At 37.4% G+C, this 60,497-nt stretch overlaps 1 protein-coding gene across 2 annotated transcripts; it reads left to right on the top strand.

Moving 5' to 3' along the window:
* Nucleotides 1-16,248: 16,248 nt before the first annotated feature.
* NUP107 (nucleoporin 107) lies at nucleotides 16,249-59,663 on the top strand. 2 transcript variants are annotated; one of them, XM_082422733.1, is made up of 28 exons: nucleotides 16,249-16,393; nucleotides 18,132-18,223; nucleotides 18,744-18,830; nucleotides 19,492-19,607; nucleotides 23,130-23,274; nucleotides 27,467-27,570; nucleotides 29,944-30,071; nucleotides 30,770-30,818; nucleotides 33,468-33,539; nucleotides 33,940-34,028; nucleotides 36,074-36,152; nucleotides 37,907-38,020; nucleotides 41,582-41,672; nucleotides 41,821-41,897; nucleotides 43,791-43,850; nucleotides 45,232-45,377; nucleotides 45,505-45,553; nucleotides 48,168-48,237; nucleotides 48,558-48,676; nucleotides 49,390-49,428; nucleotides 49,734-49,884; nucleotides 50,640-50,752; nucleotides 51,689-51,791; nucleotides 52,249-52,409; nucleotides 53,072-53,197; nucleotides 53,585-53,698; nucleotides 58,793-58,960; nucleotides 59,329-59,663. In XM_082422733.1, the coding sequence occupies exons 1-28, from the start codon at nucleotides 16,386-16,388 to the stop codon at nucleotides 59,434-59,436; spliced, it is 2,778 nt and encodes a 925-aa protein (XP_082278859.1). In that variant the 5' UTR covers nucleotides 16,249-16,385; the 3' UTR covers nucleotides 59,437-59,663. The 2 variants fall into 2 exon arrangements, with proteins under 2 accessions (XP_082278859.1, XP_082278858.1); XM_082422732.1 differs by having other exon boundaries at nucleotides 19,489-19,607.
* Nucleotides 59,664-60,497: the final 834 nt, after the last annotated feature.

Genomic DNA, 60,497 nt, shown 5'->3' with positions numbered 1-60,497 from the left:
TCCTTTGTTGTCATTTTGACAGTCTTCACAGCATCTTCACCAGGAGTAGATTCCATCTCAAGAAACCACTCTTTGTTGATCCACAAGAAGCAAATTATCATCCGTTGCGATTTTATCATGAGATTGCAGCAATTCAGTCACATCTTTGGGCTCCACATCTAGTTCTAGTTCTTTTGCTGTTTCCACCACATCTGCAGTTACTTCATCTACTGAAATCTTGAACCCCTCAGAGTCATCCATGAGAGCTGGAATCAACTTCTTCCAGATTCCTGTTAATGTTGATATTTTGACCTCTCCCTGAGTCAGAAATGTTTCTTTTTTCTTTTCCATTATGGTTTATAATTCCCTTTGGTATACAGTAGGACCTTGTTGTTTATCCATTCTGTATATAATAACTTGCATCTGCTAATCCCAAACTCCCAATCCAATGCTCCCCCTTGCCCCCGCCAGCAACCACCAGTCTGTTCTCTATGTCTGTGAGTCTGTTTCGTAAATAAGTTCATTTGTGTCATATTTTAGGTTCCACATATAAGTGATACATGGTATTTGTCTTTCTCTTTCTGACTTCACTTAGTATGATAATCTCTGGGTGCATCCATGTTGCTGCAAATGGCATCATTTCTTTTTTATGGCTGAATAGTATTCCATCGTATTATATGTGCCACATCTTTATCCATTCATCTGTCAGTGGACATTTAGGTTGCTTCTGTGTCTTCTGGCTATTGTAAATAGTGCTGCTGTGAACATAGGGGTGCATGTGTCTTTTCCAGTTACAGTTTTTTGTTTTTTTTTAAAAATTAATTTATTTTTGGCTGTGTTGGGTCTTCGTTTCTGTGCGAGGGCTTTCTCTAGTTGTGGCAAGCGAGGGCCACTCCTCATCGCAGAGCGCGGGCCTCTCACTATTGCGGCCTCTCTTGTTGCAGAGCACAGGCTCCAGACGCGCAGGCTCAGTAGTTGTGGCTCACGGGCCCAGTTGCTCCGCGGCATGTGGGATCTTCCCAGACCAGGGCTCAAACCCATGTCCCCTGCATTGGCAGGCAGATTCTCAACCACTGTGCCACCAGGGAAGCCCCAGTTATAGTTTTGTCCAGGTATATACCCATTAGTGGGATTGCTGGATCATATGGCAACTCTATTTTTAGTTTTTTAAGGAACCTCCATACTGTTTTCCACAGTGGCTGCACCAATTTACATTCCCACCAACAGTGTAGGAGCATTCCCCTTTCTCCACACCCTTGCCAGCATTTGTTATTCGCGTAGACTTTTTAATGATAGCCATTCGAATCAGGAATGTTCTTAATAGCATCTAGAATGGTGAATTCTTTCCAGAAGATTTTCAAATTACCCAGATCCATCAGAGGAATCACTATGGCAGCTATAGCCTTATGAAATATATTTCTTAAATAATAAGACTTGAAAGTCAAAATTACTTCTTGATCCATGGGCTGCCGAATGGATGTTGAGTTAGCGGGCATGAAAACAACATGAATCACCTTGTACCTCTCTGTCAGAGCTCCTGGGTGACCAGGTGCATTGTCAATGAGCAGTACAATTTTGAAAGGAATATTTTTTTTTTTTGAGCCGTAGGTCTCAACAGTGGGCTGAAAATACTCAGTGAACCGCGTTGTAAACAGATGTGCTGTCATCCAGGCTTTACTGTTCTATTTATAGAGCACAGAGTAGATGTAGCATAATTCTTAAGGGCCCTAGAATTTTCAGAATGGTAAATGAGCATTGGTTTCAACTTCAAGTCACCAGCTGCATTAGCTCCTAACGAGAGAGTCGGCCTGTCCTTTAAAGCTTTGAAGCCAAGCATTGACTTCTCTCTAGCTATGAAAGTCCTAGATGGCATCTTCCAATAGAAGACTGTTTTGTCTACATTGAAAATGTAGCATTTTTTACAATGCTTGGTGTCAGTCTGTTTATCCCTTGTAAAAATAAAGTACAGTGTGTGTGTGTGTGTGTGGAAAAAAAGTGTTGTTCAGTGTAGCCACCTTCATTAATTATCTGAGCTAGATCTTCTAGATAATTTGCTGCAGGTTCTACAATAGCACTTGCTGCTTCACCTTGCACTTTTATGTTATGCAGATGGCATCTTAAATCTCAAGAACCAACCTCTGCCAGCTTCAAACTTTTCTTCTACAGTTCCTTCACCTCTCTCGGCCTTCTTAGAATTGAAGAGAGTTAGAGCTTTGCTCTGGATTAGGTTTTGGTTCAAGGGCATGTTGTGGCTGGTTTAATCTTGTATCCAGACCATTGCAACTTTCTCCGTATCAGCAATAAGGCTGTTTAATTTTCTAATCATTTGTGTGTTCGTTGGAGTAGCGCTTTTAATTTCCTTAGCACTCACAATTTGGCTATCTGGTACAAGAGGCTTTGGACATGCCTTCCTCACTAAGCTTAATCATTTCTGGCTTTTGATTTAAAGTGAGAGACATGCAACACATTCTTTCAGTTGAGCACTTAGAGGCCATTGTAGGGTTATTAATTGGCCTAATTTCAATACTGTTGTGTCTCAGGGAATAGGAAGGCCTGAGGAAAGGGCAAGACAGGAATGGCCAATCAGTGGAACAGTCAGAACACACACAACATTTATTAAGTCCGAGGCCTTAAATGGGCATGATTTGTGGCACCCCAAACAATTAAAATAGTAACATCAAAGATCACTGATCACAGATGGCCATAACAAATATAATAATAATGAAAAAGTTTGAAATATCGCAAGAACTACCAAAATGTGACACGGAGACACGAAGTAAGCAAATGCTGTAGGAAAAATGGTTCCAATAAGCTTGCTTGCTGCAGGGTTGCCACAAACCTTCAGTTTGTAAAAAACAATAATCTGCTAATTGTAATTAAGTGAGGTATGCCTGTATAAAGTCTGTTTCAGAGCCAGTATTGACAAACTTCAAATTCAGCTGTACCGCGTCCACAGGCATCTTTCAAATACATGTCATTGAAATATTTCTCCACCTACATTTCCAGTGATATAAACATGTTTGTTCCTCTTGTCTTTCTTAAATGGCACTTTGGTGTTTTACCCACAAAAATGCATTAGGGTGGTAAATTATTATTTATTAACTGGGTTCTCATATGTTGTCGACTTGTTTCTATTATTTTCTAAAAAGACATTGGTGTCCTAGCTAAGCAGTATGTGTTAGTTCCTAGGGCTACTATAACAAATTACCACAAATTTGGTGACTTAAAGCAACAAACTTTCTGTGACACTTCTGGAGGCCCAAAGTCCAAAATCAAAGTGTTGGCGAAGCCTCGCTCCCTCTAGCGGTTCCAAGAGAGAAGTCATTCCTTGCTGCCAGCGTTCGTGGGCATTAGGCCGCAATCACTCCAAACTGCCTCCATCTTCATATCGCCTTTGTGTCTCATCTGTCTTTTAAGGACATTTATGTTGGCATTTAGGGCATAGCCGGATAATCCAGGATAATCTCAAGATCCTTAATCACACCTGCAAAGATCCTTTTTTCAAATGAAGGTAGCATTCACAGGTTTGGGGATTAGGATGGGAATATATCTTTGAAAGCCATTATCAGCCTACTACACAGCATTTTACTAATTTTGCAGTAACAAAGACCAGCATGGGTCTACTCTAGGATAATCCGAAACATGCCAAATTGAATCAGCAGACCTAAGGGTCTCCCTAGAGAGATCCCACCTAGGAAAGCCCCAGAATTAAGCTACTCTGCAGAGATCCTTCTAAGGGAAACCTAAAGTCAGAGGAGACCTTCATGAATCAATAAGAGGTCCAGTCTGGGCTAGTTCCACAATTCCAGAACCAATATAGTGTCCATGAAATGCTGTTAACCATTATCCCACTGAATTACCTTCCACTTGGGTTAGCACACATCCAGTCTACCCGACATTTTATATTATTCAGTGATGACAGAAACTTCCCCCTTCTACTGACTTAGTTTTAGGAGTGATATAAATAGTAAACTTTATTTTCTCTGCTTTTCATTTCTAGACACAAAAAGCGTTTTGCCTCCACCTCACCCCCTCACCTTCAATCAGACATAAATGATTCATATTAGAAGAAAATGAGTGCTTCTGAAACCAGTGTCATGATTCAGATTTTATTCAACCTCTGCACTGAATTGCATGTTTCATTTACTGCCTTTCTTGCTTTCTTTGTTTTTAGAAATGGGAGCAATGGATGGGCACAAGAATTAAATGATAAAAATTCATTTGGTTGGAATAAAGTACATTGAACATTCAAGCAAATAAGGGATTAATTCAACCCGGTGGGATTTGGGGGTTTTATATTTGTTAGCACATCCTGCATTAGGTTTCTGTGAGGTTTCTCAAAAATGACTTTGAACCTTCTCCAGATAGGCCTTATCTGTTCATTATTTCTGGTAACTATTTGAAGTAATGGTAAAAGGAGACAGTAACCATCTGTGGGGTTTACGTGTTTAAGATACAAACTTATAGTTCCCAGAAGTTGATTCAGTCATTCTCTACCAGAACTATTCTGGAAAAAGTTCTCACTTTGTTCATTTATTCCGTTGGGTTTTCTGACTTCACTAAAGCATGACTTGGATTGTGCAAGATTTTAACTGGAGACATAGAGTCTATTTTATTAGACTAAAAGACAGTTATGATTCCTGAAATGCATCTTGGGCTCCTGCAGAAGCTAGACCAGCTGGTAATTACTATGTCAAACACCTAACAGCTAGCTCTTAACTTGTTCAGAAACAAAGAGATGATATTGGCTACCTCCATGCCATTAATTTCATTCCACCAGTGCTGTCATAGAGGATGGCACTAAAGAAGGAAGAGGCACCCATCACCCCTCCCTTCATCCTTCCACTCTGAACCAGTACAGGATATTCTGATGGTCAGGGCATCCTCTCCTTAGCAGGATGTGGCTAATGCCGGATACAGAGTTAATGATTTTGTTGTCCTGGGCCCCCTGCCAAGGTTCTTGTTCAGAGAGGGTAAAGAGGACAGGTCTCGGGATGTCATCCAAATAAGATAGAAGTAAAATGTCAAACCATGTCAGCCCTGGAAATTGAAGACAATTTACAGTGCCACCTCCCCACCCCACTGTCTGCCGGAAGAGAGCTATAGCTACCCTAGAGTTCATCTCCCCAAGGCTATTACATCATAAGGAAGGACTTTTTTCTTGGCTCAGTTGCTTGTGAAACTCACTGAGAGGAGCAGTAGAATTAGTCACAATTGGCTCAACTGCTTTATCTCACTTCGAGGAAGAAAGGTAACAAATTCTAGGAAGCAAAAGATTTTGTGACAGGTCTCCTTGACCTGCACACAAATTCAAAAACACCCCATGAGTTAAACCAAAACATATTCAGTATCTAGCCTTAAACCTAGTTTGACTATAACGTCTCTTTTCCAAAGGAAGGTAATCTGTGGAATAATAATGATTCCAGGGATTGTTGCTATAAAATAATATTATTATGTAATCATTTTTATTTTTATTTGTTAATCTGTTATTACATAATAACAATCTATGGAATCATCCCCATAGACTATTTCTCTGCTGTCCTTTCCTGTCATCCTATCAAGGTGAGAGAATCACAAATAAAGCTTAAGAAACCTGTTACCCATGCTCCCCAAAACCAATTTAAATGGAGAATGATGAAAGAATAAGAAAAACCATCAAGTGATAGCTGAATTCTTGTTCTTTGGCATGATGTTCTGGTGAGAAACTTGGGATTCAAGAACTCATAAACTCTGATAGTTTAGAAGTAATAACAATATTAGTTATTTCTTGGACCCCTACCATGTGCCACCCACTGCTCTAAGCACTTTACAGGTTTTTATTTAGCCTTCAAAACGATGCTGTGAAATAGGGGATATTAGTGTCCCCTATTAGTGCTAATGGATGCCTTAAATCAATAGAATAAAACATTATAAACACTAGAAAATGAAGTTATTATAAATAAATACTTGAAAAGCTCAAAAAGTCAATTAGAATTATTCAGGAACTTAGGAAGGTAGCTGGATACAAAATAAATATGCCAAAAATCAATAGCTTTTTTTTTCTATATTCACAATAAGCACTTAGAAGTTGATATGAGGGTAAAGATTGTAACAGACAAAAATTATAAATGTCTCAAGGAATCAAACAAGAAAGAGCTATTAAAAAGTCATTAAAGAACATAAATCAAGATCTGAACAAACTATATTCTTGAATGGGAGACAATATCATAAAATATCAATTACCCAAAATTAACATTTTAATGTAATATGATTCCAATTTGAATTTCAACTGGTGAAGTTTTGAAATTGAACTAAATGATCTTAAAGTTCAAAAAGAAGAAATAACATTAAGGGACTTCCCTGGCCCTTCAGTGGTAAAGAATCCACCCTCCAGTGCAGCAGACGCGGGTTCAATCCCGGGTCAGGGAACTAAGCTCCCACATACCGCAGGACTACTGAGCCCGCACACAACTAGAGAAGCCCGCGCGCCTCAACTAAGAGCCTGCCTGCCGTGACGAAGACCCAACACAGCCAAAAATAAATAAATAAATAAATATTTTAAAAAATAAAAATTTTAAAAAAGAAATAACATTAATTAGAGTACAACTGAGTCCAGAAGTAGATTCTAGTATATAACATATGACAAAATATATATATATATAATATATGACAAAATTGTATTTCAGTAAGAAAGAATTTCTTAGTAAATGCTGGCACAACTAGCTATCCATTTGAAGCAAATGAAAGTGCAACCCCTATATCGCACAAAAAGCAAATTCCAGATATATTAAATTTTTTTAATTAAATATAAAGTAAAACAAAAAGAAAGAAATCTAAGAGACTGGAAGTGTAGTCTAGAGATAGGGGAGACTTTCTTAGCCAATTTAAGAAACTCAAAAGCTATTTTTAAATTAAAATATTTTATATATTTATGGGACTTCCCTGGTGGTCGGTCCAGTGGTTAAGAATCTGTCTTGCAATGCAGGGGACGCCGGTTCGATCCCTGTTTGGGGAACTAAGATCCCACGTGCCACGGGGCAACTAAGCCCATGCATCACAACGAAAGATCCTGCATGCCGCAACTAAGACCTGAAGCAGCCAATAAATAAATAAATATTTTTTAAATATTTTATATATTTAAATTAAGATAATGAAATTAAGGAATTTATAGATTTAAAATTTGACAAAATATATTACAAAGTCAGCTCATTTGGGAAAATATAACAAAATATATAGGGTTAATATCTATAAAATACAAAAGGTTCTTAAGAATTGAGATGAAACAATCCAAAAGAAAAATGGGTGAAAGATATTGCTAGGCAGTTCAGAGGAGAGCATATTCAAATGGCCCATAAACATTAAAAAAAAAAATGCTCAAACTAACTTGTAGACAGAGAGATGCAAAACAATGTACCAAAGAACCCAACACACAGGGAAAATTTGCAAAAAGATAACACTACAAGCCCAGAAGAGAGGTTAGAGGGCAAGAAAGGAGTCATATATTGCTGATGGAAATGTGCCTTGTAGAGCCTTTGGTAAGCAAAAATTTTAATTTGCTATCTGCCATTACCTATTGAAAGTCAAAGTAGGCTTATTTGACCCAGCTATCCTACTCCTGATAGCTACACCAAAGAAATAAAAGTATATATGTATGTACTTTACTGCTACAGTGTAGTAGAAAAACAGAAATAGGGTGAATGACCATCAAAAGAATGATTAAATAAATTATGATGCATTCATAACAGAGAATATTATGCAGCCATTAAAAACGAGTTTGAGGGGATTCCCTGGCAGTCCAGTGGTTGACTCGCTGCTCTCACTGCGGAAGGCCAGAGTTCAATCCCTGGTCGGGGAGCTAAGACCCTACAAGCCAAAAAAAAAAAAAGTTTGATTTTTTTTTTTAAATTAATATATTTATTTATTTATTTTTGGCTGCATTGGGTCTTCGTTGCTGCGAGCAGGGGCTACTCTTTGTTGCAGTGCAAGGGCTTCTCATTGCAGTGGCTTCTCTTGTTGCGGAGCACGGGCTCTAGGCACGTGGGCTTCAGTAGTTGTGGCACGCGGGCTCAGTAGTTGTGTCTCACAGGCTCTAGAGTGCAGGCTCAGTAGTTGTGACGCACGGGCTTAGTTGCTCTGCAGCATGTGGGATCTTCCCAGACCAGGGCTTGAACACGTGTCCCCTGCATTGGCAGGCGGATTGTTAACCACTGCGCCACCAGGGCAGTCCAAGTTTGATTTTTTTTTTTTTATAAATTTTATTTTATTTTATTTGTTTATTATTTTTGGCTGCGTTGGGTCTTCGTTGCTATACTCAGGCTTTCTCTAGTTGCAGTGAGCAGGGGCTACTCTTCGTTGGGGTGCGTGGGCTTCTCATTGCGGTGGCTTCTCTTGTTGTGGAGCACGGGCTCTAGGCACGTGGGCTTCAGTAGTTACGGTGTGTGGGCTCAGTAGTTGTGGCTCACAGGCTCTAGAGCGCAGGCTCAGCAGTTGTGGCGCACGGGCTTAGTTGCTCCGTGGCATGTGGGATCTTCGCGGACCAGGGCTTGAACCTGTGTTCCCTGCATTGGCAGGCAGATTCTTAACCACTGCGCCACCAGTGAAGTCCCCAAGTTTGATTTTTAATGGTTGATTTAGAGGGATTTCTATGAGGTATTTAAAGTGAACAAAGCGAAATACATGGAAGGATTGTGTTACGTGTGTGTGTGTTACATGAGCCTGGAAAAGGTACTGAAAAATACATTCCAGGTTGTTAACATGGTTTTAGAGGAGGGGAGGGTTGAGGAAGTTAGAGTTAGGGGGATCTGAGTAGGTAAGGGAAGAAAAGCAAAAATACAGCTGTGGGAAAACAAAACAGGATCACAAAGGCATAGAGAATTCCTCATTGTCAGTGTCAAGTAAATAACAGTTTCTGGAATATAAATTTTAAAAGCTATATGAATCTCATTGCTATATGTAAAATATGAATATCAACATCTGGGGGATAATGTGCAATAATAAAAATAACTGTCCTAGCCATAGTAATATGGATGACTTTTGAATTATTTCTTTTTCCCTAACATTCTTATGCTATCTTTAAGTAAAAATAATTTTTTTAAAAATTAAGTAATTAAGTCATAACTTCATAGCTAAATCAGAAAAAAATAAGTCATCATTCAAAAAGCAAAAGGAGTTTAACTTTCTTCTATTACCTGAAATTCAGTCTTCTTACACAGCTGAAGAACTTCAGTTGATCTTGTGAAGGACAAAGAAGCAGAAGGACTCCCCAAGGATGGCAGGCAGTTTCCTGAAGATTAAACTCAATCTTTTAAAAATTGCAAATAGGACACCAGGACAGATTTCTAAGCACAGACGTACCTAATGCCCTTTTGCGGCACAGACTCCAGCTTCCTAACAAGTTTCAAGGGCAGTGTTCAAGACAGACCCAGCTTTTTCTTGGCATTATAGTGCACTGCCAATACTTACATTTTATCATTTTATGCTTTTAAATGCTCTTCTATTTATAGAACCTGCATAGTTGGCTCTTATATGTCAATATGTTTGTAGCTCAAAATATCCTCAAAGTATTTTGAAAGTCCATGCCTGCTCTTGATTTACAAACTAAATATACTACATTTTCAATCATTAAAATAACCCCTTGGGACTTCCCTGGTGGTCCAGTGGTTAAGACTCTGCACTCCCAATGCAGGGGACACGGGTTCAATCCCTGGTTGGGGAACTAAGATTCCGCATGCCACACAGCATGGCCAATAAATAAATAACCTCTTGAAAATTGTGTTGTTGTTAAAGAATAGATTCATAGCATACATTTTCATAGATCATCTAATTAGAAGATATTTACTTATAGAAAAAGATAAACTGTACATATATGGGATCCATTCAAGTTTTTAAATTACTTGTTACATTGTTTCTCAAAAGGTTTTCATTTAGATAATGATGTGTTAGTTTTCGCTGTGTTCTTTTAACCCCTCCCTACCCTCTTCCACCTCACTGGGTATGCAGCACGTGCCTCCCATCTTTCTGACCGTCAGACACAGAGATCTGGACAATGACCTGCATTTGGTAAAGTGGACTGAAGGCTGAATGCCATTATCTGTGTTCTTAGCACCATAGAAGCCACTGCATGGATTCTTATGCAAACCCTAGAGAAGAGGAAAGAACCCCTGTGATGTGTGAGGTTGAATTTCCTGCCTTCAACCCACCAAACCAGGGAGGATGAGGGCTCAGTCAGAAGTAAGACCATTATAAGAAAAAAAATTTTTAATGCGACTTTTCTTAGCCAGTCGAATTTATGGGGTAAGGTTCATGCTAGCTACCTTCTTTTCATATTAAAAGCTAAATAGAGTATAAATCATGCTATTTAGAGAAAACAGAACAAAGCAATGCTGTCTCAAAGGCCCTAAGAGATCATTCATCAGGAATGTGAGTGCGTATTTGATTTACAGAATTTCTATGCCAAGCAGAGAAGTATGCGAAAACAGCAAAGCAAAATGCAGAAGCTGCAATAATAGTTTCGTAGTTTAGCTGGAGCATGTCCTGTATCAACAGGGATTAACGATTTTAGTTTTTTGATCGCCCCCAATATCATGTTCACTATTGATGACGCCTGAGATGTCTGTAAAGAGTCACTGCAATTGATTTATTTGTCCGGCAAACTTTTTGTCAGCAAATTCACTACCACCTTCAAAATGTCACTGACTGCTCTATGCTTTCAACAGTAGAAGCACAAGCTGCAGTGAAACCTGTATTGAGCTCACCCTTACTGTCAGAATTCTAAGAAGCAATAACATATTTATGATTTCATGTTAAAAATCTCCCAGACATCATTGTTTAAATCACAATTTAGCAATAACAGAGTAACTTGAAATTATGAAGTTTTACATTTCACCATTCTGTTTTCCTCTTCACATTGAACACAGTTTGAAAGGATTAAGAGGAGAAGCTATAACACATAAATTATTCAAGAGTTCTTCCTGTTTTTAAGCTCCACAAGACTGAGATGACAAAGAACTCTCTTGAAGTGGTAGAGAGTACTGTGAGGTATCTATATATGATAGAATATAATATAAATGAAAATAAATTCAGTCTGATTATATAAATGTAGATATTCTTATTAGAATATTTGTTGAGGAATTGAATGCAGTTGTATTGATTGGAAATGACCCACTCATTCAAAAAAATTTGAGCACCTACAAAGTGACAAAAGGTAGAGATGAATAAAACAGATATGGTCCCTGCCTTCTTGGAGCTGAACAAAAGAGCAAACACATACTAAATATTTACTATACGTGGTGCATTATAATATTAGTCTATGTTTATTGATTATTATAGACCAAACGCTGTTCTAAGTGATTTGTCTGTGTAAACTCATTTAATCCTCACGATAAATTTCTCAGGTAAGTACTATCATTTATGTTATACAGAAGCAGAGAGGTAGTTTGTTCAAGGCTCCACTGAGTAAGTGGAGGAGCCAGGATTCAACCCAAGGAGGCTTTGTGTTCTGTGCCACCTCTCAAATTGCTACATAAATAATATTTAATCACGCGTACAAACTTCTGAGGACAATACTCTTATCTCAGTTTTGCAGAAGAGGAAACTGAAGTGTGAAGAGGTGAAATAACTCATCAAATATGAACTGACAAGACCCTACCCACTACGCTACACTACACTCTCTGCTTTACAGGCAAGACAGACACACAAGGGTCAACTAGGCTCCATATTTAAACTTTGACCCCATTTGACCTCAAGGTAAAGTATTTTCCTTCAAACCAGATACTACCCCCACCCCACCCCCGGCAAAAAATGTCATATCAGAAAAGACATAATGTACTCAATCAATAGCTTCCTGCTATCACCACCACGACCACATCCTTTCCTAGACTCCTATCAGTGTCTCAGGGAGTCCTTCCATTAGCGTTTCTCCTATATGTGAGGTTCCGATAACACATCTGTATCTTCGAGGGCACACACGGTTTACGCTCCACACTTAAATATTTTTTTACTCCCCTGATTCATGAGCTTCTTCTTCTTGAAATTTAACATTTTTTCTATTTTTGCTCCCTGTTCTCTCCGGACCAAACTCATATCTTGCAGTTTCCCCCTAAAATCCATTCAAAGCTCTGTTTTCCTTCCCATCACTGATGTATAACTGCTTTACAATATCACTGCTACTTGTGCATGAAATGTGTGTCAGCATTTTATTCTGACTACCAAGATCTGATGCATCTTGAGCAGGAAGCCAAATTAAATAAAAAATAATTTTGGATTTATTTTGGTTTATAATTTGGTTTCTATGTTTAAGACTAAAATATTTCCTTGCACAATAATGTGAAATGTACTTAATGCCACTGAACTGCACACGTGGAAATGGCTAAAATGGTAAATTTTATGTGATATATGTGTCATCACAATTTTTTAAAATAAATAAATAAAAGAGCTAAAAGAGCTGGTCGACATCAAAAAGGAAAAAAAAAGAATAAATCATTGCCAATCAAGCCCTAATATCAATTTACGAGATCTAACAGTTTTACCTCATAACAGGTTTTAAGTAAGAATATTTTAAGAAAATAATGGCCAGGGAATTCCCTGGTGGTCCATTGGTTAGGACTCCACAGGGAATTAAGATCTCACAAGCCACAGCACGACCAAAGGGGGAAAAAAAAATGCCAAATTGTATTTGGTGACTATAATGGTAATCTAAAATATTTATGTATTCCAAGTTTATGATCAATTATGTATATTTGAATAGGTAAGTTTACATGATTTTTTTTTTTTTTAAATCAGCAAATGTCCTTTTCCCCAATCAATATCTCCCAGCTGCAAGCACAGTGCCTGGTACATAATTGACACTTGATAATTATTTGTGAATGGTTGAATAAAGGATTCTTCAGGATTATAACCATTGGACTGCTTTATATGGAGAACAAAAGGAGACTTTGCAATTATATTTATATTTATCAATATAAAGTATTAGTTATTTTGAGATCTTTATATAAACAGGGAAAAATGCTTCTGCATCAGAGGCAAAAAAAAAGGATTGGAATTAGTTCAGTTCAATCTATGTTACTAATGTCTCTTTCTCTATGTCTTAAGTTTGATGTTGCAAAATGAACTGATAATTTTTGAACATGTATAATATGCCACACATATAATGCCTGGTACTATTCTAAGGCTTTACACATATTAACTCACTAAATCCTCCTAACAACTTTATGATTTCATACTATTATTACACCCAAAAAGAATAAACTGAGGCACACACTTGCACCCAAGGTCATGTAGCTGGTATGCGGTGGTGGAGCTAGGATGTAACCCAAGTCAATCCAACTCTCAAGTCTGAGCTTTTGACCACTTTGCTCTATTGCTATTTTTGTATTTAGTCCTCACAATTACCCTAAGAGAATATTTTCATTTATTTAGAGGTGAGGTTTAGAATAGTTAAATAGCTGATAAACTGCAGAACTGAGATTTAAACCTGGGAAACCTGATTTCCAAGACTGCTCTTAACCGCCAGGCAATATCGTCTCCTGAGCCAAGCTAGGTCTTAAAACCTACATGTGGTTTTGGTTCAGCCAAAAACTGGTATTTGTATTTAATTCATGATTCATGTTATTTACTATCCTTTTGGCTTGTTATTGAATTTAGTTCAAGCCCGTGACCTGAAGTAAATTACTTAATCTTACTGTAATTCTACTTCTTTAGATAAAAAGAATATTATGAAATTTTAATAGCACGTTTGCAATGTTTTGAGCTCAAAGAAGAAAACTGCTGTTTTAGAATTAGAACATGTTAAATTTCAGATACTCTGTATCCTCAAAGTGAACATGCCCAGTAAGCAATTGGACGTATGAGTCTGGAATACAAAAGCAAGATATGGGCTAGAACTATAGATTGGGAATCTGGGAGGAAAGAGTTGGTAGTTTAAAGCCTGAGGATAGTGCAGAGTTGAAGAAAAGAGAGCTTAGGTCAGAATTCTGGAGAAAATGAATTAACATTTAAGGGAAAGGCAGATTTCAAAAGCCCACATAGGAGACTAGTCAAGAGAAGCCAGAGAAGACTTAAAAAAGCTCATGAGGAAAGTCATGAGACCTAGGGACAGGACTGTGGCAGAGAAGAGAGGGGTCTGCAGTGTCAAATGCACCCAAGATGATGAGAGATGAAAAACAAACTTTTACTGACAAAGAGAGCATTGGTGACCTTGTTTGGAGCAGTTTTCTTTTAGCAGTGAGGGTTGAAGTCAGACTGTGTTAAGTTGCATTGTCAGTGTAAATAGAGACAAATTTTCCTCTTTCAAAATATTTGGCTAAATTAACAATGATGCAGATGAAAAATATTTGATATGATTAAAATGTTCATACTGTTAAGTGAAAAAGCAGATTATAAAACAGTGTTATAGTCTGATCCCACTTGTTCCAGTTATCTATTGCTACATAACAAGCCACCCCAAAATGTAGTGGCGTAAAACTGAAACAGAAGGGTAGGGGGCAGGGCACATTAAAAGAATGCCTAACCATTGAGGACAAGACATAAACTGGTTAGAACCAACTAGGTCCAAGATGGCAGAAGATTCAACTTCCAGTAGACCTTGAGTCTCATTATACACTCATTGCAATTGTAATACATTAGCATCTAAATGACACACCCACAGATGCCATGACAGTTTCCAGGACGACCATAAAAGGCCAAAAAGTGGGCCGTGACCCAGTTCCTGGAAATCCCCGTCCCTTCCCCAAAATAGTTGGGATAATCCTCCCACTTGTTAGTCTATGAAATTACCCAGTCATAAACTAACCACCCCATATTTCGGGGCTCACTCTCGCCTTTTGAGATGGACTGCATTCTGTCTGTGGAATGTGTATCTCTCTAAATAAATCCACTTCTTACCTATCACTTTGTCTCTCACTGAATTCTTTCTGTAACGAGACATAAAGACCCTGAGCTTCATTAAGTCCTGAGACCAGGTGTGGGATTTCAATTAAAAGTGGGTTCAAGTCCAAGTCTGAGTTTTGGCTGGGTTCGAATCCCATCCGAGTTGTGCCGTTTCAGTATGGTGTTTTTGCCTACTAATCGATTGTTTCAAAAGTGAACCCCAGTGCACTTTTTAACAAGTGTTCCCTCTTTGCATGTGAACTGAACACCGAGCTAATCCTTTGCCCAAAGCTGCTCTTCACTTTTATTGTGTGCCTTATGGTCAATCACTTCAAGTACATTACATGAATAAAACGCATTGGCATTCACTTGCCTGGGGACACATGGCAAGAACCTGAAACACCGGCTCATACTTTGAATAAACCTGCCTCTGGCACTGACAAAAACCATTAAGACCACATTTCATTTTCCATAAGAGAAAAGCGTTCTTTTGCACAAGAAAATTAGGATATGGGAAAAATGAGAGAGCACTAGGGTGAGACCCAAGTAGTTATTGGAGGAGAAGAAAATTAACATTTCGATGACTACCATGTGCAATGCACATTTGACATCTCGTTTTAATCCTCCCAACAACTCTGCGATAAAGGCGTTACCTCTGTTCTACAGATGAGGAATCTGCAGCGCAGAGGTTTCGAGCCTAGATGGAGCCCAAAGCCACGTTTCTTCAAAACCCCACGTCGTCTCAGCGGGAATTAGGTATGAAGAAGCCTTCCTAGAACGGCATTTCCCAGGATTAGAGTGGAATGTAAATGCCTAAGGCAAAACTTCGACTGATTCCTTCAGGGCCAGAATATACTTTTTGCCTATCCTGCACTTTGAAATAGAAGGCAATACCAACATCTTTTATGCTTTTTTAAGACAGGTGATCCTTTTCTCCTTAATAGGGAAAAATACCAAGTAAAGAACAAATAGCCATTATGGAAAACAATTTCAAAAACTGTAGGGGGTTTACACTACAGTTCAAACAAGGTGAGTACAGTAAGAGAGAGACAGGGACCCCCGAGGTGTAGCGCAGAGATTGCACGTCAGAATTCCAGGTCCAGGCTGTTTCTGACAGAGAATACCAGGAAATGGCTTCACATTTTTCTAGACTATCAATATACGTCAAGTATCCCAGCAGGATAACCCCGGCGCCTGGACCACGCCCATAAATACCAGTCAAGCAAAGTGGCGGCCGCACAGCGAGGCAAAACGGTCAGGCCCCGCCCCCTTCCCCGCCCCGGTCCTGCCCCGCCCCGCCCCGCCCAGCGACGTCAACCGCTGGCACACCTTTGCGCCTGCGCAGACCGGACAAGCGGCGGCAGGCGGAAGAAGTTGCGCATGCTCCGAATGGGAACGTTGTTTCTTCTCCCCTCCCGCCCCTCGCCTCTTTTTTCTACAGCGGCTTAGCGAGGACGTGCTTCCGGGTCAAAGGGTTTACTTCCGGAGAGCGGGAAGGCTGAAACGCGGCGGCTAGGCTGGGACTGAGTTTGCAAGGTTCTCGGTGGGAGAAGGCTGTAGCCATGGACAGGTCAGTTTTGGTGGTGACGGCCGATCCCGGACACTTGTCCCTCCAGGGTGCTGGAGGAACGAAACAGGTGAAACCCGACTCCCAGAGGAAGCCGACGAGGGCCCGGGTGCTGACCCTAGGACTCCTTTTCCGGGCTGGGAGACTGCAGCTGATGGAAGAAAGGCCGCTTGGGTCGGGAAGGGTTACGGCTAATGATGATCTCCTGGTTCCCACGGCGGCTCTGCCACCTACTTACTTTCGCGCAACATTTTTCGCTCCTGGGGTGGGCGAGGTAGGAGGTGGCCCGGCATTCGAGATGCTGAGTGACCTGCCCGAGATCACAGAGCCAGTCAGTGATGGAACAGGGATCTCAGCCCAGACTTTCTGATTACAGGTTCCAGCACCAGATAGTTATTGAATTCTTTCTATGACCCTGGCACTATGCCAGGCACCTGCGTAAAAGATGAGTTATTCAAGGTTCTTGGCCTCGGGGGAATGTGTAGTGGAGGAGACAGCCGAGCAGTACGGAGTGATAAGTGTTTTGTACTGCTCTGTGGGAAAAGAAATGGGGAGCAATGAAGTCTCCCTGTCATGGGAGGTATCAGGAAGACCTCTCAAAGGAGAATACTTTCTAGTTGGTGTTTGAATAGTAGCAGTAGCCTACACTGGTAACTTAAACGCTTTAAATATATTATTAGCTAATTTAATTTTTCTAACAATCCTGTCAGGATAGCTACTATGATCCTCTTTTTACACCTAACATTGGGGCTAAAAAAGGTTAAGGAACTTGGTCAGTTAGGAAGCTTACAAATAGAAGAACCAAGTTGCCAACCTGGATCTGTGTGTCTCTAGACTCCAGGAGGCTGTTTGATGAGTAAGTATTCACCATGTAGACCAAGGGGGCAAATGTAGGCCTCTGTAAAAGAAGCAACATGTACAAAGGTGTAAGGATATGAAAGCGTAGCTGAATGGTCATATGCAGTGTATGTTTGTATGGAGTGATGTTTGTGGCTGAATATAAGGCTGAACTGGTAAGCTGGGGTCAGATTGTAAAAACCATGCTAGGAAATTTGGACTTGATTCTGTAGGCTAGAGATAGATATCTGAAGATTTTCAAGTAGAGGAAATGAATATTTGATTCTTGTCTTAAGATACAGGCCTCTTAATTCACACAATTTATTTTCTAGACTTTGGGCAGAGAATGACAAGGGCATGGTGACTACAGTAGTGCTGAGACAGGAGACACCCTTAGTGTAGTCTGGGGAGAAAAAACTTGAAGGATCATTTCTCTCCAATTTACTAGATTTCTTTTTTACTTAGCCTCCCAAGTCACCAGCTTAAATAGTAGTATCCATGGTTTGAAGTATTTTGGAAACTACAGAAGATCCTTTTAAGAGTTCCTGCAATTTTAGGGACCTCAATCCAAAGAGGAACGGTTTACCTTCATGAAGCAATTATCTAAAACAGTGTTATAATATAGATTTAGATTCCACGTGTTAAAGTAATTCCACAGGAGAAAATAACAAGTATTAGAAAGTCAAAGAAGTCTTCGTGCAGGTAAAATTTGAGCAGGACTTTGAGGGATAAGCAGGATTTGGAGCCAGAGGGGCATTATCATCAAAAATATCAAAGACTTGGCTACTGGGATGATCTGCATCTTGGCTGACTTAGGATCCTTTGGTCCAATCATGATGATAAAGTTTTTTTGCAAATGCTACATTCTCATTTCATTCACATGAGCTTGATTATGCCATTTTAGGAGTGACTTTGGAGAGATGTCATCTCCTGTGATCCGGGAGGCAGAGGTGACTCGGACTGCACGAAAACAGAGCGCTCAGAAAAGAGTTTTAAGTATCCTTTGCATTTTAAGCATGATTATAAAAATTGCAACATGTTTGGAATCAGGATTATAGACTTTTCTTTTTATGAGAGATATTAAACACTAGCTATAATAATAAAATGCTATGGACATTAGTTTTAGTTAGTTTTTTTTTTTTTTTAACTTCCCAGATGTGTTCTTTTGTAAGTATAATGCTGAAATTCAGTGAGATTCATGTTTCCCTGAAAATAAGGATGTTCCATTTTACTGCTAACCATCATACTGTGGTTAGCTTCTGCTGAGATTAGATTTTTTTTATTATTTGAAATCTGGCTAACAACTTTTAGTTCAATGTGTAGCAACCTAAGACTGATAACTGAGAATTTAAAGGGGAGAGGGAATTATTTACTCTTTGCATAGAAAATATGGTAGCCATAAAATACCTTGCCCTTGAAAAATGTATTCACATATTTTGAATAGTGTAAATATGGTTCATTCTAACTTTGATGGTGTCTTTTCTACGTGAAAAACTTTTCTTAACTTTTTCTGTAGTTCGGGCATCCCAAGATGAAATTTTTGCTAATACTACACCAAGAGACCAGGTTATCCCCCGAACTCCCAGCTCATTTCGACAACCTTGTAAGATTTTTTTTTCTTGCTTTTAAAGCATTTAATAATGATAACAATAATAGCAACTAATACCGTAATATATATTATATTTTATAAATTATATTTAATTAAGAACAAATAATAATGATTGCAGTTACTATTTGTTGAACTCTTACCATGTGTAAGTCACTGTTCTTTACATAAATGCATACTAACTATGACATAGGTATTATCTCTATTTTGCCAAGACCGAATGTGAGCCTTAGAGAAGTTGATTAACGCAGATAACATAGCTAGGTAAGTATGTAAGTAATGGAACCAAAATTCGAACCATAATCTGCTTACTCCAGGGCCCATGTCCTCTATACTATAGTATGCTTTATAAAATTAGAATTTGGCAAATTCATGGACTCATTAGTGTCCCTTTTCTTTATGCTCAATTATGCTATAATGAAAGCATCTCTGTTTGCAGTAAAGTTTTTCTTGGTGGGCTCAGTAGTACTAAAAGTTCATATTTAGAAAAATAAGTTGAATCTTCATATGATGGAAATGTTAATATTGAAAGTATTTATTTGGTTAGAATCTAAATAATTGAAAAGTGAAAATTATTCTTTATTGTTTGTTTGCTTGTTTTCTTCCATGATCAAGGCTCACGCATTTCGAATTCTTTTTACTAACCTCTTCCTAGTAGTTACTCCAACAAACCGAAGCTTACTAAGGCAGCCAGATGTTTTCTGCATTCTTGGAACTGGAGGGAGGTCTCCTCGGCTTACACAGTCTTCGGGGTTCTTGGGAAATCTGTCTATGGTATGTAGAAAGATGGGGCTGAAATTTTCTTCCTTTTTATTAACGTAAGATATTTAGCTAAAAAGCTTTTAATGAGAATTGAAGTCTTATTTGTCATAAAGTAATCCGGTTATGTTAATTGAAATCAGTTTTTGATTGGAAAGACTTTCAGAAAACTGAGACCCTTAAACATACTCATGTCATAGGTGGAAGCTGTGGCACCAGTGGCAGTTAGTTGCCGACAAAATGTGTTAATCTGACAGTTTGCTGATCAGAATAAATCAATTCCGATTGGTTGCTATTGGTATAAAAGCTGAGCCCAAGAAGCATAGAAGAGAAGGAAGCCAGGAGTAATCAATGAAGACTGTCATAAGGAAGAAGGACAAAGCATTAAAGGAAAGACAAGAGAAAATTTTGGGAGAAGTAGATGAGACACTCTTTAGGAATCACTGTGATACAATAGTTAAAATAGCAAAAGAAATGTCTTATAAACTGTGATACAGAATGACTTGACCTAGGTGCTTAAAATACCCTATAGAAAAAGAAAGAATTGTATCTAACTGAGAAGAAGAAAACGGAAGACTTTTGTTGGAGTAGTAGAGTATTATGGCCCATTTAGTTCCAAAAACAAGATAAAAATGGCTCTTTATTTGGCTCTGTGCTTATTAAAAAGAGGTTTTGCATGTTAAACCTCTCCTTGTCTTAGAAGGTTAAATCGATCTTAGAAATATTTATTACAGTCTTATGAATTTTTAGAGTGTTAATATCTAATAGTGATCTAGTCATTGAACAGTTTTACTTTGCTTATGAAACTGGTTTATTTTGGCAATGTTTATTCTTATTCTTCTTAAAAACATGAGTGAATTGACTGCTTCTGGGTTTAAGCAAAAGAAGATGAGTTTTATTTACTGCTTCAGAACTGCAGGATTAATAGTAAAATTGTTACTCTTTTAAAGGCTAGGATAGAGTAAATATATACTGATTATTACAAAATGTTTGGAAATTACTTTGTAGTCAAAGATACTGTCTTGATTTGTTTTGCCTATTTTATTTTATTTTGTAATATTTATTTTCCTTATTGTTTTGGCTGTTTCGGGTCTTAATTGGGGCGCACGGGATTTTCGTTGAGGCATGCGGGATCTTTTCTTTACGGCGCGTGGTCTCTTTGTTACGGCGTGCGGGTTTTCTCTCTCTAGTTGTGGTGCGCGGGCTCCAGGGTGCGTGGGCTCTGTAGTGGTGGCGTGCGGGCTCTCTAGTTGAGGCGCGAGAGCTCAATAGTTGTGGTGCATGGGCTTAGTTGTCCTGTGGCACGTGGGAATCTTAGTTCCCTGACCAGGGATCAAACCCGCATCCCCTGCATTGGAAGGTGGATTCTTTACCACTAGACCACCAAGGAAGTCCCTGTTTTGCCAAATTTGATATCAGCTGTGAGAAGTGGTCTTAGATACACAGATTGCCCTGAAGGAAGTACAGTATTTGCTATGTTGATTTTACCATGTGTCTACCTGCCAAGATTTGGTTATGGACCAAAGTACTTTTCTGAATGCAAGATATCACTGCTGTGTAAGGTTTTCAGTTTGATCTTTATAATAATGATGATGAGTATCCAGAAGGGAGTAAACTATCAATCAGTCTTCGGTAGCTGAAGCTAAGCTCTCCTCAGCGCATAGTTACTACCTCACTAATATATAGGGCCCCAGCACCCATCTTTAGCATTTTTCCTTGGGGAGACTGATTTAAAGGTACATTTTTATTGTGGCTCATGCCTGGATTTTAAGTAAAGGTAAATTTAAAAAAGATTTTTATTACTATTTTTTAATATGTCCAAAAATACAATAGTAGAGTAAGCCTCCATGTATTTATTGCCCACTTTCAACAGTTATCAGCATATGGCTGATCTTGTTTCATCTACACCCACAAGCATTTCCCCCACATTATAGTTCCCAGATTTCATACCATTTTATCCATAAATACTTCAGTAGGTATCTCTGAGACATAAGGATGCTTTCTTTAACGTAAATACAATATTGTTAACACGTCTTACCCCTCCCTACACACACAGAGTAAGTCCTTTATCATTTCAAATAGCCATTTTATGTGTACTTTTTTCATTACAATACGTATTTCATTAAGTGTTCATACTTCAGTTGTGTCAGACTTTTTTTTTTTTTAAATATTTTTTTTAAACGTTTCTTTAATTAATTAATTTATTTATATTTATTTTTGGCTGTGTTGGGTCTTCGTTTCTGTGCGAGGGCTTTCTCCAGTTGCAGCGAGCGGGGGCCACTCTTCATCGCGGTGCGTGGGCCTCTCTCTGTCGCGGCCTCTCTTGTTGCGGAGCACAGGCTCCAGACGCGCAGGCTCAGTAGTTGTGGCTCACGGGCTTAGTTGCTCTGCGGCATGTGGGATCTTCCCAGACCAGGGCTCGAACCCGTGTCCCCTGCAGTGGCAGGCAGATTCTTAACCACTGCTCCACCAGGGAAGCCCTGTGTCAGACTTTTTAAGTTGGTTTGTTCAAATCAGAATCCAAACAAGCTCAACACATTGCATTTACTTGGTATGTCTCTTAAGTATTTTAATCTATAAGTTTCTCTATCATTCTTTTTTTCTTTACCATTTATTTGTTGTAGAAACTGGGTCATTCATCCTGTACTGTTTCCCAAAATTAAAAAATTGATTTGAACTAGTCCTAGAGCAATAGGACTAAAGCTGATATTAGTTTACTTATTAATATCAGCTTAAATATTACAAAATGGAATCTTTATTGGCTTTTTTTTTTTTTAAGTATGGGGTAGTGCAAAGAAGAAAACAAAAAAGCTGGGACTGGAACTTCCCTGGTGGCGCAGTGGTTAAGAATCCGCCTGCCAGTACAGGGGACATGGGTTCGATCCCTGGTCCCAGAAGATCCCACATGCAGTGGAGCAACTAAGCCCATGCGCCACAACTACTGAGCTTGTGCTCTAGAGCCTGCAAGCCACAACTACTGAGCCCGCGAGCCACAACTACTGAGCCCGCATGCCACAACTACTGAGCCCGCATGCCACAACTACTGAAGCCCGTGCGCCCAGAGCCTGTGCTCTGCAGCAAAAGAAGCCACCACAATGAGAAGCCCATGCACCACAACGAAGAGTAGCCCCCACTCGCCGCAACTAGAGAAAGCCTGTGCGCAGCAAGGAAGACCCAGCACAGCCAAAAATAAATAAATAAATAAATAGATATTAAAAAAAAGAAGGAATATACTGCCTTTTTTTAAAAAAAAAACCCACCAGGACTTCCTTGGCGGTCCAATGGTTAAGACTCCGAGCTCCCAACGCAGGGGGCACAGGTTCAATCCCTGGTCGGGGAACTAAGATCCCACATGCCTCATGGCATGGCCAAAAAAAAAAAGCCATGATTTCCTTAATAAAATGGCCTCATGGCTCTCTTTTAAAAGTGAAAAACACATACCTATGGTCTTTAAAAAATTTTAATAGTATTAAAGTCTTTATTCACTCAGCAGCAATAACCGCATTACTTTTCTGTATCTTCCTTTTATTTTTTCAGGTAACTAATCTGGATGACAGTAATTGGGCCGCTGCATTCTCATCACAGCGTGCAGGGCTCTTCACAAACACAGAGCCCCACAGTGTAACAGAGGATGTAACTCTCAGTGCTGTTATGTTACGGGAGGACGATCCTGGAGAAGCTGGTAAAACTTCGTTTGTAACACAGTAGCTTGTCCTTTTACTAAGATCAAGGAAATTATCTCCTATTCCTGAACATCATTAAAAAATATTTTTTGTTAAGCCAACTAGTTATGGTAATGGCTACGACATTTGATGTAGTAGCTCTAGAAGGTTGAGAACCTCACGTTAGTTCTCAGCTGGAGCGGCATTTTGCCGTTTAATCTTTCAGTATAAGTAGTAGCGTGTTAGGTTATTAGACTAGTCTCTAATATTTTTATTCTTTCCATATTTGTGCTGTTGAAAGAGCTTCTCTTTTTCTTTTGGTTTAATTTTTATCTGACATTGTTGACGTGTTTTATTTGGCCTGGATGCTAGTGCTGTTTCTTCAAATAGTACTGTGACTATTCTAACTTTACATTGGCTATTACCATTCCCTTTTGGAAAAAAAATTTGCTTTTAGTGCCTCTGTACCTGCACATTATGACATAGGTTCTTCTTCATTTTATCATTATAAGCTAACATATATGAGTGCTAGTCAGTATGCTAACCACTGTGTGAACACTAACTCCTTTCATGGTCCATTGAATAGATACAGTAACTGTTTCCATTTTCAGGGAAATGAAACTGCGGCTCAAAAAGATTAAGTAACCTGCTTGCGCTCACCTGGCTAGGAAGTGATGGCACCAGGATTTGAAACTAAGCAGTTTGATTCCAGAGCCCTTCTCTCTCTCTCTTTTTTTCCTGATAAATTTATTTATTTATTTATTTATTTTTGGCTGTGTTGGGTCTTCGTTGCTGCGCGCAGGTTTCTCTGGTCACTTCGAGCAGGGGCTACTCTTTGTTGCAGCGCGCGGGCTTCTCATTGCGGTGGCTTCTCTTGTCGTGGAGCACGGGCTTTAGGCGCGCAGGCTTCAGTAGTTGCAGCACGTGGGCTCAGTAGTTGTGGCTTGCGGGCTCTAGAGCGCAGGCTCAGTCGTTGTGGCGCATGGGCTTAGTTGCTCCGCGGCATGTGGGATCTTCCCGGACCAGGGCTCGAACCTGTGTCCCCTGCACTGGCAGGTGGATTCTTAACCACTGCATCACCAGGGAAGTCCCAGAGCCCTTCTCTTAACACTGTGGTGACCACTGCTTCTTTGTAGTATTTGCCAGTTGTAAGTACTCAGATATTGAGTGACTCAAAAGTACTTTGTACTTAATCTATAAAATATTTCATTTTTCGTATGAACCATGGCTGAGGCCTTAAATATTATACAGTATTGTAGTAGAGTGTATGTATTTTCCCTGAGTAAAACATGTCATTTTAGTATCTATTATAACTTTCTCAGCTACCTTGTTATGGTATACTTAAAATACAATTCAGATGTTTCAAAATTTGGCTCATGGTTTTGTAGTAATGGTCAACAGACTACTGAATAATACATTTTGGAATCTTAAAAGACTTGTAGGTAACAAAAGACAAAATAAATTGGACTACATCAAAATATGTGTCAAAAGAACAATAGAGTGAAAAGGAAACCCACAGAGTGGGAGAATATATTTGCAAATCATATATCTCATGAGAGATTAATATTCAGTATGTAGAAAGAACTCCTACAACTCAACAATAACAGAAAACAAACAACTCAATTGAAAATGGACAGAGGACTTTTAGACATTTCTCCAAAGAAGATATAAAAGTAGCCAATAAGCACATGAAAATTTGCTCAACATCAGTAATGTTGCATTATTAAGTAATAATTTGCATTAAGGAAAAGCAAATCAAAACCACGAGATACCACCTGAACCCATTAGGATGGCTACTGTCAAAAAAACCCACAAAAACAGAAAAACCCCAAACAAACAGAAAATAACAAATGTTGGCACAGATGTGGAGAAATTGGAGCTCTTGTACATTGTTGGTGGGAATGTGAAATGGTAAACAGTGGTGGTTCCTCAGAAAATTAAAAATAGAGTTACCATATGATTTAGCAATTCTACCTCTGGGTGTATACCCAAAAGGAGTGAAAACAGGATTTTAAAGAGATTTGTGTTCCCTCGTTTATAGCCCCATTATTCATAATGGCTAAAAGGTAGAAGCAACCCAAATGTCCATTGATGGATGAAGGTTAAACAAAATGTGGTATATACTTACAGTGGCATATAATTCAGACGCATGCTACAACATGAATGTACTTTGAGGACATTATGCTAAATGAAATAAACCAGTGGCATAGGGACAAATACTGTATGATTCCAAATATGTGAGGCACCTAGAGTAGTCAAACTCATAGACATAGAAAGTAGAATAATGGTTGCCAAGGTCTAGGGAAAGGGGAGAATGGGGAGTTATAGTTTTAGGATTTTTTTTTCTTTTTTTTTTTGAGGTATAATTGACGTAACATTCTGTAAGTTTAAGGTGTACAACATATTGCTTTGATACACTTGCATATTATTAGTGTTAGCTAACACCTCCATCATACTTTCACATCACATAATTATCATTTCTGTGGTGAGAATATTTAAGATCTAGTCTCTTAGCAACTTTCAACTATGTGATACAGATTTATTGATTATAGTCAATGCTGTGCATTAGATTTCCAGAATTTACTCATCTTCTAACTGCAAATTTGTACCCTTTAACCAACATCTCTCAATTCCCCCACCCTCTAGCCCCTGGAAACCACCATTCCACTCTCTGTTTCTATGAGTTTGGCTTTTTTAGATTCCTCATGAGTGATATAGTACAGTATTTGTCTCTCTCTGTCAGATTTATCTTACTTAATGCCTTCAGGGTCTATCCAGGGTCTATCCTGTCACAAATAGCAGGATTGCTTTCTTTCTCATGGCTGAATAATATTCTGTTGTATATATATACCACTTCTTTATCCATTTATCTGGTGATGGACACTTGGGTTTTTTCCCTGTCTTGGCTATTATGAATAATGCTGCAGTAAGTGTGGAAGTACAGATACCTTTTTGAAAGCCTGTTTTCATTTCCTTTGACTATATACCCAGAAGTGGTATTGCTGGATCATATGGTAGTTCTATTTTTAATTTTTTGAGGAACCTCCATACTGTTTTCCATAGTGGCTGAACCAGTTTACATTATCATCAATAGTGCACAAAGGTTCCCTTTTCTCCACATCTTCACCAACACTTGTTATTTCTTGTGTTATTGATGACAGCCATTCTAACAGATGTGAGGTGATATCTCATTGTAGTTTTGATTTGTATTTCCCTGATGATTAGCGATGTTGAGCATCTTTTCAGGTACCTGTTGGCCATTTATATGTCTTTGGAGGAATGTCTGTTCAGTTCCTCTGCCCATTTTTAAATCAGATTGTTTGTTTTTGAATTTTATGAATTCTTTATATATTTTGGAGGTTAACTTCTTATCAGATATATAGTTTGCAAATATTTTCTCTCATTCCATAGGTTGCCATTTCATTTTGTTGATTGTTTGTTTAGTTGTATAGAGCCTTTCAGTTTGATATAGTCCCACTTGTTGATTTTTGGCTTTTATTGCTTGTGCTTTTGGTGTCATATCCAAAAAGTATTGCCAAGACCAGTGTCAAGGAACTTTTTCCCTACATTTTTTTTCTAGGAATTTTACAGTTTCAGGTCTTACTTAAGTTTTTAATTCATTTCAAGTTCATTTTTATGAGTGATCTAAGATAGGGGTCTGAGTTTGTTTTTCTGCATGCAGTTATCCAGTTTTTCCAGCACCATTTATTAAAGAAACTATCCTTTCCCCATTCAGCATTCTTGGCTCCCTTGTCAAATATTAATTGACCATATATGTGGGAGTTTATTTCTGGACTCTCCATTCTTTTCCATTGGTTTATGTGTCTATTTTTATGCCAGTACTGTTTTGAATACTATAGCTTTGTAGTGTAGTTTGAAATCAGGAAGTGTGATGCCTTCTGCTTTGTTTTTTCTCAGGATTGCCTTGGCTATCCTGAGTTTAGTTTTGCAAAATGCAGAGTTCTGTGGTCCCATGGTGGTGATGGTAACACAGCACTGTGTATGTACTTACTGCTACTGAACTGTACGCTTAAAAATGGTTAAAATGGTAAATTTTGTTATCTGTATTTTACCACAATTATATATTTTTAAAAATACAGCAGTTAAAAAAAAGGATCTGTAGCTATATTTTTAAGTTTTTAAAACAAACAGAATTACCTAGAAGTATGTCATTTAACTCTTTCTGTTCCTTTTCTTTTTATTGTGTTCTAGCATCCATGAGTATGTTTTCTGATTTCCTGCAGTCTTTTTTGAAGCACTCTTCAACTACAGTTTTTGACCTTGTGGAAGAGTATGAAAACATTTGTATTAGTCAGGTAAGTTAATTTCACTGCATTGCTGGTCAGACTTCAGTACTCTTTAAGTTTTTTTTGAACAGCATCAACTTGTGAATTTCTATGCCAAATTTAAGGAGGATGTCTTGGGGTGTAGTGACAAGTGTGGCATGGCTAGGAGGTCAGCCAGAGCAGCTCTGCTTTTTATGCTTTGAGAGTCCGTATAATATTTCTTTTAAGGACAAAAGGATTCTGCATCTTTGAAAAAGGAAAACCCAAAATATACAAAGAACTTAAAACTCAACAGTAAGAAAATGAACAATCTAACTGAGAAATGGACAAAACATGTAAACAGACACATTACCAGAGAAGATCTACAGCTGGCAAATAAGTATGGGAAAAGATGCTTAACATCATATGTCAACACAGCATTGTAAATCAACTATACTGCAATATAAAATAAAAATTTAAAAAAACACATCATATATCATTAGGGAATAGCAAATTAAAACAACAAGATGCCACTATACACCTGTTAGAATGACCAAAATCCAAAACACTAACAAAACCAAATGCTGGCAAGGGTGTAGAACAAGAATTCTCATTCATTGCTGGTGGGAATGGAAAATGGTACAGCCACTTTGGAAGACAGTGTCTCAGTTTCTTACAAAACTAAACATACTCTTACCATATAATCTAACATTCATACTCTTTGGTATTTACCCAAAAGAGTTTAAAATATATGTCCACACAAAAGCCTGCACATAGATGTTTATAGCAGCTTTATTCATAATAGCCTAAATTTGGAAGCAATCAAGATGCCTTCAGTAAGTGAATGGGTAAATCAACTGTGGTTCATCCAGACAGTGGAATATTATACAGCCCTTAAAAGTAATGGGCTATCAAGCCATAAAGAGATGAGGATTAACCCGAAATGCATATCACTAAGTGAAAGAAGCCAATATGCAAAGGCTACATATGGTGTGATTGCAACTATACGATACTCTGGAAAAGGGAAAACTTAAAGAGAATAAAAAGACTAGCAGTTGCCAGGGTTCAAAGGGCGGTAAGGATGGAAAGTGGAGCACAGTGGATTTTTAGGGGAGTGACATTATTCTGTGTGATATTATTATGAGGGATACATGTCATTATACATTTGTCAAAACCCATAGAATGTACAACACCAAGAGTGAACCCTTGTGTAAACTATGGACTTTCAGTAGTAATGACATGTCAATGTAGCTTCAGTGACTGTAACTGGATATTGATAGTGGGGGGTTAGGTTGTGTGTATTTGGGGGCAGAAAGTAATGGGAACTCGCTGTACTTCCTACTTAGTTTTGCTGTGAACCTAAAACTGCTCAAAAAATTAAGTCTCTTTTAAAGGAAAGGAAAGGACTTCAAGAAACTATTGCATTCAAGAATAATTGAAATAATAGTAATAGCCAACATTTTTTGAGCATTTAATATTAGTTCAATAACCAATTTCTGAATTGTTCCATTATAAAAGCAGTAGCTTCATTAAATAACAAAAGCGATAATAATCACCTAGTGAATCACTGGAGTTAGGATTCCAATAGAGAATTTATTAAAGGAATGAGAAATACAGATAATACTTTTATTAAACACTGGCCTTAAGACAGAAGTAACATTACTTTGTGAATACTTTTTAAAGGGTGGGGAAACCTGTTGTTTTGGTAGTGATTCTTCATTTTCTGAATGAGACCAATCCTGTCTCTTAATTGCCCTTGATAAGGAGGTAATATTCATAACCTTTGAGAAAGGTTTCTTTTACCCTGGGTCCTTAAACCTCCTATTAAATAATTTGGTGTGTGTTTCTGTGAGGAACATCCATATCTTTCATTAGACTTCCACAAAAAGTCCTCAAATGATTAAGAACTACTGTTTTACAGCAAGGAGGGATTTTGGTTAAGGTTTGGTTAGAAACGACAATGTTTTGGTACCAGTCTTAGGAAAATATTTTTCTTGATTTTTTTATATGGTATAAATTTTTCAGATAAAATTTGAAGATACCTTACTTTTAATTTTCATTGCTGCTCTGTTGGTTCATGTTATGATTTTGTTGGGTGTAGGTTAGATTTAGCTTATCTTCTGGGTTGATGTACAAGGAGAAAAACGTACTCATGGCTGTTATTGTTGAATCTGAACTCTAGAGTCTGTTAAACTTTTACATATATACCCACATAAACACACCTTACTTCAAATTAAGGCCATTTCTAGTGGGAATGTTATATTACACTCAATTTAAAAAAGACAATAGACAGGAAAAATTTATAATATAAATAGGTACATATATAAAATATATATAATTAGTTTTAGCACTATGTACTTGAAGAATACAAAGTTGTGACTCAAAATTATAGAAAACCTTATTACATTTGTATTTTTAATTCAGGTGAATATACTGAGTAAAATAGTGAGCCGAGCAACACCTGGACTTCAAAAGTTTTCAAAAACAGCCAGTATGCTCTGGCTTCTTCAACAGGAGATGGTCACGTGGAGGCTGCTGGCTTCTTTGTATAGGTAAAGTTGTGTAGGACTTCAAAGAGAAATAAACTGGCAGATTAACTTGGAAGTTAGAGTAAGATGTGTTTGGAAATAGGTTCTGCCATTTTGTGATACCTACCATTTCTAATGCCTTAGTTGTCAGAAGTGAGTTAACGAGGAAAGGGGAATATTAATCATAAAGCCGGTAGCTACCAAAAATTGGATACATGTAAAGATTTAAGGAAAGTGCTAAAAATATGGCAATATTTAGAAGAGGATAGATTAAGAAAAAGAACTGACAGATAAACTTTATGTAATGTGGAAGTTTGAGAGAAGTTAACCAAATTTTTCTTCTCTCAGATGCTCCTTGGTTTTGGCTCTCATTCTGTTACTTTCTCATCTTAATGAGAAAATCTTGAGAGAAAATTATATTTTTTCATTTTGGCCCTGTGAAAACATATTGAAAAGTTAAGTGTATGCTTTAGCAGGTAGCCATTAAAGACTTTGTAGTTTGTATCTTCAGTAAATATCATTTTTGTTCAGATGTCAGTATTAGATTCAGAAGGCATTTACTACTTGATTTTTGCTTTTAAAAACATGTTGGCTAAGTTAATTGGAAACTCATTTGTTTACAGTGGATGGAATGCAGGCTTCTGCATGTATCTAGCTTAAAAAGGTGATTTCATTTACTCATGTGAAATAAGGCTTTTTCATTTTGTGTTATTTTTCCTCAGAGACAGAATACAGTCTGCATTAGAAGATGAAAGTATGTTTGTAATTACTGTAAGTTTTATATTAAATTTTTTCCTTTATAAATGCTTAAAAATTCAAATATTTTTAGTAGTAGAATTTGATTTTTGACCCTCCATCTAGAGTTTCTTCATTTTAAAAATTTTACAAGTAAATAAAAGATACAATAATCAAAATTGATCTACATTATAGAGTAAAAGTTTAAAGTTCTCTTTTATCCCTCTCACTGTTCTAACAATTTAGTATGTATTCTAACAGACATTTTTCTCTGCATCTTTATACATATATACACACACAGTTTTGTGGAGGTTTTTTTGAAGATCAAGTTGAGAATGTCATTTTGAAATGTTTAGTTGAACCTTGGGAAGGTCAACCACAGTGTTCTAGAGATGCTTTCCTTCAGACAAAGGATCCTCCAAGACAATGAAGGCTATGCCTCATTATCCTCGAAATCAAACATTGACCTCCTAGGAAATTTGAGGGAGTTACCCCTCAGGCCATTCAGCAGAAGCCTTTTTTTAATGCAGTCTGGGTGAAGTGTTGCAGGATTCAGTGACTTGGGTCCTAGTAAAGGTATTAGTCAAGTTGTTAAATTGTGCAAACTTCTCTGCAGCACTAGAGTGTATTTTGTTCTCTCCTAGAGACTCCAAGCAGAGAGAAGATATAGCCTGAAGGGAATGAGTCCCCAGGCTCTGTCTCATTCTGTAAATGGTCTTTCCATATTTTTCTTTTCCTCCCAGCAGACCCAGGGGAACTCAGCCACGTTGTCCCCCCTTCAAAAGTCAGCACCTTCTACAGTTAATGTTTGAACAACACGGGTTTGAACTGTGTGGGTCCACTTAACACACAGATTTTTTTCACTAAATACATACTGCAGTACTACATGATCTGCAGTTGGTTGAATCCTCAGGTACAGAACCTCGGTTACAGAGGAATGAGCAGTACAGAGAGCCAACTGTAAAGTTACATTTGGATTTTCGACTGTAAGGAGGATCGGTGCCCTAACCCTTGCATTGTTCAAGGGTCAACTGTATTTCTTTCTTTTAAAGCAAAATAATTTTCAAGCACTGTAACTCCAACCTGTCAAAAGTCAAACCCACTTTGGTCCTTCAGTGGATGGCACCATAGCCAACTTTCCAAGGAATCCAAGTGTTCCCTAAGCCAGCACTTCTCAAACTTTACTGTGCACATGAGTCACCTGGGGATCTTGTTAAAATGCAGATTGTGGTTCAGTAGGTCTGGGGAGGGGCCTAAGGTTCTGCATTTTTAAGAGGCTCGCAGGTGGTGCTGATGCTGTTGGTCTGTAAACCACACTCTGAGTAGCCAGGGTTTAGACCCTGCTCTCTGCCTCATCTCAAAATTTAGTCCATCATCAGATCTTGCTCACTCTAGCTCTTCTGTTCTGACTCTGACCTCTCATCTCTGTTCCTGTTGCCATCACTTAAGCCAAAGCCTTCATCATTTTTTGCAGGAATTATGGCAATAGCTTCATCTAGTCTCCCTGCTCTATACATACACGTAGTTTTTGGGGGAGGGGGGTTGGTTTGGTGTTTTTTTCTTTTTTACCATATAGTATGATTTCATTTATACCTTATACTGAGAATTTATTATTATTCATCAATATTTCTTAGTTTTTTTCATGTCAATTTGTATACGTTTACCTTATTTTTTCATAGTATGCCAAAGTATAAATGTGCCATAATTTTTTTCAGACATTCTGCTGGACATATTTGTTTCCAGTATTTTTGCTATAATTATCAATAATGCAATGAACATTCTTCACACTTACCTACATATTTGAGTATTTCCTATATTTCTGGAAGTGAATTGTTGGGACAGAGTTTGATAGAGTTTGCCATGTTGCCTTCCTAATGAAATGTACTAGTTTACACTCTCACAGTGTGTGAAGATGTTTACTCTGCCATCAATCATTTGATTTTGCCAGTTGGAAGGAAGTTACCTTGTTTTTTGTTTTTCTAATTAATTAATTTATTTATTTTTGGTTGCGTTGGGTCTTCGTTGCTGCGTGCAGTCTTTCTCTAGTTGCGACGAGTGGGGGCTACTCTTCGTTGCCATGCGCGGGCTCCTCATTGCGGTGGCTTCTTTTGTTGTGGAGCACGGGCTCTAGGCGTGTGGGCTTCAGTAGTCGTGGCACGTGGGCTCAGTAGTTGTGGCTTGCGGGTTCTAGAGCACAGGCTCAATAGTTGTGGCACACGAGCTTAGTTGCTCTGCGGCATGTGGGATCTTCCCAGACCAGGGTTTGAACCCATGTCCACTGCATTGGCAGGCGGATTCTTAACCACTGCGCCACCAGGGAAGTCCTAAAGTTTTTAAATGTTAGTTTCCTAATATGCCCCATGACTGCATCCTACCCTTTATTATGATTTGCTTCATTTTGTTTTGTGTTTTATTTTTCCCGAAAACAACATCTCTGGGGAAATAGAACTTAAAAATTTTAAGCATAACCAAGAATTAAAATATCAAGTAAGAGCAGCTGCACATTGATCTAGCAGTTTGAAACTTCCTTATAAAATTTTTTCAAAGGTGAATGTACAGATTTGCTGTGTTAAAATGGTTATGGGTGGTTAAGTATACTTATTTCAGATTCTCTTACCTTTCTGTTGAAATAATGTTCTTGAGGATCTTCTTTTCTTTCTTTCCACCATTTTTTTTTTTTAATAGGTTCTTAATGCCAGTGAAAAAGCAGTTGTGGAAGCATTATTTCAGAGAGATTCACTTGTCCGACAAAGTCAGGTATGACTAGAATTTTTACATTTTTTTTGGTGAGATATGGAGAAAGGTAAATGACATAAAAGAAATGAAGTTTTTTAAGTCAAACTTTTTTCTTAATTTTTTTCTTTTTGACCTTTTAATTTATAATTAAAAAGAAGTAAGAACCTTGTTTTTTGTTTTCAAATAATAGCCCCACCATTTCCAGGAATAGCCTGTTAAAAACTATTATTCCTATAGAAAATATCTTTTACCATAATATTTATACATCTTTTAAAAGTAAAAACAGTGATAGAAAAAATTGTTACTTGGTATTTTTGAATTAGAAACCCTTTTTTAAAAAATTAATGGTAGGAGTAATACTACTTCAAATAAAATACTTACAGATTTTATAGTTAATACTCCTTTTCCCCCCCTTTCCTAGCTGGTGGTAGATTGGTTGGAGAGCATTGCCAAAGATGAGATTGGAGATTTTTCGGATAATATTGAGTTTTATGCAAAGTCAGTATATTGGTAAGTCACTAAACTTTTATTGTTGAAGTCATTTAATGTTGGTTTTGTTTATTCATCTTTCAACAAATATTTATTCAGTTCTTACTGAACTCAGTCTGTGAGCAAAACAGATAAAAACCCTGCCTTTGTGGAATTTATAATTGTATAGGAGAGTTAGACAGCAAATAAATATATATCCTATTGGGTGCTAAGAGCTTTGAAAGAAAAAAAAGAATCAGAGTTGATGGATAGAGGATGGTAATGGGAGTTACTTTAAGTAGAAGAGGTGACCAGGGAAGGCCTCTCTAAGGAAGTAACAGGTAATAAGAATAAGAGGTTTTTAAGAAATAAAGGAGGCCAGACATGCAAAAATTTGAGGGACAAGTGTTCAGGGCAAGAACAGGAACTACAGAGACTCTAAGAAGGTAAAGCATTTGCACAAGGAGGCCAGTGTGAACACAGCAAAGAAAAGAATGGTAGGAAATGAGATTGAAGAGAGCCAGCTTATATAGGACTTTTACAGGTAGCCAAGGTAAGGGTTTGGGACTTTATTCTAAGTGTGATGGGAAGCCTTGAGAATAAAAGAATGACATGGTCTGATTCACGTTTTCAAACAATCACTTTGCCATATTTTCTTAATAATCATAATTTGATTATCAAGACGACAATTCTCCCATGTTTCTAGCTACTTGTATGTGTTTTTGTTTTTGTTTTTTAATTTCTTTTCCCTGCATCCTTCAGTGCTTCTAAATTATTGTAAGACCTTGAAACCAGAAAGCAAGCACCCCTAGGTTAAAGGGACAGTTTATTTCAAGACTTAAAGAAAAAGTTCAGTTTGCCTTTGAATTCAGTAACATTATATATGTATCAAGTCTATAAATCATTTTTTTTTCTCTGCTTAACTAGGAAATTAGTGCTACCAAATTTTTTTTTAATTAATTAATTAATTTATTTATTTTTGGCTGTGTTGGGTCTTCGTTTCTGTGCGAGGGCTTTCTCCAGTTGCGGTGAGCGGGGGCCACTCTTCATCGCGGTGCGGGGTCCTCTCACTATCGTGGCCTCTCTTGTTGGGAGCACAGGCTCCAGACGCGCAGGCTCAGTAGTTGTGGCTCACGGGCTTAGTTGCTCCGTTGCATGTGGGATCTTCCCAGGCCAGGGCTCGAACCCGTGTCCCCTGCATTGGCAGGCAAATTCTTAACCACTGCGCCACCATGGAAGCCCAATTTTTTTTTTTAAAATCTTAAATCTTGGTTAGTTGTGGTTTTTCTGAGAGAAAGAGAAATTTTCATTTTCAGAAAAAGAAAATTTTTAAGTTAATATGTCCTGTTAAGGTTTTTACAAGTTTTTTATGAGTTAGTCTCCTTTTCTTGCCAATCAATAGAAGAGAATAGAGAATCCTAAAACAGAGCCACACTTCTGTGGTCATTTGGTTTTTAATGAGGCATCAAAGCAATCCAGTGGGGAAAGGAATGTCTTTTGAACAAACCATGCAGGAAAAAACTGCATATCTATGTGAACAAAGATTAACCTTGATGCCTCCCTCACACTGTACCCAACAGTTAATTCAAGACGGATCATAATCCCCAATGTAAAAGCTAAAACCGTAAAGCTCTTAGAGGAAAACATAAGAGGACATTTTTGTGACTTGGAGAATAAGCGATTGTCACAGAAAGCAGTAATCAGGAGAAAGAGATTGATTTGACTTCATCTAAATTAAAACCTCGTTAAAAGACATCATTGAGAAAAGGAATTGGTGGCAATCCGCAGACTGGAAGAAACATAAAGAACCTGTAGTTCATAAAGAACTACAACTCAGTAGCAAGAAGACAGCTGGATAAAAAGGACAAAGATTTGAGCAGATTCCTCACAAAAGCAGATAGGTGAATGGCCAATAAGGCATGAAAAAGTGCTCAACATCATTAGTCATCTGAGCTAAAATGCCCTTTTATATTAGCGTTTTGCATGTTTTTTCTGAGTTTGTGCTCTCTTTCTTTCCTTGACTTGACTTTTTTAAGTAGACCTATTAAAATTCCTCGTTTAAAAAAAAGTTGTACTTATTCTTTCAGGGAAAATACTCTGCATACCTTGAAACAGCGGCAACTCTCTTCTTACATAGGAAGTGTCCGTCCTCTTGTCACTGAATTGGTAAGTGTTCTTTGAAATGGAAGTTGCCTTCAAAGTTAAGTGATTTTTATTCCTAAAGGCTGAGAATTTTTATTTTCTTGGATCATTGTTTTAGTTTCCTGAAGGGCTGCATATACTATTTAACTCTAAAAAGTACTAAGTTGCGTTTGAATTTGATGGCATATATTTGAACCCATCTGTGGCCTATAGATTGTAAATTGTAAAAGAAAGTGTAGAAAGTGTTCTTGATTTGCCAGCATTAAAACAAATTAATTTTGACTTTATAGCAAGGTTTGACTCTGCAGCTGTAAGGTGGTGACCTATGAAAGCTCTTTTATATAGAAAGCAAGGGAAAAAAATAAAGCTTTGTGAATTAGCTTGAGGTTAGAAGGGTCATTCTAGGATATGAGTTATAGGAGTAACAGTGGATTTGAAAAGAACGGGAGTCTAATTATTGTAGAAATGAAGGAACAGAGCTTTGTGGTAGGTGGAGGCATGTGAATTAAATGTTTATAGTGAAGAGTGAGAGAAGTAAGTAGCAGTAGAAAAAATAGGTAAAATTCCATTTGGTAACAAAAGTGTGTTTTGATGAAAATTATTGGGAAACTACTTCAAGTTCTTGTAATAAATTGTAGCAAAATTACCCCTGTAGCAAGCAACTAAAAATCATTTACCCTTAACATCTGGAAAGTGGTGATTTCCTTTTGCCAGAAAGAAACTATGTTCCATAATTGAATGATTATATCTGTCTGCAAAATATTTGTGAAACTAGCCAATTGACCTATTATGCCTTCCAGTTTTTGAATTGATAATGATATTACTCAGTAACATTTGGAATAAGAATTACTCCTCTTTTAAAGTCACATTAAGATAGCTTTTCATCTCAAATTCATCATGTAGATCAGGGGTCCCCAACCCCGGGTCCGCAGCCTGTTAGGAAGCGGGCCACACAACAGGAGGTGAGCGGCAGGCGAGTGAGCGAAGTTACATCTGCCGCTCCCCATCGCTCCCATTACTGCCTGAACCAGCTCCCCTCCCCACCCCCCTGCCGTCTGTGGAAAAATTGTCTTCCACGAAACCGGTCCCTGGTGCCAAAAAGGTTGGGGACCGCTGACGTAGATCATGTGTGCTCTTTGCCGCAAAAGTGAGGACACTATGTTATCCCCAGTGTTCAAAGGCACATTTCTTTTTATTTGTGAAAGGTAGTTGGTAGGAATAACTGAGGGTGGAGGTATTTATTAGAAATCTGTTTTAAAATTTCTTTTGTTGGGTGTTGGTGTGCTTTGTGTAGCATTAGTCCCATACTGGGCTCTCTTCTCATATGTTCTCAGAAAGAACCAGCTAAGCACCTTCTAGTCACAGAATGCATTGTGATTCCTGCAGTTTCTCCTCTGCTCATTCTCCATCTAGGCCTCATTCTGTTTAGGATTAACTGGGCCATGTAGTTGCTACAACAGGGTAAAGCTCCAGTCAGCTTGAATTATGAGTAGAATTTCTAGAGCTGCTGGGCTGGACTAGGGCTGTTTCCAGCTTGCGTGACTGAAGTATGCACCTTTGTGGGCCAACAGAGTCTGTTTTGAATGGGCAGCAGAAAGCTATGTGGCTATTTGGGACACTTGTGACACTTTCATTCCCTTTGTTACTTAACTAAATTCAGTGAATTTATTTCAGTATGTAATTCAGGAGACATTTATCATCTCTTGATGATGTTTAAATTGTCTGTGCATATAAAGAATTTATAGTTGATGATTTAATTAATTAATTAATTTTTGTAGGACCCTGATGCTCCCATAAGACAGAAGATGCCCCTTGATGATCTGGATAGAGAAGATGAAGTCAGATTACTTAAATATCTTTTCACTCTGATTCGTGCTGGAATGACAGAAGAGGTAAATGATGTATACCCTGCTTGTCCAATACCAAAAAGTCACAGACTGTAAGTTGGAAAGGATCTTTGTGACCACTGAGAGTGCCTCCTCAATGCAGTAATCTTTTTCACAGTATTTCTGGATCTAACTCCCGTTCCACCATTTCTAGTGATAAAGAACACATTACTTCAGAAAGCAGTGCACTTCATTTTACACAACTCTGGTAGAAAATTCTTTGTAAGGAGTCAAACTTTGCCTTCTCATTAGTGTACTGCATACCCTAGGCATAGCCCCATTATTTCTAGTTTGGATTTTTTTTTTTTTAACAAATTCAATGAAGACTTTTTTTTTTTTTTTTTTTAGTACATTTATTTATGGCTGCGTTGGGTCTTCATTGCTGCACGTGGGCTTTCTCTAGTTGCGGCGAGTGGGGGCTACTCTTCATTGCGGTGCGCGGGCTTCTCATTACGGTGGCTTCTCTTGTTGTGGAGCACGGGCTCTAGGCGCACGGGCTCAGTAGTTGTGGTGCATGGGCTTAGTTGCTCTGCGGCATGTGGGATCTTCCTGGACCAGGGCTCGAACCTGTGTCGCCTTCATTGGTTGGCAGATTCCTAACCACTGCGCCACTAGGGAAGTCCCTATTTCTAGTTTGGATTTTTAAGAGTTAAGAATAAGTCTGACCCTAATTGCTCTTCTACAGTTGACACTGTCTAGCATTTGAAGACTATGATCCCCTCAAATTTCTTCCTTTTAACTTCACCTCTTTAAAATGTAACCTCCTGGGCTTCCCTGGTGGTGCAGTGGGTGGAAATCTGCCTGCCAATGCAGGGGACATGGGTTCGATCCCTGGCCCGGGAAGATTCCCACATGCCACGGAGCAACTAAGCCCGTGTGCCACAACTACTGAGCCTGCGCTCTAGAGCCCGTGCTCTGCAACAAGAGAAGCCACGACAGTGAGAAGCCTGCGCACCACTCGCTGCAACTAGAGAAAGCCCGCGCACAGAACAAAGACCCAACACAGCCCAAAATAAAAACAAATAAATATATTAAAAAAAAAAAAAGTAACCTCCTTTGTGATAGTTAAGGTCTTGTGTGTAAGATGTGAAGTATGTGATTAGACAGCTTACTGGATGGCTTTGTGGACTTTTTAGATGAGGTAGTCTGATGCATAGGAGCTTCAAGCTTCAGATATTATGTTGTACCTGTTTTGCTGTACTCTCGGCGATGTTCTTTAGATAGAAATATGTTAGCTCAAAGTGTTGTTTGTTCTTCTGTGTTACAAACCACTAGCATATATTAAGTAATTTTTATAGTAGTAAGTGTTGGATTATTAAACATCATTCTTATTTTTTAATTAAGGAAAGAAGGGGAATTCCCTGGCGATCCAGTGGTTAGGACTCCGAGCTTTCACTCCCGAGGGTTTGGGTTCAGTCTGTGACTGGGGAACTAAGATCCTGCAAGCCACGTGGGTGGCGCGGCCCAAAAAAAAAAAGGAAAGAAAGAAAGAAAAGAAGTAACACGTACTCATTTGTTCAGAAAATATTTGAGTCCCAGCCACTCTGCCAGGTGATGTGCAGGATACTAGGAATCACAATGGCAAACAAGGATGTATTTTTAAAAACAAAACAAAAATATAATCACATTATTGAAAGCCTTGAAAAATAAAAACTCTCAAGGTCCCACTACCTTTACATAATCACAGATAGGGGGGTTTTAAAATTTACTTACAAACCTTTTTCTTTCGTACATCTTTTTAATATAATCGTAAACATAGTATACTTCCAGGGTTTTTTTTTTTTTAACATCTTTATTGAGATACAACTCAAACACCATACAATTCACCCATTTAAAGTGAATAAGTCAATAGTCTTGGTATATTACAGTATTGATTTTTTCATTGTGATAAAAGATATATAACAAAATTTGTCATTTTAACCAGTTTCAAGTGTAAATTTCAGTGACGTTGATTACATTCACAGTGTTGCGAAACCATCACCACTATGTTTCTAAAACTTTTTCATCACCCCAAGCAGAAACTCCGTAACCATTATGCAGTAATTCCCCATTTCCCCTTTCTCTCAGCATTTGGTAACCTAATCTACTTTCTGTCTCTATGCATTTGCCTATTCTAGCTATTTCATGTAAGTGGAATCATACAATATTTGTTCTTTTGTGTCTGGCTAATTTCACTTAGAAAAATGTTTTTAAGGTTTTGCATTCAAATTTTGTCCTGCCTTTTTTAGATAGCATATCAAATATTTTAAAAATATTTTTCCATGTTGCTACATAGCTTTCATAATTTTTAAAAGTCATAAATCCAAAATGATGTTTTGGGTATGATACTTTTTAACTGGTTCAATTTTTTTTAAAATATTTATTTATTTATTTTTATTTATTTGGCTGTGCCGGGTCTTAGTCACGGCATGCGGGATCTTCGTCGTGGCGTGTGAGATCTTTTAGTCATGGCATGTGGGCTCTTAGTTGCAGCATGTGGGATCTAGTTCCCTAACCAGGGATCAAACCTGGGCCCCCTGCATTGCGAGTGTGGAGTCTTCACCATTGGACCACTAGGGAAGTCCCTTAACTGGTTGTATTAATCAGATTCTGTAGGTTCAAATGATAGAAGCCCAACTCAAATTACTTACAGGTGGGGGATTGATTGTCTCATGGAACAGAGAAGTATAGAAGGTTATATCTGGTTGTAAAAGCAAGATTCAGGAACTTAGAAGATGTCATTAGGATACTGTATCTCCCAGGCTCTTGACACTCCTCTCTGTGGCTTCATTCTCAAGAAGCCATTTGTGTCAGTGATGGCCACCAGCAGCTCCAGCCTTATATCCTCCTGCAAGCTAGCAACCTCAGCAAAAGGAGTGTCTCTCTTTCCCAACATCTCTGGCAAGAGTCCTGGGAGTGATTCCTGTTAGATCACATGCCTAATCCTTGAGTTCAGAGATGGAATCATATGACCTACTCAAACCATATGAACTAAATGGGGAGAGATGGTTCCTAAAGAGATGATGGACCAACAAACATGTTTCTGTCTCACTGGTATGTCAAGCTCATCTGATTGGTCACATTTAACATGAAGAAATATCATCTTTATGGGCTGAATGAGCAATAGCACCCTGTCATTATAGAGACTAACAGTGTTTTTGTAATACTTTTACATAAATCAGGGGTCATCAGCCTCTTTAGCCCATTTGTCTCTAGCAGAATTACATGCCTGTGGGCACCATGGACACCTAGTGGTAAGCCCAGAATCAAAGAGCAAAGGGACTATTAGGGAAAGAAAAGGAAGGAAGGGAGGGAGGGACGGAGGGATGGAGGGACCACATGGAGGGAGGGAGGGAGAGAGGGAGGAAGGAAGGAAGGAAGGCAGGCAGGCAGGCGGTCAGAGACCACAGAAAGACATGCATATGGCTAAAGTGAAACGCCATTACTGATTGTCTACACCATCCTTTGTGACATCTATGCCATAAGTTATCTAATCCTCATAAATTGCTTGTACTTTTCTCTAAGGCACAAGTCCTTCTTCAGTACTGCATTGGTTATATGACCAACCGCTCTTTCTTGTTTCTGAAGGCACAACGACTCTGCAAACGCTGTGGTCAGGCATGGAGAGCTGCAACACTTGAAGGCTGGAAGCTCTATCATGACCCCAATGTTAACGGAGGTATTTTAATTGATTTTATTCTGAGAGTTGGGGATATATTTAGCTCTAAATGGCAGTTTTGTGAAGTATAGCTTTTGTTTTTAGAAATTGTTGAAATTAGGAGATCTCATTTTAAACTATAAACTTTATTTCTTTTACTGTTTTATAGGAACAGAATTAGAACATGTTGAAGGGAATCCATATAGATGCATTTGGAAAATAAGTTGTTGGAGAATGGCAGAAGATGTAAGATATAATAAAATATTTACTGATACTGATTTTTACTCTTAATTCACTGAAGGCCTGCTGAAGATGCTATGAAATGTTGAGAGTAGTTTAAGACTGAAGTTCCTGTTTTCGAAGAACTTCCAACCAAATTGAAGAACAGGGTAGGCTTTACGAATCAGAGTTATTCAGACACACTGAGTACTAAGAATTAAGCACTGAAATAAGGCAAAAATACAAAAAAAGGTAGCAAATGAAGTCACAGATTAAGCACTGGGCTGGCTTCCAAAGAGAGAGAATTGAATCGATCTTTTAAAAATTACTAGGATTTGAGTTGTTGGGCATGAAAAGCAGAGGAAGGAATTCTAGGTAGGATGCCTAGGTTGGGAAAACTCAAGGGAAGGTAGGTTTACCAGGTTGGAGTAGAAGGCTCACAAGAGGAAATACAGTCAGTTCTGTCATGACACCACCTACGCATTCCTGAAAATCACTACCGCCTGACAAATTGTGCAGAAAATCCACAGGGCTTTTAGGGAAAATGGAATTAAGAGCACAGTACTCAAAAACCACCAGTGACACATAAAAAGTTAAAAACTTAATAAAAACAGCACAGTGTCACACTGTTAAATAAACACATAAATGCTGCAGTAAATATGGCAGTTTACCTTGAAAAAGAACTGGAGTCTGCTTGTGGAATGAGGTGTCAGAGGGTTGCAGCTTGTAAGTTATTGAGAAGTGATAGAAGGAGGTTATCTGAAATGAAACAAAATTGTAACAGTTGGTGTGGATGGATTTAGCTTATCGTACACCTGGAGAGCTCAGGGAGCTGGTAGATGTTTGAGGAGTGTCAGTTTTGTGTATTTCCAAGTGGCTTGGTTCAGTTAGGTGTTGTTTTCTGTATTCAGCTAATGCTTCTTGTGCACAAAATTGTGCATAAGGAAATGGGAAGTTTATATTATGTTCAAATCGTTCCTTGATATATCAATTGCATTGGAACAAATTCACATTTTCAAAACAAGCATTGTAACAGAACTGACTGTAATGGGAAGATGACTGAAAAAGGTAAATTAGGAGCAGGCAGTGGTGGTCCTCAAGTGCTGCTCTAAGGAATGGGAACTTCATACCATAGACAGTGGTGAGCCATCAAAACCTTGAGGGCACATGGCAGCAGTGCCTTAAGAAGATTAGCATGGCAGTGGAAAATAGGCTTAAAATTGAATGAACTAAATACTGAGAAACTAGTTGGGAGCCTGTCAGAGTTATTCAGACACTAAGTAATAAGGGCCTGTCCTGGGTTAATATGGAGAGTAGAAAAGAAGGGAACAAAAATGGTCAGGACCAGAAACTGGAAACAACGCAGAGGAGGACTCAGTTGTATAGTGAGGGCCTCTGAAGTCTCTTGTTTGGATGATGAGAAAACAGGAAATGTCATTAATAGAATCCAGAAGTAAAATGGGATAATTTGATGAATATAATTAATTCTACTTAGGAATTTGATGCAAACGGATGCGTGACAGGCTCCAAGTGTGCCTTGTTTGGATGTTGTTCTTAGGTCAGTATCAGGTAGTATTAGGTATTTAGGAACTTTATAGGGGAAAACACCTATACAGATTCTATCTGGAATAAAATTTGACTGTAATAAATAACCAAAGCATCCATTAGATTTGAATCTGCTTTCACTCTGTATTTGAAATTTAGATATTTGACTTTTCAGGAAGATCTCAGCATTGGCTATGTCAAACTAAGGGGTCCTTCCTTCTTATTCCCCCACTAGATCTTTTACTAAAGTTTAGAAACTGTCAGGTGAGTAAATAAGTTCATTTTAGAAGACACTGCAGATTTCCAGATTATGAAAAAAGTTGACATACTAAGAAAAACAGTAGTTCAATTTTATTTATATTCATTGTATTTCAGGAGCTTTTTAATAGATATGAGAGAGCAATTTATGCAGCTTTAAGTGGGAATCTCAAGCAGGTATGCAATTTATTTTAATAATTTTTTTTCTATGGAATGAAATCATATATATATGTCATATATATAACCATATATAATAATCGTATAAGCTTAAGCTACTAATAATAGCAGTGATAGAGATAATCATGAAATAGAATAGTAACTTGAGGTACTTAATTTGATGTATCTCATACACCAAATGATGTTTTATTTATTTATTTATTTTAATCTTACTTTTTTTTTAAATTTTTTATTTTTATTTAAAAAAATTTTTTTTTTAAAAATTTTTATTTATCTATGGCTGTGTTGGGTCTTCATTTCTGTGCGAGGGCTTTCTCCAGTTGTGGCAAGCGGGGGCCACTCTTCATCGCAGTGCGCGGGCCTCTCACTATTGCGGCCTCTCTTGTTGCGGCGCACAGGCTCCAGACGCGCAGGCTCAGTAATTGTGGCTCACGGGCCCAGTTGCTCTGCGGCATGTGGGAGCTTCCCAGACCAGGGCTCGAACCCGTGTCCCCTGCATCGGCAGGCAGATTCTCAACCACTGTGCCACCAGGGAAGCCCTTACTTTTTTTTTTTTAAATTAATTTATTTATTTGGCTGCGGTGGGTCTTAGTTGTGGCACGCGGGATCTCCTTTGCCGCATATGGGATCTTTAGTTGTGGCATGCAAACTCTAAGTTGCCGCTTGTGGGATCTATAGAGTTCCCTGACCAGGGATCAAACTTGGGGCCCCTGCATTGGGAGCGTGGAGTCTTAGCCACTGGACCACTAGGGAAGTCCCCCAAATGATGTTTTAATACATGAAATCAGATTTCAGTTTCTAAGAATTGTAAATTTAATTCCAATACACATTTATTGATGACTTATGGTTCCCATAGCTTTATCCAGAAGTGTTCCACAAAGGCACAATGACTGTTTGAATTGTCTCACATGTGTGTGTGCTTCTTACAACTCCTACTACCCCCTACATTTTACAGCTGTTTTGAGGAATGTTACCATAATTAGTTGAAACACCATCTTATATCAGCATGGAAAATTGATGCTATTGTGTACTCATCATGGAAAAAATCATAATAGTTCAGACTTCTTAGAAGATGTGGTTTGAGGGACTTCCCTGGCGGTCCATTGGTTAAGACTCTGAGCTTCCACTGCAGGGGGCACGGGTTCAGTCCCTGGTTGGGGAACTAAGATCCCTCACCTCGTGCTGTGCAGTGCGGCCAAAAAAAAAAAGGAGATGTGGTTTGAGGGGTGGAGGGAGGAGGTTATTTCGGTATGATATTTTACGATCCACTATGTCTTATGTCATTATAGTGACTTTATAGTCCATATAAGTGGGTGTAACTGCTTTTCCTTTCTTTTTTGTTGACTATGTATGCATGTTTCTGTTTTGAAATGGGGTAAAGCTGCTTCCTGTCTGTGACACCTGGGAAGACACAGTGTGGGCCTACTTTCGGGTGATGGTGGACAGTCTGGTAGAACAGGAGATCCGGACATCAGTAATAACTCTGGATGAAACTGAAGAACTCCCTAGAGAATATTTGGAAGCAAAGTGAGTGAGTTGGTTTGTTTTTCATCATGAGGATTTGTAGTATTCTCTGTGAACTTTTATTTTGTAGTCTTTGTTCATATTATTTATTAGCGTTATTTTATCCCTTTCCTTGTTCTTTCTTTCAAAGTTGGACCTTAGAAAAGGTTTTTGAAGAACTTCAAGCTACTGATAAAAAGGTAAATATTAATATTTTAGTATAACTGGAATACAAAACTAAATGTTACATTGTTGTGCACTGTAGCTGAAAGGCACAAAAGTATGTGAAATCTTGTTATATTCTCTTTTCCTTTCCTCACCTCTTATTCATATAAGAGATATTCTTTAAAAAGAAAAAACTTAACTGCATATTTAAATGATACATCATTTCTGTTTATTTGGTTTAGGATTGGTTTCATCTAAATATATGGTATGCATGTAAGCTAATTTATCCCTTTCTTTTTGAAAAATTAAAATATATAATGGAAAATTAACAAGACTTTCTTTTCCTAAATCTCAAAATAATCTAGTATTTTTTAAAGTAATAATCTTAAAAAATTTTTTAAATAACCAAAGTATGTACTTGAAACAAAGTAATCTAAAGATGTGTAAGTAAGGCCTTTATAAAACTTCCTCCCAACCTCTTTATGGTTATTCTCATTCACTGAGATGATAAAACATTGATACGTATCCTACATATCCTTCTCCATAATCTTACAAATATATGTAGATAATGTAGATATTCCAGTATAGGATTTTGGTTTTTGAGGTTGTTTTTCACATCATTCTACCTTACATTAGTCTATGGCTTTTTTCTTCCCCCCATTTAATGATACTGTCTTTGAGTTAGTGGATATAGATTAACTTAACCTAACTTATTATTTTTAATAGGTATATAATGTTCTATAGAATGACATATCCTTTTTTTTAATCATTCCCCTTTTGGTGATATTTTGGTTGCTTCTAGCACTGCAATGAACATTCTTGTTTATTTATTCTTATTTTTTTATGCTTATCTACTAGTCCTGTTTCTTTACAAGTTTCCTAAAAGCAGGAATGTTGGGTTAAAGGGTATATGTATATTAAGTTAATTCCCTTGTTGTAGCAATTAATTCATACTCCTACAAATAATTTATTAATGTGGCCATTTCCCTGCATTCTCACTAGTCCCAGATATCACAGTTTTTTTATTTTTTGCCAATCCATCAGATTAGGTGGGAAATAGAAACTCACTGTTCTTCTCGTATTTCCCTGTCTATTCATAAGGCTGAGCAAATTTTCCTATGTTTATTGACCATTTTTGAATTTCCTATTTAGAGCTTTCACCTATTTTTCTGTTGGATTTTATCTTTTCCTTATTATTGTATAAGAGCTCTTTGTATAGTAAAAAAAATGTAATGCTTTCTCTATCAAGTGTTTTTTTTACCAGTCTATTGTTTTGGAGGTTCCAATAAATGAAAATAAAACAAAGTCAAGGAATAGATACAAATTTAGAAACGGGGGAGCATTTACATATGATGAGAGTGTAAATCTAGAAACTCAAGATGCAGTAAGTTACTAGAATTAATAAGAGAATTTTTAAAGTATCTAAATTCAAGACAAAGTTATGAAAAAATCATATCCTTTTTGTAATTGTTACAGCTAGTTAGAAAAGGATTTAGCTCCCTGCAAAAGTCCCATTTAAATTACCAAAACTATAAGATACCCAGGAATAAAATTAACCAAGGGTTTGAGGACCTTCATAAAAAAAACTATAGAATCCTATTGAAAGACACAAATAAATAGATATACCACATTCCTGGATGAGGTGATTTGATATAAATATCAGTCATTCCAAAATTAACATTGAAACCTAATGCTTTGGGGCATTATTTCTGAACAGAAAATTTCCAAGTAGAAGAATAAGTGAGAATGGCAAGAAAAGAACAATAGTTAATAGGGTATTTGCCTTCCTCAATAATAAAACAATATAAAGATACAATAAAACAGTATGGAATTGTCACAGGAATAAATAGATCATTGGAATATGAAAATCCGTATTAGATCCAAATATATATGAGAACTTAATAGATGTAGATGACAGAGATGACGTTTCCTTTCAGAGGAAGAGGGATGGTTTATTTGCATACATGGTATGGACATAATTGACTTTCCATCTGGAAGAAAACAAAGCTAGATCTCTGCTTCATGCCATGTATTAAAATCAGTTCCAGAGGGAGCAAACATTTGAATGTAAAAAAGAAAAAATGCTAGAAGAAAATTTAGACAAATTAAAGTCAAAATGTATTTGACCAAAAATATATGAATTATTTGCTTCAGAAAAAAATCCAACAGCAGGTTACTTGTAAATTATTTCTGCTCTGTGCCTAATCACTATTTTGATGGGTTTTGTTACTTTTGGTGCCATTTGCAGAAGAGAATACCCAAAGAATGCTTTCAAGAACCACTGTTTATGTTGAAGGAAATCTTGCAGTTTATTTTGATTTGGTCACATGTGCCCTTCTTTTCTGGTTCACCATGGACTGCCAAGGAAAACTGTAGTAAAATATAAAAAATAAAAGTTTCATAACACTCACAGAGATTAAATTGTTTTATCGCAATTCTCTGCTTTCAAAGATAATGTTCAGCCTTGAGTATATATTCCAAGGGCAGTATCTTTCTCATATTTTACTTTATTTTGGTCTCCTAAGACCCTTCATTTCCAGCTTTTTCTTTGTATATGTTCCTTCAAAAGTTGACATTTTTAGCTTACCAATGAGTACATACTGCAGAATGACCATAGTAGATTTATGGAAAATGTAAAAATTTTTTCAGAGAGTTCTGGAAGAGAATCAAGAACATTATCATATAGTTCAAAAATTCCTTATCCTGGGAGACATTGATGGTAAGATATATTTTGTTTCACTTTGTATGAGTTCTTTGTTTTCTTTAGTAATTTTGTAAAAAGTTATCAAAACAGTGCATATGACTTACCACATTTTATCATCTCTATAAATATCAACCTATCTGAATGCAACTATTTACTTAATTTTTAGAAAATAAAGTTTGAATTTAATCCAGAGTCTGTTTTATATGATGGTTCTTAACAATGAGATAGTGAACTGGTAGTGGTATAGGAATACAATAAATGTCCTTGGATAGTGTTTATATCTCTTCTTTTGATTTTTATCCCTATTGTTGCATCTTTGCTTTGATGGCTTATAGGTCTGATGGAGGAATTTAGCAAATGGCTTTCCAAAAGCAGAAGCAATCTACCTGGACACCTCCTTCGCTTCATGACTCACCTCATTTTGTTTTTCCGCACTCTGGGACTACAGACCAAAGTAAATAAAAATGAGCTGTATACCCTTCTCTATAAGACTGATGCTTTATACACCTATTGTCAGGAAAACATGCTACTTTTTGGTTGTTGTTTTCTGGAAATGGTGATCATAGTCTCATATGGTCACTCGATGATAATTCACTGCAGGTTACTTGTTAGGTTTCTAATCTGTGGCTGCAGAATGCTGGTGGTTACCTGGTTTTTGGACAGTTTATAACTTTAATCCTCATCAGTACCCAACTCTAAATCAACCAACTAAGCTAACTGAACCAGACTAAGTTATCTGAGATCTTAAACCTTTGTTTTCTTTTTTCTTTTTCTTCTGTCCTAAATGATTGGTAACATTTTGGTCAGAGTACATGTAGAAGGCAGAATGACACAGTAGTTGAAATCTTGGGTTTTGGAGTAAGAATCCTGGATTCACATTCTTACTCAGCAGCTTCTAGCTGTGTAATTCTGGGTAAATAAAACCTCCTTAGGTCTTAGTTTCTTCCTCTGTAAAATGTGAACAATAATAGTAACTACCCACAAAGAGTTAGGGTAAGGCAATACATGAACTTTGCTAAGCACTTAGTTATTGCATGTAGTTATTGCTCAGTGGTAAATATTAAAAGTCATTAAATCATTATAGCGGAATTTTTATTAGATATATTGCTGGTACACATAAGCAGTTGTATTTATAATTTAATAATTATATCTTTTTTTCCTATGAAGGAAGAAGTTTCCATTGAGGTTTTAAAGACATACATACAGGTAAACTTTGAGAAACCACAATTATATTCTTTTTTTTTTTTACCATTTTAATGAAAACAAAAATCAGAATGATAATATTTTAATATCTAGTGGCAGGAGAGTCATCAAGATCCATAAAGGTCTTTTAATTGTCATAAGTACTTTCTTTTGGAATTTATAAAATTCTGTTTAGCAGCACAGATCTATATCTGTATGAATCTCTCCTAAATATATTTGAAATTTTGAAGTGAACTTTTTAAAAAGCACTGTTGATCCTAGAACTTTTTTTATTATTGACATGCTTTGATCCTTCTTTTGTTTTTTAGCTTTTAATAAATGAGAAACATACAAATCTCATAGCATTTTATACCTGTCATTTGCCTCAAGACCTCGCTGTTGCCCAGTATGCATTATTTTTGGAAGGTGTTACAGAATTTGAACAGCGCCACCATTGCCTGGAGCTGGCTAAAGAAGCAGGTAAAAATGGTTGAGAACTTCATCTACTGGGCTTTGTAGGCAGATTATCATTTTGGCTTTAGTAACATTTAGACTTCTAGTTTTTTGTTTTTTTTTTTTAAACATATTGAATAATATGTTTAAGTAGCTAAACTTTGCAAGTTCAAAGAGGAGCCTTCAAACACATTCTCTAGTTAGAGTCTTTTTTTTAAAAGATTTTATTTATTTATTTATTTATTTATTTATGGCTGTGTTAGGTCTTGGTTTCTGTGCGAGGGCTCTCTCCAGTTGTGGCAAGCGGGGGCCACTCTTCATCGCGGTGCGCGGGCCTCTCACTATCGCGGCCTTTCTTGTTGGCGGAGCACAGGCTCCAGACGCGCAGGCTCAGTAATTGTGGCTCACGGGCCCAGTTGCTCCGCAGCATGTGGGATCTTCCCAGACCAAGGCTTGAACCCGTGTCCCCTGCATTGGCAGGCAGCTTCTCAACCACTGCGCCACCAGGGAAGCCCTAGCCTTCTAGTTTTAAATCCTATTTCTCTTACGAGGTAAAAAAGGAATGAGGTTTTCAGTGAAATTCTGTTTTAGGAATTAAATAACCTATACTGTAACTTGTGTAAAATATCTTTTAATTTTGGCATTTTCTTTTATAATGTCTTTCATACTTTATATATTTTTAAAGAATTGTTATCCCAAATTTACCAAATCATTGTGACTGTTTAGAGGATATTAGTGTGAACGATTAATTCTTGTTTTTGTTTCTTCAAAAAATTCTTTAGATTTGGATATTGCAACTATAACAAAAACCGTAGTTGAGAATATTCGAAAGAAAGATAATGGTGAATTCAGTCATCATGACCTGGCCCCAGCCCTAGATACTGGCACTACTGAGGTAACATGAGGGGAAGAGAGAGGTGTGGTATATAACTCCTGATAATCCCTCATGTTATGCTTTTGTGAACTTCTACCTTAAAATACTCTGGCTTCTTTCTTTTTTTAAGAATTTTTCTTTGTCAGCCAAGTTATAAAAATTGGCAGCAAACTTAAGGTCTTGTGTAAGGAATTGCTTAATAGTAGTATTATGTTAAGGGAAGTTACTTCAATAGAAAAAACCTGAGCATTGGATTTTTGCTCATCAGATTATTCTAGATATTTGATCAGTCACTAACTTTTTTTTTTTTTTTTTGGCTGAGTCGGGTCCTAGTTGCGGCACTCGGGATCTTTTCATTGTGGCATCTTTTCGTTGTGGCGGGTGGGCCCTTCGTTTCGGCGCGTGACCTTCTCTCCAGTTGTGACCTGTGGGTTTTCTCTCTCTGTTTATGCCGTGTGGGCTCCAGAGCACATGGGCTCTGTAGTTTGCGGCACACGGGCTCTCTCATTGAGGCACGTGGGCTTAGTTGCTCCGCGGCATGTGGGATCTTAGTTTCTTGCATTGGAAGGTGGATTCTTCACCACTGGACCACCAGGGAAGTCCCGATCAATCACTAACTTTTATGTAGCTTACTTATTCCTATTTTCAGAAAAGAATAGAAAGTTTTATCTAGGAAAGAAAAGAATTTTAGAGTAGCACTTAAAGGAATTACGTAATTAAGTTGGTGGGACATCACATATATAATTCCAGATTCACAGTCCAGTAAGTTTTTTCTATAATTTAATAGAGACCTATTAAATGTGAAAATAAACTAGGAAAAGCTATTTTCTTTCATTATTTTGTATAACCTGAGGGAAAATATTCACTAGAAGTACAGGCATAAGCTGGTTCTACTAATTTGCAGAATATCTTAGAAAAAACACAATTGACATTTCTTTTTTCCAATTAAATGAATAGGAGGACCGTTTAAAAATCGATGTAATTGACTGGTTGGTATTTGACCCATCACAGAGGGCGGAAGCACTAAAACAAGGCAATGCCATAATGAGGAAATTCTTGGGTATGCTGTATTTTTATATTCTTTTTTTTTTAAAGTTTTTGTTCTGTTCTAGAACTTTGTTGTTTGTTTTTCCAACCCTTCCAGTAGGGTAAGGTACAAAACAGCCACTGTTATGGCTGGTATTATGAAACAAAACATATTTAATAGTGACTTTTCATGTCCTACTGAATTTTGCATATAATCTCAAGGCTTTGAAAAAATTGAATTGCTTTTTTTTAAGACACAGAAAGGTATGTAAAAGTAACTGCATTTAATGAATCCTTTTGTGACTGTTACATTGAAATAAGGAAAAGCCCAGCCTTTAAGTAGAGAGATCACCCAGACCTTTAACAGAAGTACCTTGAGACCTGAAATGGTTACAGGTAGCTGTGAAAGTTGCAAACCAATAATTTGATTCCTTTAGAAACCATTACACGGAAATCCATATGTATTGAAAAACTGTATATCTTTTTCACAGCATCAAAAAAGCACGAAGCTGCAAAAGAAGTATTTGTGAAAATTCCTCAGGATTCAATAGCAGAAATCTATAACCAGTGGGAGGAACAAGGAATGGAGAGCCCACTTCCTGCTGAAGATGATAACGCTATCCGAGAACATTTGTGCATTAGAGCTTACTTGGTGAGATTGTAAAAACCACAAAACCTTTCTTTATGATGACTTTCCTGATTCACTCTGAGACCTTGAACTGTTTTTTCCAGAAGTGGTGATTGACTTATTATCTTAGCTCCCTTGCAACTGTGGGACTGACTGATCCATAAGAACTTTGAAGACAAGACCTGATCTTCATTTGCATGAGCCTCTAATCAGTGCTAACCAACTAAGAACATTTCACATGGTAGATAGTGTGTGTGATGTCTGAAACGTATGTTTTCTTAAGATTCTTTGAATGCTTCTCTCAACTTTAACATTTCTGCTTTTGGCAATAACTGAAAAAAGCAAGATATTCTGTATTGTGACTAAAATAACAACATACTCATTCAAAATTCATTCAGCAAATAATGAAGTGATTGGCTAGGTTCTAGGACTAATTCTGGATGTCTTTCTATCCTTGCCCTCTAGAAGCTAATAGGCTCGTCAAGAAGACAGACAAGTAAACATGTGAACATCACAAACAAAACACTTACCATGATTTTTTTTTTTTGTATAAAAAAGAAATATTAAATGATTTTATTTCTTGCTACTGAAAAATTATTTCTAAGAACCAAATTTTCAAAAACTTTGTTGAACATATGTGAACAGTTTTTTTTTTTTGTATTTCTCTATTTTATTTTGCATTTTAGGAAGCCCATGAAACCTTTAATGAGTGGTTTAAGCATATGAATTCAGCTCCACAAAAACCTACTTTGACACCTCAAGCAACTTTTACTGAGAAAGTGGCTCATGAACACAAAGAAAAGAAATATGAAGTAAGTTGAATGTAGATGAGACATGTCTATTGCATCTCAAAAATACATGTCATATATTTAAAGAGATCATTTTTTCAGCAGTTATATTCCTATTATAACAAGTGATCTTCCTTATTACTGTTCTGCTTTGAAAAAAAGCCATCCCTTTAGTTACTTTTCTGTAGATAATTAACCAAACATGAAACATACCTTCAGGTGACAATAGTGCTCATTTACATGGTTAACATTTTAGTGTTTTATTGAACTGCAATCCATCGATGTTTGTTTTTATATTTGGCTTACTGAATGTCAACTCTTTAGAATGATGTTCCATATATGTATATTCCTGTCTGTACTTTACAGATACATTATAGTCTGTTATATATCTACCTTATGTTTGTTTTGCAGATGGATTATGGTATTTGGAAAGGGCATTTGGATGCTCTAACTGCTGATGTGAAGGAGAAAATGTACAATGTCTTGTTGTTTGTTGATGGAGGGTGGATGGTGGATGTTAGAGAGGTAAGCTGTGTGCATTGTTTATAGCTAAAAGCAAAAATAATGTCTGTTTTTAAAAGTTTTTTGAATAGGAGTAGCTACAGATCTTATATCACCTTTGTACTTATAACTGAACATCCCATAATTTAACCTGAAATACTAGTTAGGGAATATAGGAATGTTTGACTCTTGGGTAAACTATTTTTCCATATTTAATATGTTCACTCAGGATAGTAAAATCTAATTTTTCAAAAAATATTTATTTATGTATTTATTTGATTGTGCTGGGTCTTAGTTGTAGCAAGTGGGCTCCTTAGTTGCAGCCAGTGGGCTCTTAGTTGTGGCATGTGAACTCCTAGTTGCAGCATGCATGGGGGATCTAGTTCCCTGACCAGGAATCTAACCCAGGCCCTCTGTATTGGGAGAGTGGAGTCTTAACCACTGTGCCACCAGGGAAGTCCCAAATCTAATTTTTTAAAGTTCTGGACCTAAAAATTAATTATATATGTATTCAACTCAATTTATGGATATGAAGATAAGTCTAGTAGAATGAGTAAGACATATATAAAGCAGTGGTTCTCACCTCTGAGCTGTCTATTTAAATGATCTGGAGAACTTTTAAAAAATACTGGTTTGGTTCCACTAGTGGTTACCACTAGTGGGGAGTGGGGAGGGAGGGGCAACATAGGGGTTGCGGGGTGGGGGAGGTAGGAACTATTGGGTGTAAGATAGGCTACAAGGACATATTGTACAGTATGGGGAATATAGCCAGTATTTTGTAATATCTGAAATGGAATGTTGCCTTTAAAAATTGTATTAAAAAAAAAAACTTTTAAAGAGTCCTGAAAAGACATGACAATTAAATGTAGTATGTGATCCTAAACTGGCTCCTGCATTGGAGGAAGAAAGATGCTATAAAGGAGAGTGTTGAGTCAATGATGTTAAGGTATTACATCACTGTTAAATTTCCTGACATCGTTAACTGCATTGTGATTATATTAGAAAAACTTCTCTTTATTAGGAAGTAAACACTGAAGTATTTAGAGGTAAGGGAACATGATTATGCAGCTTGCCCTCAAAGGGTTAAAAAAATGTGTATTTATAGATACACATACAGATGCAAATCATAAAGCAAACAGGGCAAAGACTGAACAAAGGGTGAGGGTATTGAGATATTCTTTGTACTATTGTTGTAATTTAGTTGGTTTGAAATGATTTTCAAATAAAATATATTTTTAAATTCTAAAAAAAAAATACCGGGTTCCACTTCCAGAGATTCTGGGTTAATTGGTATGAGATAGGGCTGGCTGGCTTTTTTTTTTTTTCTTTTTTTTAATTACCTGGAGAGCTTTAATGTGTAGCCTGGGTTGAGAAACCAGTTACAGAAGTACTAAGTGCCATAAGAAAAGCACAGATGAAGCATTTTGTGAGTTTAGGAAAAGAAAAGCTTCCTTCTACCTGGAAGAGATCTGGACAGAATGCTTGAAAGGTGTAGCATTTGACTGAACCTTGAACAAATTGGGTAAATTTGGATGAGCTGAGGTGGGAGAAAGGAAGGATGCTGCAGGTAATAATGGTGTGAGGGAAAGGCATTGAGGCTTGCTCATGGGGCATGACAGAAACAGGGAGTAACTCAGTTTTACCTCTGCAGACCTGATGATCTGTCCAAGGATTGTAAATGCTGGATTCTTGGATATTAGGTATATTATTTTGAACAGAAAAATCACAGGAGTATGTTTGGTATCTTTCCTTCTGCATTCCCTGAATCTTAGTATAGTCACTCCTTTTTTACACTTGATCTTAGCCAAAAGGCTGAGAAGCGATCATCACTCCTTTTTTATTGTTTGTTTTGGTTTGGTTTTTGCTACTACATTTTTCTAGTTCCTCTGGCTTCCCTTTTTTGACCAGAAGCAAAAATATTAGGGACAGGAGACTAGATTTGAGCCCCTATGTGCTACTATTCCTGATACAGTAACTCTGCTGGCTTCATAAATAGTTTCGAACCTTTAGCAGGTTCCTTGGGTTTTCTCTTCTATCTCATGCTGCTGCTCACGAAGATAAAATTTTAGTGTTGCAAAATGCTAATTAAATGGTATTTAAGGTTTGAAAAGACTTGATGCCTTATTTATACATAAATCTTTGTTATTCTAATAATTAATCTTAGATTAGGGACTTCCCTGGTGGTGCAGTGGTTGAGACTCCAAGCTCCCAATGCAGGGGGCCCGGGTTCGATCCCTGGTCAAGGAACTAGATCCCACATGCATGCCACAACAAAGAGTTCACATGCCACAACTAAAGAGCCCGCCTGCTGCAACTAAGACCTGGAGCAACCAAATAAACAAATTTTAAAAAAAGATAGTGAAAGTCACAAAACAGACACTCTGGAGTGTTTTAAAAATAGAGTAGGAGTGGAAGGCTATGAATGATACCATTTTGTTTTACCAAACATTTAAAAATCAATATTCAGTCTCAATCACTTCTTCAAATCTAATCCAAACAAGAAGAGATTTCTTGAACAATCAAATGATAAATAATGATATTTTGAGTTGAGTTTAGCTTAATACTCTTACATACTCAGCAAAGCAGGAAATTATTCAGGGCTCCTGATAGCACTTATATCACTTGTATAAAAATTAGGAAATGGTATCCATTCTCTTACACAGATAGATTCCATGCCAAGTGCACACGACCTGTAGACTGGAGCATGGATTAGATTTCAGCCCCCACTCACTCACCTGGCTAGCACCATGTGCAAGGCACAGCTGTTCAACAAAGCCCCGGCCTTATATGCTGACTCTTACATCTGTACCTCACTTTTTACATAACTGCAGAACGGACCCATTCGTGTTGGAGGCTGGTGGCACACAGGGACGGCAGGGGGAATGGAGGAGGCAGCTCATCTTTACCTACTTTTCGCCACCTCTGCCTCAACCACATTCTAGTTGAAGCCTCAACTGTCTTTCCCTTGCTTCCACTCTTCCTTATGCAGTCCCTTCCTCATATAGATCAGCTAGTAATCCTTTTAAAATCAAAGAGGTATGACTCTCCTACTCAGACCCTTCTGATGGCTTCTCGTTACACTTTGAATAAAACCCAGAGTTATTTTCTTGACCTACGAGATCACACATCCGCTGGGCCTTGACTGCCTCCCCAGTCTTGTATCCTACTGCTCTCCCCTCACTTTGTTCTGGCCTTCTGGCCCCTTTGCCGTTCTTCTGCCTAGAGTGCTCTTTCCCCCAGATATCTGCATGGATGGCTTCCTTACGTCCTTCAGCAGTCTGCTCCAGCATCATCTCTCTTTAGAGACCCTGCCCCACCCCCAAACCCCCTATCCTAAATAGGACATATACATATATGCACATATATGTACATAAACACATCAATACATATCAGTTAATGAGCTTTTCTCACATATAAAGCACTACATGTCCCTGATGGAAAGAATCTTTTTGTTTTATATATTTACAGGATTTTTCAAATTTTTCAAATTTACAGGATTTTTTATTCAGATGAGAAAAATATCATAGGTTGTAGCAGAGCAATTTATTCCATTTTCCTTGTGGCAAATTGCTGGGCCCATCAGGCATGATTCTGGTTGGTTGATGGTTGATAGCAGCCAACCCACTGGTATGGAAATCGCCTGTAGTCAGCAGAAGAGATCACACCCTGATATTGGGCAGCAACAGGATTTCGGAGAGGCAGGTGCCAGAATCCATCCTATGAAACGAGGTTATCAATAAGCGGGTGGAAAGGAGTCTAGGGGCCAGGGGTACTTTGCTTCTTTAGCATAAGGGGAAAGAGTACATTGGAGTACAAATGGAGTGACCCAGAAAGAAGCAGTCTTCTTATTCTTACTAGGCCCCTAGTAGGATTCACTAATATGAATTATGAGTAAGACCTTGAGGTGTTTTAAATCCACCTCTGAAGGTAGTAAGTTCCTATTTGAGAAAATAAATGAAGGTGCTTTCCCTTTTAAAGCTAAGAAAATACAAAGCATGCGTTTTAATATTTGCTTCTATGTATCTATATCTCAAAACAGGACAAAAAGATTGACACTAATTTTTCATATGTGTGGAAACCTGACCTATGTCAGATTTAGTACAATTATTCCTTGGTATAATTTCCAGATTACATTCTGTTGCTTCACACCTCCACTTACATCTACCTTTGAAAATGTTTTAGCAATTTAATATTATAGTCTCTCACATGAAGAGATTTTTAGTGGTTAATATAATTGTCATAAGGAAAAAATTTTTAATTAATTAGGTGTCTTATTAGGCTTTTCAAAGGACCAGTTGGTATTTTTGCTTGTCCTGTTTTCTGTTTTGTTTTACACTATGAGTCCTATGGATTTCCTTCTAATTTTTAAGATTATTTCAGAAATTCTGTTGTGGTTGGGTACCTTTTTATTATTTTAATTATTTTAGTTTTCAATTTTTTATAAGAAAATGTAGTGGGCATAAAAGATCTGTTCTTTTTTCTGCACTCTTAGTACCCACAAAATTTTTTAGAAAGATCCCTGTATAGTTATAAAGAAATGCTCACTGTTTTCTCTACAGTGTTTTCCTCATGTATCTGTTAGTTCTGTCCCATGCAAATCTTCAGATTCTTTAAATTTTTCTATTTTTAATAAATTATACAAAGACATCATAAATTCATTCTCTGTTTAAAGAAACAAAATATGTGCAATGAAGTTGTCCTCCCTGTGCCCCTCTCCCCTCATCCTGATCCTTCTTCCCAGCAGGAGTCACTGCTGTTGGTATGAAAAGCCCTCTCAGTCCTCCTGGTATCTGTCTATATTTCCTTCTGTATATATCCAGGGGAACGGTTGTTATTTTCTGTTCTGATTTTTGCTCTAGTTTCTGTTTTTCCTTTTATGCATGTTTTTATTTAAGACATAGTACAAATTCAGAAGCATTCTGTTTTCATTATCAGACTTCTGACTCCTCTGAAGATACCATGATAGAAACCCTGCCTTGTTTTATTTTTAATTAGCATGATAAGCTTTACAGAAACACTTTAGCTTTTACCTGTTGCTTTTTGGTTTGATTCATTGACTTTTTTGTAAGGGTATTTAGCTTAAAGTTGTTAGAATGACTACTTGATGTCTGTCTGTAGGATGCTGAGGAAGACCATGAAAGAACATATCAAATGGTTTTACTGAGAAAGCTTTGTCTGCCAATGTTGTGTTTTCTGCTTCACACCATATTGCATAGTACCGGTCAGTATCAGGAATGCCTGCAGTTAGCGGATATGGTATCCTCTGAGCGCCACAAGCTGTATCTGGTAAGTTCTAGAGCATTTGCACTTTTAAATTTTAGTGATTTGATAACCTCTGTAATAATATTTAAGTTTGTGAGATGTGTTTATATTCTTTAGATGTTCTTAGATTTTCTTAAAGTAGGGATCCAGTTTTAATGTTTGTGCTTTTTTATCCGAAATATGTATACATTTCTAAGCAGTTAGAAGTATATAGACTGGTCCAGAGAAGTAGCTTTGAAGTCCTGGGCTATCCTAATATACTGGCCTCTGGCTACATAAATCTTAAAGAGGAATTTCTTCTTGCATTAAGCTAATCAGGTTGATTAGGTGACTGTAAATTCACACTCTTTTTTGTTCTCATTCTTAACATTTTTCTCTTTTTTAAAAATCAGGTGTTTTCTAAGGAAGAACTAAGGAAATTGCTACAGAAGTTAAGAGAATCCTCTCTAATGCTCCTAGACCAGGGACTTGATCCATTAGGATATGAAATTCAGTCATAATTCGTCTGCTCTTTGTAATCTCAATAATTTCCAGGATAAATGGAAGTTTTTCTGTAAAATATATATATTTGTAATTACTGGGTTTCTTCTTTTGCCTTATGGGGAAAATGTTTATGAAATTTAGGCACTGAATTTTGTACTTTTAAGAATATTATGGTGACACTTTGAAAATTTAATGTATTATATAATTCCCTGTGTTTATTAATAAAACTATATAAAAACTAAAATTTTCTGTTCGTATGAATTCCAGGAATGTCCCTCTATTATGTAATAAGAAATTAAATTTCCTGTTATCCTACTTTTTCCCTGTGATCATAAGTACTCTGAAATCTTAAAATAAAGAGGATGGAAAGTAGATACATTTTTAAGCCAGGTATATAAGTCCTCATCATAAAATTTGGTGTTTTTTAAATATTACAGTTAATTAGATGGACATAGCAAGAATGTTTTCTAAAATAATATTATGCTATTGTTTCCTTTATTTTGAAGACATTTCTCATTTATTTATTAACTCATTCAGCAAACCTGCTCGAAAATAAGTTGGAGCATGTAAAGACTTAGAATAGTATCTGGCACACAGCAAGCAGTGAATAAATTGGGGAATACACAGTGAGTAAGATCTCATCTAGCCCTTCCAGTAGGGGAAATACAATAAATATATTTTTAAATGCCATTTTAAAATACAAGTAATCCAAGCAGGAAGAAACTATTTCCAGCTAAGAGGTTTCTGAGGAAGTAGCATTTGAGCTGGGGTCTGGGCAATGCACTGAATTTGCAAAGACAGAGATAAAAGCACAAGAAGGGTGGGGCACTACAGATTAGGAAATCAGTATGAGCAAGGCCTACAAATGGTAAATGCATGTTTATGAATCAGCATTTATGCTGAATTGACTAGAGTGTAGGACTTATAAATGGGAGATGACCAAAAGAGAGAATGTGACTCTAAGAGAAAACATGATGTAAATGGATTATAAACCTGAATATAAATGCTACAACCATAAAACCTTTAAGAAAAATAGAGAAAATCTTTGGGACCCAAGGGTAGGTAAAGATTTCCTATA

The sequence above is a fragment of the Balaenoptera physalus genome, assembly GCF_965194825.1.
Source record: "Balaenoptera physalus genome assembly, chromosome: 13".
In the NCBI taxonomy this organism is placed as follows: Eukaryota; Metazoa; Chordata; class Mammalia; order Artiodactyla; family Balaenopteridae; genus Balaenoptera; species Balaenoptera physalus.
This window is presented reverse-complemented; position numbering and strand designations above follow the sequence as displayed.

Bases quoted from the DNA above. Each gene is read 5' to 3' on its own strand.
- NUP107 (XM_082422732.1), top strand. The intron at 43,851-45,231 runs GTATGCAATTTA...AATGGGGTAAAG, and splicing joins TAAGTGGGAATCTCAAGCAG to CTGCTTCCTGTCTGTGACAC. The intron at 51,792-52,248 runs GTATGCTGTATT...TCTTTTTCACAG, and splicing joins CATAATGAGGAAATTCTTGG to CATCAAAAAAGCACGAAGCT.